The sequence below is a fragment of the Triturus cristatus genome, chromosome 3_1 (genome assembly GCF_964204655.1).
Source record: "Triturus cristatus chromosome 3_1, aTriCri1.1, whole genome shotgun sequence".
Lineage (NCBI taxonomy): Eukaryota > Metazoa > Chordata > Amphibia > Caudata > Salamandridae > Triturus > Triturus cristatus.
In genome coordinates, this window is record NC_140583.1 from 994,798,862 (window position 1) to 994,870,950 (window position 72,089).

The 72,089-nt window shown below is 44.0% G+C and overlaps 1 protein-coding gene across 2 annotated transcripts; it reads right to left on the reverse strand.

The window, feature by feature from the left end:
* Positions 1-2,395: 2,395 nt before the first annotated feature.
* On the reverse strand, positions 2,396-58,769 carry LOC146861374 (troponin I, slow skeletal muscle). 2 transcript variants are annotated; one of them, XM_085645677.1, is made up of 8 exons: positions 58,571-58,769; positions 26,027-26,069; positions 16,864-16,905; positions 11,369-11,500; positions 7,786-7,875; positions 6,510-6,686; positions 5,362-5,473; positions 2,396-3,475 (listed from the first exon to the last, which is right to left on the reverse strand). In XM_085645677.1, the coding sequence occupies exons 6-7, from the start codon at positions 6,669-6,671 to the stop codon at positions 5,366-5,368; spliced, it is 270 nt and encodes an 89-aa protein (XP_085501803.1). In that variant the 5' UTR covers positions 6,672-6,686; positions 7,786-7,875; positions 11,369-11,500; positions 16,864-16,905; positions 26,027-26,069; positions 58,571-58,769; the 3' UTR covers positions 2,396-3,475; positions 5,362-5,365. The 2 variants fall into 2 exon arrangements, with proteins under 2 accessions (XP_085501803.1, XP_085501804.1); XM_085645678.1 differs by having other exon boundaries at positions 26,031-26,069; positions 58,571-58,692.
* Between the last annotated feature and the right edge of the window lie 13,320 nt (positions 58,770-72,089).

Here is a 72,089-nt window from a genome sequence, read left to right on the forward strand (position 1 = left end):
GCGAAAGTTTCAAAACTAATGGGGCGCTCCGCTCAGCTCCTACCCTGAAAGTCTCGGGGTGATTCGTCAAGCGGGGGCCGAGAAAAAAGGGGGGTCCCAAAACGCGTTTTCCCCATGCATTTTTCCGTAGGACCTTTAGTCGAAGGTACAGCCCGAACGGCTGAACAGAATTACTTGAAATTTGGCAGAGAGTTAGTCCTCAGGTCAGGGAAGTGCCTTTTGCATATATGGAGTCAATCTGTTCAGTATTTCCTGAGAAAATTGCATTTAAAAGCACATACATATCTATAGCCGCGCACCGTGCGCGCACCCTTACGTGCGCGAGCGTAATTCTGATTGGTTGTTACATGTCAGTCAACGTTTGAATCGGTCGAAATCAGGAAGTGTCGGCCGCCATTTTGTTTGTTTTCAGTGCGAGAGTGGAAGGAAGGTGGCGAAGGTGAAAAGGGGGCACGGTAGAGAGTTCCTGACCCCCTAGCCTTGGTCAGGGTGTCCCTGAAGGACCCCGAAGGCAGAAAACAACATTAACAAATTTTTTTTTTTTAATCCCATGGGTGCGCGCACCGCGCGCACATGGTGAAAAAACATTAAAAAAAAAATGTAATACGTAGTTTATTGAAAAAAAATATATAAAAAAAATAATAAGACATATATAACTTAGCATTTAAAAAACCATACAAATTCACTGAAAAAACCTTTAGGTTTCACACACGTTATAGTTAGGAATTAGCATTTAAAAAACCTTGCAAATTCACTTAAAAAACCATAGGTTTTACACATGTTATAGTTAGGTGAATATTTCACTCGTAAAAAAACAATGAAATTCCCCCGTTATAGTTAGTTGAGATAACTATAACTCGCGCGACCGCCACTCTATCACAAGGATGATGTCATCAGTGATGTCATGAGTGATGCCACTGACCATGTCATGAGTGATGTAATATGTGACGTTATGAGCAGAGGATTGCGGGCGCGCGAGTTATAGTTATCTCAACTGTCTCAGGACACCTAACGGTAACAGTGCGCTTTACAAATCCCATTAACATTAACATAACTATAACAGGGGAATTTCATTGGTTTTTTACGAGTGAAATATCCACCTATGGTTTTTTAAGTGAATTTGCAAGGTTTTTTAAATGCTAATTCCTAACTAGAACGTGTGTGAAACCTATGGTTTTTTCAGTAAATATATATATATATATATATATATATATATATATATATATATATATATATACACACACACACATACACACACACATATGTGTTGGGCTGCAATAACTTGAATACACAGTCAGTACCGCAGCAACACGATAGGCAGACGAGTGCTCTAAAGTACACAGTTAAAGAAGCTGCGAAATAAGTCACCTCACCTTCACACTGCTCTCCTTATTGGGCTTCCACTTGATGACCCAGAGAGCAGTTTGGTGACAACCAAGCACACAGAGATAATATCCCTTTAAAAGCACCGCCTGATTGCTAGAAAAATTGTTCTCTTGAACCCAAGGTGGATTCTTGGCAAACACTAATTAAACATTACACACAGCACCCCCTGCAGAGACTCCTGGGATGGCTGTGGTATGTGGGATGCTTGTTGTTCTAGGGAGAGCTATTTAAGCAGACATAAGGCCTGCCAAGGAAGGGACAGAGACCTCTGCTGGACTGGTGTCTGCTCACACCCACGCACTGTGCGCCTCTTTTTAGTAGGTGTTTGCTGCGTGTATGCATTGCTGTCAAGCAGCTGCATGCTCTGGGTGAGACACTTAGTTAGTCCTGGATGAACAGGCCACAGCATTTTTAATTCTACGACTTGTCGTTTTCAGTTTCTCATTATAACCAGGGTGATCCAAGTGCCTTGACTTGAAGCATGTGGCAAAGGAAAAGAAGCTCCAGTCCTGATCCCAGTGTGAAGGGTCATGCAGCGGACAGAGCTGCGAGGCTGTACTTATGGCTGAAAGATCCACTCAGGATTATATTTAAATGCTTATGTCTAATCCACCAACGTGCTGGATGGCAAGTTATTTGTGGATCAATGAATAATTGGAAGCAGGTGGAGGTGAAAGTCTTTATATTTCCATGGCATGCGGCAGATCATAAATGAGGTGTATTGGTGCAGCTGTATGTGGGTGATGTTGCATGCGAGCCATAAAGTGCATTTCTGCAGCAGTCCCCTCATTCAATCAATATGGAAACTTATAACATATGTTCTTTGATTGTTTTTCTCTTGAATATTTTATTAACACGGTGTGACATACACAGTTTCTCATGCCTCATGCAGATTGTCCAGAATAGTCAAATCAACTGGGTGTCAAGAATAGAAAAGGGTGACTGCTGCGCGTGACTCTGACCCCGGTGGATGCCCCCCAGGAGAAATAAATCCAGTCCACCAAACGAATGTTTCATAGTCATGTATTTGTGACATTCTGTCACTTTGCATCATGTGACATTGATTCCCGATTTCCTGTAGAAAAGAAATATTACAAATCCAAGTTCAATTAAAATGGGTTACAGAAAATTAAGCCTGGTTTAGTGAGTTGTGCCAATCCAAGGAGAGAGAGGGTATACTCTTTCACAGAGTCTTCCATGTTGACAGACGGGTGGCTCCTCTTTCGTAACCTGTAAAACTATACTCCAGCATCAGTGTCCTTCTGTTACAATCCACTCTGTTGACGAGTGGAGTCAGAGAGAGGGAGAGGGACAGCTGGCCAAGTTAGAGGTGACATATATCAAACATGAAGAAGTCCTGGGACATCTGACTGAAGCTCAGGAGAAGCCAGAGATAGCTCAAACTTTGAGGGATATATGTCAGTTCTAGAGTGATTAATCTCAAGTCTAGCAAGAACAGCTCCAGTCTAATCAGAAAGGACCTCAGGCCACCCTGATGTTCTCAGACAGAGGAAAATGGGGGTCACTCCCATCAAGGAGAGGCACTGACCCAATGGCGACATTCAGTCATAGTGGGGGAAGACTGAAGCCTACGCCGATGTTGGTCTTTGCTAGAGTAGAGTGAACCCTGGAATTGATAGTAGAAGTAACTCAAGACAAGAGGATGATAGTGCAACCCTGGGAGAAATGTCAGGCAAAGAAAGGTGCAACCTATGTCAAAAACGTGATGAAGGGAGTGGAAAGGTGCAGTGGGCTATCATGGGCAAAGTGTATAGCCCTGTTACACCTTACAGCTTACATGGGCGCCAAGAGTTTTGGGCCGGGAGCTTAAGGCAGGTGAGAGCAACTAGCTCATGCTCTTTGCCACAACAGTCATAAATGAGTTGAACAATTGAAAGCTACATGGCAGTGGAATTTCTCACACTACTTGTGGGGTGTTCCCTAGAATATAAACAACCATTGGCAGCCTAGACTCAAAAACAGTCTTTAAGGGGTCAGTAGGGGCAGAGTCAGAAAAGAGTTGTGAAAATGGCGATTATTGGGTATTGATTGATGAAGTAGTTACGTTGTCAACTCAGGCCACTTCCTCCTGAAATAAAATAAAAAGAGAAATCAAACTTCAGAACATAGAACACGTTCATACTATTAATTTTGTGATGTCACCAAAACCACTTGGGATTTACCTCCCATGGGCAACACTACTTGGTTCAAGTTTTATGAGCCTCAACCAACCATGCCTTTTGTGTACATCGGACTTCCACTGCAGAACTCTAGTCTGCTAATCTTTATTAAAAAATCTAGTTTGTCTATCTTTATTAAGTGCATTAAAACCTTGCCCAGGACCTCCTCTAACAGCCTCAACTATGTGTCTAGGACATCCATGTTCTATTTGTATTACGTCCGTAGAACCCTCATTTCCATTACCTTATTTAGCTGTGCACTAGACTTCCTCTTCCATTAAGCAGCACAGGTAGAAGTTTCAAAACACTATTTGGGTGATTCCTGCACATAAACAATCTTCCCCTCAAGGCAGACACCCTCGCACTATGGTGCAAGGGTGCCAGCGTTGGTGCTAGGCTCCTAAATTTAGCACCAGCGCACAGGGAAACACAGGGCTGCATCATATTGTTGTAAATATGGTGCAGCCCTGCATTTCAGAAGTGGCAGAGCATAGTGTTAAGCCAAGGAGGCTAATGCCATGCCACGCTCTGCCACTTCTCTAGTACATATGCCCCTGACAGTGCACCAACTACATCCTATAATTGAACAAAATACCAAAGTAAAAAGAATAAATATATCGGAACAAAGAAGACATACGTTTCAAAATTCTGATATGTATTTAATCTAAACTAATTATGTGAGGAATGAGAATTCATCTTTTTGCCATTAAATAACCTCAAAGACTTTTCCAACGATCTGCTTTAAGCTAGCCATAGGAAACTCATTGGGTTTGTTTGCTGGCAGAAATTTGTCTAGCAAAGAGTTGAGGTGTCTCTCTTTAGACAGCATGTTAAAAAATGTGAAAAGAATAGAGCAACACTGAGAAGCAAATTGCAGGTTCTTGGTGAAGGGCAATGATTGGATATGACAGAAATTAAACAAGGCTCTTAGCGCCCTAAATGCCTTCTTTTCTGGTTCTGGCCTTCGTGACTTCTGGCACTGGGTAGAAAGGGCTGTACCACAGCTCCACAGGGCACGCACATGGCAGCAGCTCTGACTATGCCTGACTGAAGGCCATGAGACCTGGGAGAGAGGTCAGGCATGAATATAAGCAGAATTTAATTTTAATGTACTTGTAAAGCGCAACAATCATCCCAAGAGATATCATGGCACTAATGAGATAAGAATTATCTCCCAGACAGTAGAATTAAGTTGCTGTGGGGAGCAGCAATAGTGGTAAGTTACACAATGGCTCAAAGAACCACGAAAACAGGACCCAATCTACCACGCCATGTTTTATCCCCTTCTCCGCTGACTGATCCTAACTCCAAGATATTTGGGTTGACCTTCAGACCACAGAGATGTCTCTGGATGCTCAACTCTGATATTATGTTTCGAGTGATGAGCATATTAACTTGACTGACTCAGTTTGTTAAAGGAGGTACACCATTATTTGGAAGAGACAATTGCCAAGAATTTTCTGTTAGTTCAGATATCATGTATCTTTCAGACAGATCAGTAGTTAGAACAGAGAACACATGGCTAAATCTCTGGGACTCTTTGGACTGATCAGATCTGCAGGCTGCTGCAGTCATTGATTCCACCAGTTCGTCTGGGTAGATCGGTTCTCCCCCCACGCTCTCCTGAGTGTTACTGACAGTTACTTACCCATTTCAACATGCCGGGATCAATGCACAGGAGTAAATGGAATGTTCTGCCTATTAGAAGGGACTGGGATTATTGTTAAATGTGCTGTCTTCAGACCAGCATCAACACTGGTCCTGAACATCTCCTTAGTGGTTGACTCATAGTTACCATTTTACTGTCCGGCTGGGACCTTGGCAGCATCGAACATCTTTTTTCTTCCTTCCATGCCTGACATGGCTTCCACATTCTTACGCCAATCGCTCACCTCGACAGGTCTTTCCTGTGTGCAGAACAGAGTGCAGGAAAAGTATAGTATGATTAAATGGTAGTTAAAACATATCGAAGAGCCTCACTTGAAAAAGGAGTGACTTTATGAAATCAAGTTTTTTAGGAGTTTGTGTTTTGGTATAGACTTTCCAGTTTCCACTACTGTTCTCAGTGATCTTCTCCGAAGGCACCAGCCAGCTGCGCCCTGGTCACAGGTCAGTTAACACAACCCTGATCTCCAGGGTCTGTCCAGCCACATATTCCATCCCACCACTTTTCCTCACACTACTTTCCAAGGACCGCCCGAGCCCTCCAACGTCCTCCCACATCGAAGACAATGTATTTGCTAAAGTTCCTGAACCACAGTCTTAAACCCCTTCTCTCCCTCTTTCCAGTTTAGTTGAATAAGCGCCTCTTAGCCTTAATAAGGCGTCTTGCTGTCCATTAGGCTTTGTCAATGTTTTTTTCACTTCGTTAGTTTCCCTATAGCCAGAGTGCACTGTGCATTCATTCCAGCGTTTACCCTTCCATCATGCTAACCTTTCCGCCTCAGTGACCACAAACTATATATTGCTGTCTCATAACTTCATACAATATTTCTGGGTGAAAAAAATCTCACTTTCCGCGCACAGAAGTCACAAACTATCAAAATCCAAAATGTAGAAATTCAATCGCCTCCACTTATTAGGGGATCTTCCTTTCTTACATTCCTCATTTCCGAACCTCCCTTGGCCCCTACCTCTCTGCTTGTATGCTCTCCGTTAAATCTAGACGCTTCTGCACATTTTCCTTTCTCTTTTTTCCTGACCACTTTCCCCGTAGTAAAGTTCCGCTTTAAAATATTATTTTTGCGTTTAAAAAACATGAAATATCGAAAATACTGCTCGCGGTTTTATTTGTGTTGATTTTTCTTCTATACGACTGTAGACTGACAGGGATTCCACACTGATTGTTACAGATGCAATGTTCTGCTTGATTCTTTAATGGACCAGTTATCACACCTGGAAAGATGCAAAGATTCCTATATGTGTTGCATTGTACTCACTCACCTTCTCCGTGTCTTCCTTCTTCACCGATTTCAGGTTGGCTCTCAAGTCCATGGACACCTTGTGTTTGGAGCCCAGCAGAGCTCTCAGCATGGCGTCGGCTGAGACCCGCACCCGGCGCAGAGGGGGACGCTTGAACTTCCCTCTCAGGTCTAGAACTTTCATCTTCAGGGTCTGGATCTAGAGAATGTAAAGGAATTAAGAACCAGGGGTGTGTGATGGCAGAGCTGCCTGCGGCGGACGGAGCAATGGAGGTGAGCAGATCACTCTTGTCCGAGACTCTTGCAATGAATCTCTGCGCCTACTGGTCCATTATGGAGGGGATTCTGTAGAACCCTGACCCTTTTTACATAACAACATATTTTGCGTATGAAATGATTACCAATATACAGCCTCATGCATCAACCCAAAATCCAGTCGGTAAAATACCGATTCGCTAATAGCTCCCGGTATTAAGTTAAAAATACCCAATCCCAATGCATCAACCCAAAAGCAAAAATCGCTATTTAAGGAATCCTTAAATAGCGATTCTTTAAATAGGGATTCCTTAAATACCGATTCCTTAAATAGCGATTGCATTTAAGGAATCCCAAAGTGAGATTCCTTAAATGCAATGCATCAAAGTTAAAAAAATAGCGATTTCGCTAATAGGGGGAGCAAATTACCATGAAGATGAACTGCATGGTAATTTGCAAAAACTTTGAAAAATGCACTTTTGTGCATTTTTCAAAGTTTCATGTTGCGCACACACATGCCCTTAGAGCATGTGTGTGCAACATATGTGCACATATCATTTTCAGGGGTGCTATAGGGTGTCATTTTGACACCCTTGCACCCTTGAAATTGCATGAGCAATTTGCGAGAACCTACTGGTACTCGCTATTTGCTCATGCAATCTCCGATTCATTCCTATGGGCCTGGAGGCCCATAGGAATGATTGGGACGGCATTACTTAATTGCTACTCGCTATTTGCTAGTAGCAATTAAGGAAAGTTAAGGAATCGCTATTTGAATAGCGATTCCTACATGCATAGCCTTTTGCTATTCCTTATTAGCGAATCCTTATTTTTCGCTAATAAGGAATCGCAAATGCTAATGTTGATGCATATGCCCCATAATCTATTTGCTGTCTTGTACAGGGATCACCGGGCTAAGCTTACAAAAACAGTATTGCCCTCTAGGCATTCATCCTTCCACCTACTAAAATACTATCTATACGTACATGGTCAAGGGGATTCTTTTTTCCTGAACATGCTCTTCCCTCACGAGGAACCCTCACCTCTCTCCTGTTGTGCAGAACCTTTGCCTCGCAGTCATATCGCTCCTCGTCCACAATTGCTCCTTTGGCGTGGAGCTCAGTGCACAGCTCCTGACAGAGGGATAGAAAGTGGATATGCAGCAGTCAATAAGGCGAATTACTACAATAGTTTACTTCAACATCTTCCTCTCTTGCCTTGTTTGGCACCCGGCCTAAGACACCTCCTCAACCTATCTCTCGCACACAAACCTCACCCCTCAAAAAAGAAACACTGATGTGTGGTGCCAGGATCTTACTATTGGTGTCATTACTGGTGGGTCAAACGAGTTTACAGCACCATCAATTCTTGTCACAGTATAGAGTGTATCTACTCTTGTCCTTCTAGATACAGCTTTATCACAGTAGTAAGCATTACCTGGCCTCTTGTATCCCATGATATCTACTGCCAATAAGTGTCTGATGTGCACTGTTGGTTTTACTATCGTGTATGATAGACAAGAAATCCTAAAACTCTAAACCTTAACATCTAAAACCTTTATAAAAAATGTCTAAAAAATAAAAGTATTTCAGGGACATATGCCTAGTGGAACAAGTACGAAAGAGGAAAGGAACAGGGAATCTCTAGGTACATTATTTTATTTGCTGTTAAGATAAACCACTGACACTATCGTAGGCACCTTTAAAGCAATCTTTGTGGGTGCTATCAAAGATCTGGGTTGGGAGACAGCATTTCCTAGTTGAAGATTGCTCCTTCAGTAGACATCCAGCTTTGTCAGAAAAGATATTTTTTTAGCGGTGTAGTAAATCTAAAAAAATCCTTTTTCGAGGTGAAGGATTGAGGAAGTAAGCTCAAGAACTATGATAATTTCACACACATCAAACTGCCTCCAATAAATTTCTGTCTCTGATTCTGATTCTCTTTTGGGTTGTTGGTAAGGTGTGAATACGTATTAAAAGAAGCAGGGCAACTTGGAGTACTTTAGGTAAGGTGCATCATTTTCTGAATGTAACCCATTATTGGGAGTCCGTAGAGTGACACCAGTGGTGGTGAGAAATAGTCTGTGTAGAATGCCAGGATCATCAGTGATGCTGTTTGTTTATTCACAATGGCTAGTGTGTGCTCAGAGTTTCCAACGTGAACTTCAAAATGATCCTGGCATTCTGCACAGATGAGGGATTTCAAGCCAACAGATGGTGAGATACTGTTGAAAGTTCGGATTTTCACCAGTATTTCAACATCCTGCCTATTACTGATATAAATTTGGCTAGATGTGTAGGATTAATCAGGAAGAAATTCAATACACACGATTTGCATCTGAAGGGCATTCTGTAATAATTCCCCTTCAAATATGAATCTCAAAAGCACGTAGATGTATCAGAACAAATAATGTACCCCATGAAGCTTGAAGCCTTCAAATTGATTTTATAGTTGGATATATGTGTTAGTCCTGAGGAAGGTGGCTGAATAATTGGTGGTGTGTTTCACCGAAACGTGATTAACATGTTTTTTAGTACTCATTGGCTATGACTACCATCACTTTATAGCTGTGCAATACTAGAGGTGATGCATTTAAATAATTTTAAGCCAATGGTGTTTTTTAGCTTATGGATGAATGGGTGTGTTTGGTTTATGAGAGGGGATGTGGTTTCTAGGGGGGCAGGAGGGTTGCGAAGGTTGTACAATGTAATGTCGTTTCGATATGATGGATTATAATTAGATTTCAAAGTATAAAGGGAAATCAAATCTAATGAACTGTAAAATTGTTTGGTACTATTTAAAACTAAAATATTTTGTACAAAGCATATTGTGCCACCATGTACAAATAAACCTGGCAAATAATTGTTACAGGTTAGTGGTCTTTCAGTTTAATGTAATTTAGTTAATCCCCTGTCCCCGCCCGTTTAATGTATTTTGGGTAGCTTCTTGTATTGTCATTTCCTTCAACACTGCCCAGCTTTCTGGTTTAGCTTGTCAGTGGTCTACCCAGAACAGTGGTCAAAGTACGACCATTGCTCCCAATCACTGACACAGATTACACAGTGGAAGAGTCATTGTAGAAGGGGAGATAAAAGGATGTGGACTAACCACTACCTCTTTCCTGCAATTGAGCACATTCTTGAATTCACATGAAAAGTCCAAATGTTGCATCATTAGCGGGTCTTAAAAATAGAATCCCGGGTTGCCCTTTGGTTAAACACCATCATTTGGGTTATTTTTGTGGTCCACAGTGACTTGCTTGATTAAACAGATCTCAATAAGCTAAACTTCCTTTCACTGAAAGACAGGCTGGTGGAAAGTATAGCCTATTTGAAATTGGCTCCTCTTCTGGTTGTATTTCAGGTTTGTCTATGCAATGCTGACATCCTAAATTATCCTAGTTACTGCATCCATTTAAAAATAATAAAACGCATTGAAGTGTCCATCTCTGGCTGGTTCGTTCTACTGCTATTCACCTTTCTCTGTGGGTTTGATCATTTTAGTAAAGGTGCGGCAAAACACTGCACCCCAGACATGCTGCATTATTTAATCACTTTCACCATAGTGTGGCAAAGAAAACACTAATGTTGACATTTACATAAGGCTGTGGCATTTACATAAGGCAGAGGTACCGGGTGAACTGTACCTCTAAATGTGAACTCTCATGTTTCCCAATTCCATGAGTGAGTAACTCATCCAGTCCTGTTTTTACTTTGTGTTTTATATATTCCATTGGAATTCCAGGGTTATATATACCAGAAAACAAAGTAAAACCATGGAATACAAAACTTGAAAGAAGATATCCATATAGCGTGGACATAACTGAGGAGCATTCTGCAATGCTTTCATTGGAATGAATGCAGGAGAAACAATAGAAATTTATAGTACACAATGGTCCTTAATATTTAAATAATGGATGTGATACAATGACAGAAATTCCAGATTCAATGGTCTAGAGCAAAGAGAAAGCGCATACATATTTCACTTTATTTATATAGAGGCAGATGATAATGATGGCAGATAATAAAGTGAAGTTCTATATTCCTGTCACAACATTACCAGTGCTTGTGCAACCTGTTTAAGATCTTCTTTGGGATGAGTCGCTTAGTTGCTTTATGAGTTTTAGCTGGCACTGATCACCTACTACCAATGATTTTATATGGGTGTCTTGGTTTAGTTTTGTATCTAATGTGCAGCATAGTGATTTGTGAATCTATATCATCTCTGTGTAAAGACCTGTGTGAATCATCTTTGTACACTTGCTGGTTTCAGGGTTTGGGTCTACTATCAGATATTTAGATTGATTTGTTTTGGTTTAGTTTATGTCCGGTCATCCGGCTTTGTGTGTTGGAAAGGCATTCCTTTCAGTGGCTGATGCAGCTTTTGTAGTTGATTCTAACATAAATCTGCATGTGGTCCTCATATTGGTGATATGAAAGCCTGGTGGCATCTAAGAACTGTCTAAGAGGCTCAAGATACACATGAAATAAGTGGGAGGCCAGTGGACAATTCTTGGCTTCGCCCTCTTAATCAAACAGGAATAGCGCAGCTCTTGACATTGTATTCCCAGTAAGCAGCCTAGGAGACACCTTTATTGAGGAAGATTTAAGCACTCGCTTCACTGACCTGAAGTTGACTCAGTGACAAGCCGCTGGTGTTGAGCCTGGGGATTCTCTCCGACAGAAACCTATTCTTTTCTTCCTCCCTGTCCACTTGTTCTTGCTCCCATGCATCCTTCGCTCTGGCGAGCAGTAAACTCTACAGGAGAAATAAGTCACCAAAACATCAGTGATAATGAAGATTAGTTACAGATGGATTTAATCGCTACAATCATGTTGGGTTCAGATTCTTGCATTAGTTCACCACTTTGCTCTATCGCAGGCATCAATTCTCCACACCAAAGTGATTATCTGTGACAAGGTTTCACCGTACACCACAGAGGGAAAGAGCAGAGCCATGCTTTTGATTTTGTCATGACAGATTTATATAGATAAAAAATTCATTTACATAATCAACAGGTATGCTGAAAATCTAGCATTTTAATCACACCCCTTTTAACTCCGGAAATTCTGTCAGGGCTGATGTCATGCATTCAGGCTGATACATTTCAACTGTTTCCCATATGTCCTTCTCACCTCATATGATCATCTGAATGTAGGTTCCACCAGGAACCAGCAAAGTCAAATTCTTCCAAACTCTCTCTTGATGGCCTTATAACTCGCCTGTTCCTTTAGCACCAGTCCTTATGTTATGATGTTTTCATGCTGTGCCGCTAGACGCTAAACATGCCTTCCATTTTGTGTGCTTCCTGTTCCGTCCCATCTCTGGAGGTCCTGTTAGGATCAATGTTAGTGATGGCCCTGGGGCTGGAGTTCAGAGGTGCAGGACCACAGGCCGCCCTCAGTCACGATGCACTGAAGATCCCATCAACGACCATTCTATGGGTGCTTCAAGACTGCAGAGCGCAAGGTGGCCTAGACATGGCAGGAAGGGTTGTGTGGAGTGTGCTGCTAGGGAGAAACAGTGTTCTTCTAGGCCGTTGCAGAAGGGAGAATGCATGCCAGAAACTAGAGTAGCGCAAGATGCTCTGGTAAGGTGCAGTCTCTGTCGCATTCATGCTCTTCTTAAGACAAAAGTTTTTATAAGAAAATTCATTTAGGGGAGGGGAGAAATAGTGATCCTTCACCTTAATAAACATCATCAGGGACAGAGCTGCTTACCATGATTATAAGAACAAGGGATTCTGGTTTTGCTGCTGATCACAAAGGGAAGTATGTCAGATATTGTCAGCTCCCACAAGTCCAGTCTTCTATTAAGAAGGAGACTATCAACAAAGACACTTATGTCTTGCAAGAGAATGCTAAGGAGATACTGGCATGTGTGTGTAAGAACCTGGGATTACCCATGGTACAAGACTGGGCAGTGGCAGTAGGGGATCACTACAGGTTCTATGATCAGCTCTTGTCTTTCCAAATAGTAGTTCATCCTTTTATGTAAACAATGGTTGCGAGAGAACGGTTAGATCCCTAATACAGCATTCTTCCAAATGAATGTCAAAAAAGATAGTCAGTGTGGAACAAAATCATGTCTGTTTGAGGTGATGCAAGTAGACGTCATATTTCCAATCTTGGCTAACCACGGTTATGCCCCAAGGACCCACATGATAAAAAGATGGAAACAGCATTACAAAAGGCCCATGCAGCCTTTAAGCTATCTAACAGGTCCCGGAAGGACTTTATGCATATCTACACAAAATAAGCTCCCCGAGAATTTTGCAATTTATAGAGATATGTGATGTATCCCTCTCAACGCTACTCAGTACAAGTGTTAGGCATACAAAAAAACTTAACAGATTGTCCTCACACACCACCAGGTGTCATGCTTCATCCTAGGACAATCCTCGCTCTCCAAAACCTCCGTTTGATGGAGAGCGGGCCTACACCTGGCATCAGGGAGTCACTTCTAATTAAGAATGGATCTGTGATGTAAGTGTTTTAAAAACCAATGTGGCATCCTAAAACAGTTTATTCGCAAGACATGACACTTGTTGAATAAAATCAATTGTGGAGATAAGGGGAATTAGTACCCCATCACCACTGTTACCGTCAACGTATTTCGGCCTTGTGGCTCAATTTAGTCCATGGCTTTCATCAGGACGGGCATATGGAATCCTAATGAGGCAATGTGGTTTGCCTCCAAACCAGAGTGACCTGTGTCTACCTCTTAACTGATCTCGCTTTCCAATACCTGTGGATAGGCAAGAATATCCTTATCATTCCATATTCTATATGTAGGGAAGGCATCACAATGCTTGAATATTTGAAAGCATGCAAAACTTGCATGCTTTGTGGTTTTGTGGTACTTCACACGTGAGGTAAAATCATGTCATTATTACAGTTGTGAGACTAGCTCACGATTTTACCCCAATGATGGGTTTTCTACGCCCCCATGTAAAAAGGGCACAAGGACCCCTGTAGTCACACTCTAAAGTATACTGAAAAGGAGGGGTAAAGCTTTTAGTGTGCAGCATACATGTTCATTCACCTTCATACATATACAGGGATATTGTGTCCTTCTGATCTATCAATCTCTTACTTTATCAAGGTGTGTCCCTTCCGGCAAGCCTAGATGCGTCTGCTCCTTCCTCCCGATGTGTGTGGAGTGGAGCGGAGAGAGGTTTTTATGCTGGGTATCAAATCATTGTATCATCCTGGCATCCAGGTGCTCTGGGAGTGCCTTTAGTGGATATGTGTACTGAAGTCCTCGGTTGGTTTCTCTTTGGACCTTTATAGATCACCGTGAGGTGCAGGCTGTGGTCTCTGGTAACGAGGAACAGGGGCTTAGTTTTTGCAATCGTCTTCTTTGTAAAATTCCATCAGGCTATGCAATAAAGTCCTAGGTATTCTTTTGACCCGCCTTCTCTTTCTCACAGCCTAAGAGATAAAACTTGAGAAGAAACAAGAAGGTCTCTGGGTGCACATGTATGGGGGTCAGGTGCAGAAATGTACCAGAAATGAGAGCAAACAGAAGTAGGGCTCAGGATCTGTTTGCAGTTCAGGAAGTCCTTGCAAATGAAGGATGTTTTTACACAGAGGCGAGAACTTGGTGTGAAGAAAATTACCAAGAGTAATCACGGCCTTTGAAGCGGCCTAAAACCAAGCATGTTTTCAATTACAAATCCTAGGCAAACAATTGCCTGTATGCACGGAGTTCTCCCTCAACCCACTCAAGTCCAACAACCATTAAAACTCCACTATTTCTACAAAGAGCATCTTAGGATATATGGTCAAGTGAACAAAACTTCTCCAGTAGCATACATGAGCTCTTAAGTTCTTCCGTACTTCTTTAATGATCTTATTGTTCATTCAAATTCTTGCAACCCTTAGATAAACTTAATCCTGACAATCCACAATGCTCTAGAACTTTCCTTGATTCGCTGAAGACCTACAACCTCATTTCTCGAATGACCCAACCCCTCAAATGCTGCATCCACCTGAACTCCTGATGTCTCCCATGAACTACTCAAGCCGAGTGACTGTCTGAAGTTTGATTGGGCCAAGACTTAATTAGAACAATTTACCACTAAAAACGTGCCATATCCATCTTAGTGTCTATGTTAATTTCCTGCAATTTTTCAGTGACCCACCCAACTCTTCTGGATGCTAGCAATATCTATTAAACCACCCAACCCCTCTGAATTGCAGCAATCTGTCCTGACATACAAAACGCATCTCAAGGCCCGCAAATTCCAGCGACCCATTCAGCTCATGTAAATGCTACCAATTCTGCAGTGATTCCCCCAACCCATCTTGGGCCGTATTACAGATTGGCATTGTTTGCGCCGGGCCAATGCACCGCATTATGGTGAATGCGCCTCCACCAGGGCAGCCGCGAATTCGCGCTGCCCCCAGGGCAGCGCATTTATGTGAAAGACACGGAGAAGCCGCTCCATGTTTTCACACTGCAGGCGGCACCCGCCGGCACTTTCAAAGGGGTTTAGAGATCCCCTTGCAGGTGGGTGCAGTCAGTGACTGCACCCGCCTGCAAGGGGATGTCTGAGAGGTCCATAGGACCCCTTTTGCCTCCTGCAGAGGACTGCTGTCAGGGGGCGCACTGACAGTGCGCCGCCTTTTAAATGGCGCACTGTCAGTGCCTCCTGAGGGCTTCTTTGACTCTGCGCCCGCGTTTGTAATATGGCGGGGCACAGAGTCAAAGGAATTCCCTCATTTGCATATGGTACACCCCTATGCAAATGAGGGAACACCCTCTGAAGGTAGCGCTGGCGCATTAAGTGCGCCAGCGCTATCGGTTTATAGAAGGGGACGCACAAGCGACTGCGCTCCCTTCAATAGTAACAAAGTACACAGGGGCGCATAAAGGGGGCAAAACGCCTGTTGCACCTTACATAATACGGCCCCTGAACTCTAGTAACTCTTCAGTATCTCACCCAATATGTTTGAAATGCAAAAAATTCCTGTGTGACCCACACCAACCCATCGGAACTCTTCCATTTCTCCATCGACCACCCCACCCAACATAAACTCAATCAATTTCCATGTGAGCAACCAGTGGCGTAACAAAGGCCCCTGCAGTGCGGGCGGTCACCGAGCTCCAGGGGGCCACCCCAAGTCAGTACCATGACCTGAGAGCTCCTGAGTAAGTCCAGAAGGAGGCTCCTCCATGCGCTCTGCAGGGGGGCCCCTTCAAGTTTCATTACGCCACCGTGACCAACCCAACTCCTTTCAACTCAATTCATTTCTATTGATTCTTCATAGACATTCCCACCTCCAAATTAACTGAACTATAGCAGTTCTCCAGTGCCCACTCAATCCCCATGACCTCGATGTATTCACCAGTGAGCCACCATACCCTTTAGAATTCCAGCGACGTGACTAATTAAAATAGCGAACTAAATTCAAGTAATTCTCCTGTGACCCACCCAATCCACCAGATTCCTGACCACCCAATCCATCTGTCCACTTAAACATCCAGTCCTTTACACCATATTAACCTAATGGATTCTCTTTCTATCTGCCAATGCACCTGGCAAGTATTTCTACCGCCACCCCACCCACTTGGACATTTAAACTCAACCAATTCTTCAGTGATCCGAGGAAACCATCTGAGCCCCTGGCAGTAGTTCTCCCGTGACCAACCAGACCATCGGGCCTTCTTTTCTGTAAGTATGGAGGACGTATGCCTGCTGTGAGCCCTTACATGGCCTATGCAGAAACGTGCCGGATATTTGCTAACCTCTTATTCCCTACTCCTCCCTTCTTACTCCGTACCGTGAACCTCCCAGATTCTGCTCTCAAAAATGAATTCACCTCTTTCCCCTTGAGAAGGACATAACCCCTATTATGATGTATGGAACAGAAGGCAGGGTATCAACATTCTCATTGGGAAGCATGCATGTTAACTATATGTAGAGTTGCAATAACACAATATGAGCCCTGGGAAAGAGGTTTTGCGCCATATTTAACAGCGACACAGTAGACAATTCAATTGTAGGAAGCGGTCAGGGGTTTTGGACCTTTCTGATCTACCGTGATGTTGCAGGAGTGAGGAAGCTGATCACTTAGCAGAAAGACGGGCTCTAAAGATAGCGAGGCTGCACTTACCTTCAGCAAGAGTTTGCGAGAAGCTGTGATCTTGGATTTTCTCTAAAGACAGATAAAACGCTTAATTAAAAAATAAGCAAGCACACGTTCCTTATTTAGTTATTTCTTTATAACATGCAAGAACACAGGCCTTGTGGACAGTAAATAGGAATCGCTTAGCATAGTATGGAGTGGCTAATATTTCCCAGAATGTAATGATACGTCACATACACACTCCTATGTTTACTCAGATCACATGCTAAAAAGGTTATTTTTTGCTAGATGTTTCAGAACAGGTCCTCATACAGGGGTGGGTTGGGCTAAAGGGAATGTTAACGATAGTGCTGTGCCTCTGGAAGACATGGAGACTGACTCCATCTCAGCTCGATCGGCCTCGCAGCGACCACAACCTTTTGACTGTCCTTCCCTTTGTTTGTGGAAAGGCGCGTGCTCCCTTTCAGTAAAGACAATGACCCCCATTGTGTCTTCCTAAAGCATACGTTTTGGAAGGTTCTTAATGGTTGAATATGATGTAAGAAGTGGGGGGCGGGGCGTTAAACTTAAGGCAAGAAAGGACGAAGAGAATAGCAGAATAGGTAATAGAAAAGAGGATAACATGGTAAAAGCAACAGACGAAGTTACTAGGAACAGACACAACTAGAGAACGAGATTCAAATTATAACTCACCTCTCTTCATGGTTCATCCGCAGGGGGCAAGCAAAAGGAAGGGAAAGAAAGTTTTAAAAAAACGCTTAGTTTCAGAATGCTAAACCGAAAGTTATAAATGCACAACTTCTCAAGCAAACACACTTGTCATTATTATCATTTTCATGAAAACATGCCAGCCTCCTGTGAGACAGCAACAGCCTCAAAATGAACAAGTATATTTTACTTAATCTGTATGTGAGTGCCCATGGCCTTGGTACAACTGGTACCCCAAGGATGCGCTTTTCAATTCCAGCAAAATATCTAGCACTCTGCATTCACAAACTCCTAACTTTACGACTTTTGGTATTCACAAAGGGCATTTACAAGTAGTAAAGTTAGGATTTTGTCTCAGTTAAACTTAAGTTTCGCTCTTAAGTCAAACTTAAGAACAAAACTTAACTTTAACTGAGACAAAATCCTAGCTTTACGCCTTTTGGTATTCACAAAGGGCATTTAGGAGTAGTAAAGTTAGGATTTGTTCTTAGTTAAACATACCTTTCACTTAAGACCAAAAGTTGAGTTTAACTGAGACAAAATCCTAACTTTACTACTCCTAAATGCCCTTTGTGAATACCGAAAGTCGTAAAGTTAGGATTTTGTCTTAGATGTCTTATGTGAATCGGGCCCCTGGCCTTTATTTTGATGCTGCTGTTACACTAACCTAGAGTGTGCACAGAGGCCTAGGCCTGGCACTGACAATGTGAGGTCCAGGACCTGTCCTATGACCAGCAAGGGGGCACCAAGTGTGCCCTCAAAGTGGATGGAGGTTTAATATCTCTGGCCTGAATGTATCACATAAACTTGTTTTTGTGATATATTGCCTTTTTATTTGTGTCAAGGAGCATGTGGCCTACTCAGCCCTCTAGTGTAAAGTTCCACTATTATTATTATTGTTATGATTATTATTATTATTATTATTATTATTAATAACAATATAATATTCTGATTATATTATGTATAATATACATCATATTATAGATATAATTATTTTTCTTCTTCTCATTCTTCTTCTTCATCTTAATAATAATAATAATAATAAGAAAAAATAATAACAGGCATTGAGCTTCTAGCCGCAGCAAATATATTTGGCAAAAAATCAGTTTCTCATGGTAGCAAGATAAACATTAACAATTTCAAACAATACAAGTATCTTTGTAGCGATCAGTTCAAAGGAGGGGAGAGTAACAATGGAGAGGAGGCAAACAGGTTGTAGATGGAGAATGAGAGGGGCGTTAGAGCATACTAACGGAAGGGAAAGCTAATTGCAATATATTGATCAGTAGATCAACGTTATTCTGTATATAGAAAGTTGAAGGAACAGTGGGGTCATGTTGTGGTGATCTTATGGGCATGAGAGCCTATGACAAGATACTGGAGTATTAGCTAGAGTTACTTAGTTTTCTGAGGTAGACTTAATCAATAAGTATTGTCTTTAGAGTGGCAGTTGTTTTAGGGAGTTTTTGAATGATTTGTAGTGGTTCAATGACCTGATTTTGTGGGAAGATTGTTCCAGAGATTTCCTCCAGCCACTTTCCGGATTTTTCCTCAAAATCTTGTAATTCTCCATTTTGGGATGATCATTTGTGCACCAAGGCAAGCAATAGAACCATTGATGTTTGATGTAACTTGTAGAGATATGTTAGGCATTTCAGAGTTTTTGTGTGGATGGCTTTCCACTTAAGATGAAAAATCCTTTGTTGTACTTGGTGATCAATTGTTAACAAAAATAGCTTTGCTATGAAGGAGGGAATGTGGTGTTTTTTTCAATCTGAAAAGGATGCTTATGGCGCTATTTTTTATATGTTGAAGTTTTGCAAAGTCTTTGTTCTGGAGTTATCACATGTGTATGTAGTGTACGAGTCTGTCTAGTGGGTCTGTGGCCCATGCCTGGTGGTACAAGTGTGCGTTTGCGTGCACATGTGTGTTTGCGTGTGTGTGTGTGTGTGAGTAATAAAGCCAGTGGGAACCTTTTTGGATTCCCCCTGGTTTAGGAGGATGGTGAATGAGGACAGCTTCTCCAGACAATGGAAGTGTAGTGCCTGTATTCCTGTGGCTAGAGGGTGGCAATCCAGACATCGAAGTGATGAGGATGGAGACAATGCTACCTTTAGAAATTCCGCTAATATTTTGTTAGCAAAGGGCAGTTCATTGTTTGTTACTGAGCACTGGGATTTGGTGGATTGCAGAGGTAAAGGGAGGCACTACAGTTTATGATGTTGAAGGTGAGGAAGTTCCTAGGCTAGACCTGCCTTTTTGTTTGTCCCTGATTACCTCCGCAGAAAGGCTGATGAGAACCATGTGCAGAACGGCCACATTTTATTGTACCCATACTGTGGTTATTTCTGCTTGGAGATAGCCCCAGTACTACAGGCTGTGAGAAGCATCATTTTTCACAAAGACTGTGTCTGAAGAGGCGCCTGAGAAGGCCCCTTTAAAGAGAACCACCCTTAAATTGGTTCTAAAGTTAGAGACAAAGAAGCCTCACCCATTTTCTAAAACATGTGCTTAAAAGTAGGATCTAAATTACTCCACTTTGTTTGAAACCCAACTTCTTCTTGACTATTGGAGGGAGTGCTCTACAGAGTACTAGAAGAGATGCTGTACAATCAGGGCTGGTGTATGACTGACAGCCAATCTCCCAGACATAAGGGGACATCACCTGAAATCGACATGTTTTGCTGGAGCACTTGATGGTTTGCCTAGTGCTTAGAAGCACCCCGGCCTACGGAAAGAGGGAAGGAGTGGCCTGCCCCTGAAGGAGGACACCCTGTACAGCAGAAGAAACCAAGGGGGGTTCCGGTGTGAGGAACCGTCAGAGAAAGTGCAATGTATTGGAGAACAAAGCCAGGAGCAATCCATACCTTTTGGGTTTATAGATCGCTCTGCAAGGTCCTGGCTAAGAACTGATTTATAAAAAAAATAATTTTTATTGTTTTTCCAAACAAGCAAGAAAAGGGGCTTCGGTTACATGCCCCTGACATGTAGCAAAATCACAGTGCATATCAGGATATCCATGGCATCTCTGAATATCGTAGGATATATAGGTCAACTAGTAAGGCACTTCATGCTGTTGCCACGTTAGTTAGTTAGTTACAACCAGTAACAGTTCCCAACTCTAACTAACCCCCCACCCGTCCCTCTCTTCCCACTCCCCCCAGGTGTGTCATTTAATTGCAGGGTGCAAAAAGCCATGGTATCTGGGGTCTGCGTGGTGCGAGTAAATTGTGTGAGGGGCTACTGTCACCAGGTGGCTCCTAGCATGCTAGATGTGTTTCCCTGTTAAGAGCGAGGTCTCAGACCAACGGGATCTTAGCGCTGGTTACATGTTAGAGCACAGCTGCCCCAGGGTCCTCTGCAAGTGTGTCACCCCCTTCTTCATCCGGAGTGTTAAGCACGACTACGAGCGCTTCCCATGCTCTCGCCCGGTCCAGTGCCTTGTCACTCTCAGTTCTCCTCGCTATTTGTAACTGAACCACTCCCTCACAGTCCGCCCATTTTAGGAATTCTGCCTTCCACTTTGCTACACTAGGACCCTGCCTTGCCTTCCAATGAGTGGTGATGTTTCGTTTCGCCAGGAGCAGACCCAGATCAATAAATTTACTAGTAATTTTGGTTTTGGACGTATGGGGAAACCAGTGCAAGATACAATTAGCCATGGTTGGGTCGAGGTCCTTATCCATGAGCTTTGCTAGTACTGTCGTTGTCTCCTCCCAGTAGCTGTCTAAGGACGGGCAATCCCACATCATATGCTTAAAATACACGCTGTCTGCGCTACATCTCAGGCAGGCCGGCGAGTGGTCCGGGAAGTACGCATGTAATTTGGCTGGGGTAAGGTATGCTCTATGTAGGATATGGAAATGTACCAGCTGAAACCTCGCGTTTCTCGTGCTCTTCTACTATTGCCTCCCATGCCTTGTCTGGGCTGTCCTTCCCGATATCCATCTCCCATTTGTGTTTCAGGACAGTTAGGGGGAGTAAGGATTCCAGCGTCATGCGCCGATAGAGACATGTCACTGCTTTAAAAGCGTCTGCCGCGAGCACTACGTATTGGCAGCCCATGGAAGTTGGAGGTTCTGAAAGTCCCTTACCCCAGTGCTTCCTGATAGCCGCAGTGAGGGCCGTGTACTACAGGAAATCACACCCAGGTAGATCAAAGCGAGTTTGCAGGTCATTAAACGGGACCATGGCCCCCTCCTCAAATAGGTCTCCTATGGCTCCTCCCAGGCTCCCAAACTCTGCCAAGTCCCACCATGGGGAAGTGCGCGACACATTATCAACGGTATTTCCGGTGAATAAGGGTGTGTAATGGAAGCTCTACGTAAATATCTGTGCCAGCATTTTCGCGCCATGGCAAGCTCCAGGGTGAGGGCCGCAGTGTTAACTGGGAGCCTCAGTATAATGCAGGAGAGCTGCATCAGGTCTCCAAAATCCCCTCCACGTCCATCGTTGCCCCTGGTCCCTTTCGCTACCCACTGTCTAAGCAATTGGAATTGCGCTGCCAAATAATAGGTTGCGTAGTCCGGGAACGCTAATACACCCTCTGCCCTTGGCCGCATGAGTGTGCTAAGCTCCACCCTACGTCTGCCCTTGCTCCGGATGAAGGCCGGGATCATGGAACGAAGCTGCTTGAAGTACGCCGCCGGGATCCAGACCGGCAGGGTCCCAAAGTAATACAAGAGCTGAGGGAGGGTTATCATTTTAAGAAGGGCCACTCGGCCAGCTACTGATAACGGCAGAGAACCCCAAAATTCGAAGTTGGCTTTTGCCCCTCTGATGGCCTTCCCGATATTGCCCTCAAAGATATCCTCCTGTTCGTGGTAGATATGATGCCCAGGTAGGGGAGACATTTGTCTTTCCAGAAAACTCCTGCCGTGTGCTGTGGGCGCACCCTATCACCGCGCGCCAGGAACAGGCAGGACTTTGACCAGTTCACCTTCAGTCCTGCCACTCTGCTAAGAGCTTGGAGTAAGCTCTTTGCCCCCAGGAGTTCTGCCCCCAAGTCTGCTAGGAACAGTAAAAGGTCATCAGCATATAATTCAATATGATGAACCTGGCCATTTATATCAAGCCCCCGGTATGCCCGCCCTGTTCTGGCATGAGCTGCTAAGGGTTCCATTGCCAATACAAACAGTAATGGGGAGAAGGGACAACCCTGGCGCGTGCCCCGTTCAAACCTTGCATGCATCAGACCAGCCCTCCAGTCCAAATTCGGGCGGAGGAGTCAGCATAGAGGAGAGCTGTCCAGCCCACAAAACCCGCCCCCAGTCCCATTTTCCAAATCACATGAAAGAGTAAAGCCCATTCAAGACTGGCAAACTCTTTTTCTATGTCCACTGAAAATATTGTGGCAGTATCCGCACAGTAAGTGTCCGCATCCAGTATATGTATGAGCCTTCGAAAATTAACCGCTGTGTTTCTAGTGGGGATGAACCCGGATTGGTCTACATGTATGAGGGTAGTCATGTAAGGGAGCAGACAGGAGGCCAGGATTTTACTTAGAATTTAATAATCGAGATTGAGCATGGACAAGGGGAGGTACGGAGTTTTGTCCAACGCCGGCTTACCCGGCTTTAGTAGGGGGATGATGATCGCTTCTCTAGTGGAGGCCAGGAGTTTGCCTAGCCTCTTGGCATCATTATACAATTGCACAAGTTTGGGAGCTAAGAGGTCAATGTATGCAAGGTAAAATTCTATTGGTAGGCAATCGGTACCCGGCGTTTTATTACGGGGCATGCTCTTGATGGCTCCCCGCACTTCTCTTACTTCGACCTCGCGACCTAACAGGGTTGCTGTGTCCTCGTCTATTTTGGGTAGCTCAATCTCGTGCGTGAACCTCTGCAACTCCTCCTCTGTTGGAGACAGTTGAACCCAATAGAGCTCGGTATAGTAGTCTAAGAATATGTCATTGATCCCCTGCTGGTCGTACCGGGCCACCCCATTTTGGTCTCTGAGCTCCAATATGACTGATCCCTGTCGAGCCCGGTTGGCCAACCAGGCCAGAAGGGCCCCCGATTTATCTCTCTCCGAGTGTGCTTGAGTCGTGTATTGTTTGTAATGAAAGCAGCGTAGCCGTTCTACCTGCGTGGCAACTGCCTCCCTAGCCTCTAGCAGTTCCTGTTGCTTAGCTGGGTTTTCGGGTCTGTGTTTTTCCAATGCGCGCAAGCGCTCATCATCCCTTTTAATATCTTGGAGGAGAACTTTCCTTACCCCAACCACCTCAGAGATACACCTTCCCCTAAGGACCGTTTTCAAGGCGTCCCATTCCACAAGGGAGGATGTGGCTGTACCGTCATTATCCTGGAAATAGTTAGTGATAGCTGTGCCGATTGTGGAACCAAAAGCCTGCTCATCCAGGGTCTCTGGGCGCAGGCGCCAGGTGGGAATTTTAGGTTGCGCACGTGACCATTGTAAGTGTATCAGGACAGGGTTGTGGTCTGACAATGTCCTGGTAAGGTATTCGTTGCAACTAACCCCCTCATGGACATCAGGTGAACACAGAATAGTGTCTAGCCTGACATGCAGTTTGTGGAGGGCTGAGAAGAAGGAGTAATCACGGGTCATAGGATGTTGCGCCCTCCATTTGTCAATTAAGCCCCATTTTTGTTGCCATTGACGCCGTGAGTCAGCCAATTTAGTGCGGATACCATTTTATTATATTTTTATTTATCGATCCAAGATTGTTAACATCACTTGGAGCAGAGAAGACACAAATTCTGAGTGCGCTAAAGTGCATTTCTTCAAGCAGTGTAGCCTGGCTGCAAAAAGGCGTGCTGTGTCCTCAAAAACTTAAAAAAAGAAATATTTAATTGGCTGTGAGAAGTGGGCAAGCAATGGAGGAGAATGAGAGGGGGGCAACAGCGAGTGGGAGAAGAGATCAAATAAAAATAAAGTAAAGCTGCATAGTTAGAGAAAGTAGAAAAAAGAAGCATGTGTTATTGACTGGAACACAGCACATGTAGAGAAGAGAGAGCAACGTGTATCGGGTATTTGGGGGAAGACAAGCACACAAGGGAAAGAGCTGAAGAACACATTCACTCTCATGGACTGGTTGATGTAAACAATAACATGAATTCTCTAAATGTGAACAGTGGAAAGACACAAGTCAGCCAAACAAAAGGACGGTGGAGAGCCTATTCTCCTGGGGAGGGACAAACACAAGAAGAGAAAGGCAAGCCTTTGAATAAGAAGCAATTAAATGAGAAGACAGTAAACACAACCAATGGTATGCATTGGGCAGGTTCTAAGCTCACTTTAAGTTTTTGGCGTGGTCCAAAATAGGCTTTCCCATACAGACAGCTTAACAATGTCTGGTAGAGGAGACCTAAAAATGACGTTCTTGGCATCTCAATGAGCTTGTGGTAGTAGCCAACTCCTATGGCTGTAGAGAGAACCGAAAGTGCTTGCCACATCGATTTCCCATTACATCTGAATCCTGCAGGTTTAGTAGAACTATCCTGACAATATAACCACTGGAAACACTGGGCCAGAAGAGAACAAAACATTTGCCTGAAGAGTAATCTCTCAAAATTGGGTGTTCGTAACTGAGCTGTGCCAGGAACAGAAAGAGAAGAACTTTAGGACATGCAGTTAAGAAATGGAGATAAGCTGGGACTCTGCTAGAAGCACTGAAAAAATCAAATGCAGAGACATGCCCAGCTGTCTCTCATCCTTATCAAACAAACACTGGCAAAACCAATTGATCCAGACTTTCAAAGTTGTTTTAAAAAACAATATTTTATTGTAAGCATATGCCACAAAAATGAAATTTGAAAACATGCACATACTTAAATGTGGTGGTCACATGCTTGCAAAAATAGTTTTAAAATAAAAAAAGTTAATAATTGCATATAATTTTAATATAACAGTAGAGGAGCGTCCAAGTATACTCAGAACAGGTATAGATATCATTTTTTGTTATGTTGCACATGATTTGAAAATATAATTCTTACTGGTGAAGTGAAATTGTACTATTAGCTTTGAAGTACTATTACCTGAAGACATAGTTTAAACACATATGGGTGACTGAAAAAGGATAAAGAATAAAAATAAATTGTTATTGAGCTAGGCACTGAAGTGCACTTCTTTTCAGGTAGATGTGCACATTTGATCAGAAAAAATGTTGTCACTCACAGTGCAGCAGGGTGAGCGGCTCAGAAAGCGGACCTATTGACCCATGATGGATGTTGTGGTGGGCAGAAGCTAAATGTTAAGCGTTGATTCATTACACAATGGTGGGGAAACATTAACACTGTCCTTACGTTAGACATTAACCCCTTCAGTGCCCATGACGAGCTGGACTCGTCATGGGCCGCGGTGGCGCTGTGCCCTTGACGAGTCCAGCTCGTCATAGACCCCGCCCGCTAATGCAACGGCCGGCACTGGGCGGGGAAAGGGGCGGGCACTGAAGGGGTTAAAACAGTTCTTATACAATCTGCAGAACACATATACCACATGTACACGAGAAAAATCACAACACTCACAGCTCAGGCATGGTCGTCGAATCGCAGGGTCTCTTTCACCTGGAGAAAGAAGAGAACACATTGAGTCCAGGTTATGCTGTCAAATTACCTTGTCCAAAAACATACAGATCATCATTCAGTAGGAGAGGCTACTTGTTTCATTTGGCAGAAGCAGGGCCGAGGAGAGCTGGCTCTATTTGGGAACATTTCGATGATGCAAACAGAATAGAGCATGGAGATAATTCTGCTTTGGCACATTTAGAGAAACCAGATTTACAGCTAAGCTGGAATCATATAGGTTCTTCACATGCTACAATGAATCTGTACACTCCTATGTCTAACTTCGTCACCGTCTCCCAGAAAAGGACCAAGAGCCATTTGCACTATTTGACTGTTCGCCAAATCTTGGTTGCAATTTGCAACCAGTATTTTTGTGACCAGTAAATAATTTTCTGAACTGCCCTATACACAAATAAATTGGCTTGGAAAATTCAGATTCAGAGTGGGGCGTTAATCTCATTACTGCTAATGAAGTAGGGCTCAAACTGCGACTGACACTGATTGGAGGCCATCACAGGCATGGTCGCCTGATCGGGTCAGCAGGCAACTTTGTCTGTGATTGCCTTTCAATACAGTTAACTGTTATCATGCAGACCATTTTCCTTAAAGGAAGCAGGACTTCATTGTAAATGAGTTTACTTCTTTTTGTTTAAAAAAAAAAAAAAAGCTTGTTTAAGAGTTGTCAGTGGTCCCGTGGACCACTACCTACTCCCGAACCAGGAGCTGCCCATGCAGGTAGGAGCGGTGGGGCTGGGTGGAGGAGGACTGAACAAACGCAGGCGAGGAAACATTAATTATTATTTAATTGGCCCGAACAAACTTATTTAACATTGATAAAGAAGAAGGTGTTGCTGAGGGAACCCCTTCCGGTTTCCGAATGGGTTACCACCCCAACTAGAGGGTCTGTATTTTTTCAATGTTTTACAACAGCTATTTCAGTTCTATGTCATTGATACATATGGATAACAGTCGCTATATAGAAAGGACACCGACAACACGTCCCTTCCAAATTACAATTCATTATCCATTTCTAAGTATATTTTGGGAGCATAGAAAAAACTTAATGGCTCCTAAAATGGGTTTAGTATATTGCAAAAAGCATTTTTATGGTCGCAAGCTCCAAAACCAAGCATTTGCGACCACAAAATTGCTTTGTACATTCGGTCACAAGTCTCTACTTTTCTCTAATGCTTTCACAGATCATCCTTCCTACAGCAGGCCTTAGCTCCCGCTGACTGTTGAGAGGTAGCCTTGACTTGTGTTTTACCCTTGTATGTAGTGAGGGAACACCACTAATTACAGTAAGCTGTTGACACGGAATTGGCTGCCACCATCTCTGGTATTATAAATGACCGTTGCTAGTGTTACCCAACTTAGGGCTACTCGTGCTAGTATACCAATGAAGGAAGTCTTGCAAGACCGGTTGTGGAGGGTTCGAACCTGTAATATGGTAATTGCATCAGTGTTTATGCAATCGGTGCATTAACCTACTAAGCTTCTGAAGCGGTTTCGTTGGTAAGACCACTGCATACAAATAATTAAATATATGATTGTCTCCCTCTGTTCTACATGCTGCTGGATGGGACTTCTAACAGTACTCCAGTAACCTTTCTGGCATCCTTCTAGGGAAGGGGATGGCTCAGTGGTAAAGGTACAGAACAGTGATCCGAGTGAACCTTCCAGTTACCTTAGGAAATGTGTTCTATGGGTACCTGGGTCTTATGTAAGAGACTCAGGTAGATAGAAAATTGTTATTAGTCATTTTTAAAGTAACAGCGCTTAAATGTTTGATTGATTCTAGGGCAAGGAACCACTGGCACGTCACCACGAGGCACGAGTGAGATTACTTATACTGGCAATAACGCAGTGGTGGCTGCTCCAATTTTGGGGTGGTGAGGCAACGCGGGGGGGGCGGGAGATGGGGTGGGGGAAAAGAATGAAAAGAAATAACTTATCTGCTCCTGCAGCCGCTGCCTCAGTGCTCCTCTTCCGGTGCTGGTCATGATGCACAGGCTCCCAAACGGCAATCATGGCGCTTCTCTTATGTTGGTAATACCAGCATGAGAGCAGTGCTGTGATTGGCCTGAGCGGGCTGACTTGATGCTCACTCAGGCCCAGGCAGCCTGGGGCTTTTCTACAACCCGGCTGTACAGCACAGCTATGTTGCACAAACATGAGTGCGCATGTCTGTTTGGCCAGCCTGAGACGGATAATAATTACAGAAATGTTGGATACCGTCTTTGGTCCTACGCTTAAAGGTGACAGTTCCCATTATAAGTTATAGGAAATAGCAAATATTTGGCTAAACATGACGTACAAATTCTGCGAAGATGTATGCAAGGACAATTATTAAAGTGTTTCGTTTTGATGGTCGCCTAGGGGCATGGCTTCATTATCCAGGGTTCTAAGCTATCTCAGGTCGTGACATACACTTTCACCAGATGCAAATTTTCACAGTCGTGGCTATAGCCAAACCTACAAAGCACACCAGAATATCATCACATTATGTTACACAGAATCTGTAAGTTGTCAATTTCTATTCTTGCTATGATGAGAAATCTGTTTGAGATTTAATGCCAGTTGAAATCTTAGTAGAATTATTTTGGCAATTGCTTATTGTGTACTTATTAAAGAAGAATGGAATGATCAGCTGTTTGGACCAGTGAACCGCAAATTTCACAACGTTTCAGGGGCGTGACACAATTCTGTTTTAAAAACCATGCTCATAGTACAATAGGAAAAAAAAAACATGTAATTGTGATTTTGTGAGAACTGTCACTGTGCAGATGTTTACCTAGCTTTTGGGGTGGGGTGTTCTGATTTAGTTCTCTCAAATAACTTTCATTGGCTCTGTTTTCTTTAAATTATTTACTTTTTCTTTTTAATAATAATTTTTGTCGAAGGTAAGACTCGAATCTGGCTGTAGCACCACATCCTCTCCCTTCTAAGGGGAGAGAAGTGATGGCACAGAGTGGTGGGGGTGGGTGTCAAGGCCGAGTTTCATTTTCTCTTTTTCGACATTTAGGACACGGAGGAGTGGCCACGTTATGTATAGCACATACAAAGCACTACACGAGTTAGGTTCCACCTACCTCAACAACTGTATCAGATTTTCACATTCCCACCAGATTCCTTGAGTCAGCAAACCTCCTGCTCACCACTGTCCCCTGCATCCGAAGAGCCAGATCCAGTGGCTGTGCCTTCGAGTACCTGGCTCTTGAAGTTGGAAAAGTACTATCCTTTCACATAGGGGCTGCCAGCTCAGTCTCAGATTCCTTGAGTCAGCAAACCTCCTGCTCACCACTGTCCCCTGCATCCGAAGAGCCAGATCCAGCGGCTGTGCCTTCGAGTACCTGGCTCTTAAAGTTGGAAAAGTACTATCCTTTCACATAGGGGCTGCCAGCTCAGTCTAAGAATTGTGGCAAAAACATTTAAAGTACAGCATCCCTGTTTTGATTAAGAATGAGTGTGAATCAGAATACGAATATAGAATCAAATGGGCTAGCTCGCTTTGCTTGCTGGCATTCAGTCTATGATTCCGCCTCACCAATTTCAAAGATCACAATTTCAAAGATCACCAGCCACCACTGCCTGCCTGTCCATATTTCTGCCTCGAAATACACTCTACGCCTGAAATTTAACCCCCAAAGAACAAAGATGGTCATTATTTAAACGTTATTTCAAATTTCTCAATTCACATACCTTTCTGGAGATCTGCATCTCAACACAAGATATGACACCTGCTGTCAGGAAACTTTGTAAGACTGACTGCACGAAGCAAGGATTGAGACATCCAACAAATGGGAGCCTCGTGAAAGCCAGCATGGTGGGGGCATGAAGTATAAGGATGCATTACTGCTAATTTTTGTAATACTGCCATTAGTGCTTTAAATGGAAAAAAATAGGTGCAGGTACTCACCAAATTGAGATGTGGACTAGGGGGTGGGGCTTGGGGTGGCTCTAGGGGGCGGAGCTATGGGCAGCACAAAGGGATCCGGCCAAGGGCACCATTTAAGCATTCATGCACGCAGACAGGGCATTCAGTACATGTATTTTAGAAATGCTTACATTCGTTTCTGCCCTCATTACTAAACCTTGATCCCACGTGCTGTGCTACAGCATCACTATCGCCACCTTCCTCCTCAATCTGGTTGCAAACAAGTGCTGCTGTAGTCTGCTATGCCAGCAGGAAGCTGCCTCTTTGATTTCCCGAGAGTCATGAGATATGCCTGTTAGCAGGCCCTGCTCTCACACCTACAGTGCTATGGACTACAAAGAGCCTGAGTGGACACTGCATCAGGTATCACAGTGTGAGTCTGGCCCCTCCCAAGCTTCCTGCCAACTCTGAATGAATGCCTAAGGGCCGCGGCTCAATTCACACATTAAAGGGGGAGATTAGCACTCGATCAGGAAAACGGACCCACTCGTTGTCAGCTGTGTTGCGCTTTTTTGTAAATGGCAATTTCACTGAGCTTGGCTTACATCCCCATGAGTACCAGTACTCTCTTTGGACAAAGAGAAGTTCAGGTACTCAAGCGCCGAAAATTTAGAAGTGCCGGTACTGAATACCAGTGAATACCGGCCCATTTAAAGCACTGGCTGCCATATATCACACATAGAGTTAAACCCCCAATACACTTATATTCATGTATTATTTCCACTAGGAACCACTCCAAAGAACACCATAAAATAGATTCCAATTAGTATTTGATATTAATAATATGTCTTTTTTTAAAAATCTTTATTATTGTTTGTGCCAGTAATGCCATCAATGACTATCAAACAAACACATAATATATGGGATAAAGTACTCCTGCCTTATGGTGTAAGGGTATTCCAAGTCACTAAGGAGTTTGATGACCAAATTAAGGAATGAGATTAAAGACCGAGTTCTTTTATAAGTTCACAGAACTCTGAGATAAATTGCAATATCCTTATCATGTACGTCAGGGGGTACTTTATTTCTAATACATGGCCACACCATCACCTTTCCTGCAAACCACTTAAATCCTTGGGGCCTCATCTACAAGAAAATGATGCAGCACTGCGCCGCAAGCCATTTAGCTGCGCCATGCTGCGTCATTTTCAAACCACAGGGATGTGTCGTATTAGCAACAATGCAACATAACCTGTGCTTGCCCCTGCACTGGCGCACAATTGGCTGCCATGTGCCAGTGCAGGCACCCTTGTGTCATTAATGGCATTTTCTTCTTTCTATGCGTGCTGCTTTCTGCAGCACGCATAGAAAGAGGAACAAACAGGGAGAAATAAAGTATTTCTCCTTGTGCCATTCCTATGCCTCCCCTGGGGAAGCATAGGATTTTGACGAATTCCCAGTTTTACAAAATGTTGTGTAAATCTGGAAATGCGTCTAGTTCCATGGATGTTGCGTGGGATCACCCACAGCAACACCCATGAACGCCCCTTTCAAGCAGAGTAATGTGTGAAAGGGGCCCATATTTACAAGACCATGAAAATTCACGCAGGGTGACTTTACGTGGCCTTGTAAATATGGGCAAGCCCATTGAGCTGCTTGTGTGTCAAGAAAAGTGATGCACCGGCGGCCCAATGGGCTTATAAATAAAAACCTTTGTGCTTGGCTCTTTCATATAAAAAAGTAAGCATGTTTGAAATCATGAAAAATAAAAATAGAATCTTTAGTGAAAAATTAAACATGTCAAAAAAGCTATTCGATATTTGTTGCAAAACAGATATTAAAATCAGTTTAATATAGCTTGGAATGTTTAGAAACACACAGAAAGATTCTAACTGTTCTATGATTACCTAAGGAGTGCAAAAAATAAATCTATTGCTATAAATATCTCCTGTTTGCTTCCCACTATACAGCTAGAAAAAGAGAGCAGAAGAAAGACAAGCCATGTTTCCTTTTCATTATTTAAACAGTTACTTTAATTAAGCACATGACCTGGTCTGCTTTTTCCCTCAACTGCTGGGTCCTGCAGCAGGCATTTGGACATCAGACTCAACAGCAATAGGTTATTGCATTTATTACGGTTGAGTGTATTATACAGAGATCATGCAGACAACTGGGCAAATATTCAAAGATGGTTCTGCTACACTTATGTGCAGTCAATTAACTTAAGCTTTAGCTGATCTGTACCTTCAAATCACAGACAGCGATCTGCAACCGGTACATTTAGTATCGCAATTCTTCTTGTAGATACTGTCATTGTGAGGAAAAATGTCAGAAATAATGCTTATGTGCTACTGCTAATGACCTCACGTGTCAGGACTGCTCATCCTGAGTCCAAACCCTATTTGCCACATCACCTTCTTGAATACACGCTCTCTTTGCTGTATCATTCCAAAGTCTCATTTGAGAGCTCTTTCCATTTCCAGAATTCCAGGTGGGCATGCAGTGCTTCTGAATTACCCAACCCCGATGTACAATTATTTAACTCCTCATCATGGTTCCTTAGCTGCCTCTGAATGGACAGACCTCATAATAAGAAAATATGCCATCAATGCTATGCCCAGCCTTCATGCCCCGTCCAGTGCACTGAGAGTTTCTGCAGTCTCTGCCTCTGGCTGTTTTTCCAATCTTATCACTGTGACATTTAGTTGTATATACATGCCAGACTGCCCCAACACACTCTTCTAACACTGCATGTGAGGCATCATCTGGAGGATGACAAGCACAACATTTTATGGAAGCACAGTCCCACAGCACTCCAGCACATGTCCTCTAGGCACACCTGTCAGCCTTCCAAGGCATTCTGGTCTCTGTAGTCTTCTTATCAATATTCCACAACTCACTAGTGTTGAATGGGAAGGGCTGGGGAGGCTCAACAGGGACTAGAATGCCTAGGGAGGCTCACTGGTGTGCCTAATAAAGTATAAGTGCTGGAGATCTGAGGGACCGTGATGCATAAAATGTTGTGTTTAAAATAGGGAGTTTTTTGAGCTCATGGTCAGCATCCCACTTCCTCCCTCGTATGTACACCAAAATTGACTTTAGGAGCAGCATGGCCCGCAACCTAAAACTTTAAAAGGTATGGACTATAGTTTTCCTGAAGATTTCCTAGGACAATGAAGTGCAGATACAGAGGCAGTCCAGAAATTTCTGAGCAATGTTTAGGCTGCAAGAATAGATTTTTTAAAAATATTTCTAATAAAATTAAAGTAAAAAGTAACAAACATATATATAACCAACACACATGTAATCTGATTAATTGAATTTACTATTCCCTCTTCAATCTATGAAACAGTCAGAAACGTGCAGGACGTTGGAGGGGTTAGATTTACTATTCAGGGAAATTGATGGACTCGAGAGGTGGTTTCCCATTCTAATGTAAGCAGAAACATTAAACCTTTTAACAAAATATTTAAATAACTAAAAATAAAATGATTAAAATATATAAATGAATAAACATAATGTATTTTGTATATGATAATAACATGTAATTTAACATTCAAAAAATGGCATTCAAAATAAATAGCAAAACACACAAGATGATGGACGGAATGTTGCACATTGGCAAAACATTCACCCCCAGTCACAGATCTGGGTTTAATCCATCGCTATTTTGCTCACCACGCCACCCCAGTTCAGACATGGCCATATGCAAACCAATCTTGACCCTGTGCCTCATGGGAACAGTCCAGCCCGAACTGCCAAGCCATGTCTTCCCTGGACCGGAATCAAGCATCCTAGGACCCAGGACCGGCTTTAGGGCGGTGCGACCGGTGCCACCGCACCAGGTGCTGGCTTCCTGGGGGCGCCGTGTTTGCAAGTTTATTATGTTTTTGAAGCACCTTCTGCAGCGTTCCTTTCCTCTGGCAATTACCAGGCCTCACAAAAATGTCATGATAACTCCTGTGATTAATTATCTTCCTGGAGAGAGATCAGTGTTTTGTATAGTTGAGGTTTTGACCTCTGTGAAGTTAGTGCAGAGGGTTAATATGCCTGCTGCAAAGAATGTGCACCAAGTTGATTACAGAGTGCATAGAATGTGAACAGATCAGCAGGTTACTGCTTTTAAAAGAGACATCCTTTTGTTACTTGAAATTTATAACTTAAAGTCCTAATATTCAACAGTGAGCTATTAACTTTCATCATAGAGCTGCATACACACTGCAAAGCATACATTAGAAAATTGATTAATGTTGCATAAAGGGTTAATTTTACTAGAAATTGATTCTTATTATTAAAGAAAACTCCCAACTATGCGGTTTCTTTTTCGAGTGTGTGCGTCTCCACACCAAGCACTCTTAAACTATACTGCCTACCAGTATGGATGACATGTGACTCCTACACTTTTAGTCCTTTGGCTTATGTAAACATTTCCTATACTCTGATTTAAAACACATATGATTGATTGTCTCTGTGTAATGTGTGCGTGATGCAAAGTGCTCTGACACCCTACACTGGTATGAGTGGTGCTATATAGCTAATTCAATGTATCTGAGAGTGTGTGGTTATGGAGACTGTTAAAGGGTGCTAGTGAGAGAATCCGTGGTGGAGGTGGACATTTGGGGGCGCCAACAAACATTGTCGCACAGGGCTCCACTAGCGCTAAAGCCGGCCCTGCTAGGACCGGTTTTGGGGTTTCACCCCTCTTCAAGCCAGGATAGCTTGACTCCAGTGGCGTAGTGAGCACGGGACCCACGTCTGGGCATACCCTTCCCACATAGGGCGAACCGCAAAACACACAAGATGATGGACAGAATATTGCACATTGGCAAAACATTCACCCCCAGTCACAGATCTGGGTTTAAACCATCGTTATTTTGCTCACCACGCCACCCCAGTTCAGACATGGCCATATGCAAATCAGTCTTGACCCTGTGCCTCATGTGAACAGTCCAGCCCGAACTGCCAAGCCATGTCTTCCCTGGACCGGAATCAAGCATCCTAGGACCGGTTTTGGGGTTTCTCCCCTCTTCAGCCAGGATAGCTTGACTCCAGTGGCTTAGTGAGCACGGGACCCACGTCTGGGCATACCCATCCCACATAGGGCGAACAGCAAAACACACAAGATGATGGACGGAATGTTGCACATTGGCAAAACATTCACCCCCAGTCACAGATCTGGGTTTAATCCATCGTTATTTTGCTCACCACCCCACCCCAGTTCAGACATGGCCATATGCAAATCAGTCTTGACCCTGTGCCTCATGGTCAGAGTCCAGCCCGAACCGCCAAGCCATGTCTTCCCTGGACCGGAATCAAGCATCCTAGGGCCGGTTTCGGGATTTCACCCCTCTTCAGCCAGGATAGGTTGACTCCAGTGGCGTAGTGAGCACAGGGGGGGGGGGCACAGGGTCAAGATTGATTTGCATATGGCCATGTCTGAACTGGGGTGGCGTGGTGAGCAAAATAGCGATGGATTAAACCCAGATCTGTGACTGGGGGTGAATGTTTTGCTAATGTGCAACATTCCGTCCATCATCTTGTGTGTTTTGCTGTTCGCCCTATGTGGGAAGGGTGTGCCCAGACGTGTGTCCCGTGCTCACTACGCCACTGGAGTCAAGCTATCCTGGCTGAAGAGGGGTGAAACCCCGAAACCGGTCCTAGGATGCTTGATTCCGGTCCAGGGAAGACATGGCTTGGCAGTTCGGGCTGGACTGTTCCCATGAGGCACAGGGTCGAGACTGATTTGCATATGGCCATGTCTGAACTAGGGTGGCGTGGTGAGCAAAATAACGATGGATTAAACCCATATCTGTGATTGGGGGTAAATGTTTTGCCAATGTGCAACTTTCCGTCCATCATCTTGTTTGTTTTGCTGTTCGCCCTATGTGGGAAGGGTATGCCCAGACGTGGGTCCCGTGCTCACTACGCCACTGGAGTCAAGCTATCCTGGCTGAAGAGGGGTGAAACACCGAAACCGGTCCTAGGATGCTTGATTCCGGTCCAGGGAAGACATGGCTTGGCAGTTCGGGCTGGACTGTTCCCATGAGGCACAGGGTCAAGACTGATTTGCATATGGCCATGTCTAAACTGGGGTGGTGTAGTAAGCAAAAGAACGATGGATTTAACCCAGATCTCTTGACTGGGGGAGAATGTATGCATTGTCAGCATTCCGTCCATCATTTGTTTGTTGTAACGCTTTTCGCCCTAAGTGGGATGGGTTTTCCCAGACGTGGGACCCGTGCTCACTACGCCACTGGAGTCAAGCTATCCTGGCTGATGACGGCTGATAGCCAGAAACCGGTCCTAGGATGCTTGATTCCGGTCCAGGGAAGACATGGCTTGGCAGTTCGGGCTGGACTGTTCCCATGAGGCACAGGGTCAAGACTGATTTGCATATGGCCATGTCTGAACTGGGGTGGTGTGGTGAGCAAAATAACGATGGATTAAACCCAGATCTGTGACTGGTGGTGAATGTTTTGCCAATGTGCAACATTCCGTTCATGATCTTGTGTGTTTTGCTGTTCGCCTTATGTGGGAAGGGTATGCCCAGACGTGGGCCCCGTGCTCACTACGCTACTGGAGTCAAGCTATCCTGGCTGAAGAGGGGTGAAACCCCGAAACCGGTCCTAGGATGCTTGATTCCGGTCCAGGGAAGACATGGCTTGGCGGTTCGGGCTGGACTGTTCCCATGAGGCACAGGGTCAAGACTGATTTGCATATGGCCATGTCTGAACTGGGGTGGCGTGGTGAGCAAAATAACAACGGATTAAACCCAGATCTGTGACTGGGGTGAATGTTTTGCCAATGTGCAACATTCCCTCCATCATCTTGTGTGTTTTGCTATTCAAAATAAACTCACATCGCTCCTTACTATCCAAAAAAAACACAAGCACCCCCAAAAACAAAAAAGTATTACTGACACAATAATAGTATTTATCACACTAAAGAAGGGGAGAGGGGTTCACAACTCTACTCCAACCCTAATAAATGCAAGATTGTACACACCCAAGAGGAGTAGAAATAGTAAAAAGGAAATGGTCTCAGTGGTGGCACGTGCACAGTGTAAAAATACTGCCCTCATTTGAAGCCATATCATAATGGGATCACCGAAAGAAAAGTGCGGTGAAGGTTAAAACTAACTCGGAGGTATCCCTATTCAAAATGTATTCCTTGACCCTCCGGCCAGGGTTAAAAACGTGAAGGATGGTGGTGACAGGAAAGAGTAAGGAAATCCTGCACCCCTCCTTACTGCCAGTATGTCAACATGTTTCTGCCGTATAGTGCCCACAGTTATAGGTCACACCGACTTTCATCAGGACCTTTCTTGATCCCACTGGTGTAATGAGGCACTCGATACCAAGATATGGTATTCCTCAGAACCAGTTGTTCCCAACAAAGAGGTCACCCCTATGTAACTTGCTCTCGTTTTACGAGTTTCACAAATAATAGAGCCAAAAATTTCAAGAACGAGGGAGAGCCCGCCTGTAGTCACACATTCGTCAAGGTAGGTGCTCTGCTCCAACTTTCCTCGATTCTTTTGGTGATCCCATTATGATTTGGCTTTAAATGTTTGTATAGTTTACATGTTTGTATTGTTTTCCCCTCCCTTTTTCTCCACCGCAGGCGTTGGTCTGCGCGGGGTTGTACTGCAGCAAAGCCCGATAATGAAGCATGTCACAACTTTGTGAGTGAGGGCAGTATTTTCACACTGTGCACGTGCCTCCACTGAGACCATTTTCTTTTTACTGTCTCTACTCCTCTTGGGTGTGTAAAAATAATAGCATTAGCATTAAAATTGTAACCAAATAAAAAGAATACAACTTAGAACCAATAATAAACATAAAATACATGTACAATTGACGTAATGAAATACACTTATTAACGGATTATCAATTATTTCAAATACTTCAAATAAATCACATAACAAGTAATCAATTCAACAATTTACATAATTAATTACCAAATAAAATATTGGTTTAAAAATTGCAAAAAAATATTTTTAAATTAAAATAACTTTTAATCCTATTCCCCTATTAACCCAGCAGCCCACGGGAGAACATGCATGGTGGCCGGCTAGAAGTCGTTGCGGAGGCTCCCAGAGTCACAAGTTTTTTTGTTTTGCTGGTTTTTCAGGGAAACTCACCGTCTGCTTGAGTCGATGATTCGTTTTTCTTTCTGCTTCCTCCTCTTGCCCCGTGTTGGTGGGCTGTGTGTGCGCTAGTGGTGTTAGCGGGATCACCCGGCCGGGACTCCTGCTGGGCTCGAGCAGCTTGTGAGCTCAGCAGAGGGTGGAGGGCGGTTGCCCATCGCTCCACCCAGGGGAGTTCTGGTAGAGGTAGCACAAGAGCAGGAGGCTCCTCGACTAAACTGGAATGCTGTGAAGCCATTGAGACCTCGGAGAGCGCAGGTCAGGCCCCAGCAAAGGAGGAGGCATTGTATGGGGATTGGAAGCTTGGAGAAAAGACAAAAGAGATAATACTTTTTCTAAAAATCAGGCATTTTCAGCTAATAAGCAAAAGGTGGATAGCCTGGTGATAAAAAGGAGGTCAGCCCAACGGTACACAGTGGCCACCCAGGCATTAGATAATGGGGTGGAGGCACTGAAAGGTAACACACCTCAGAGCAGATATCATCTTAGAAGCCTAGCGGCAAGAGATTCTATTCTGGCTCAAAGTAATACGCAGTTTAAGTTGGCGAAGCGTAATATAGCAGGGATTGATCCAGATAAAAAGCCCACAGTATCAAAGCTAGAGCACGTAAGTGCCGAAGACTGGCTTAGCCCTAGGAGGAGAAGACACAGGAGAATAAAAGCAGATATCCAAACACAGTTTTTAAAAATTAAGCCTTCACTACGAACTTTCTTTAAAGTGGTGCCAAAAACCATAATATTAAAAAAGCCGATCGTAGCCCCTCTAAGGAATGGTTCACATTCTCCACAAGAAGAGGCTGTCATACGTCCGAATAGGATTCAGGCGTTGGCAAGTGTTCCACAGTTACCAGAAGTAGTCACCTCTAGCATTCTGAGGTTGGAGGAAGAGAATCTAATGTTTACTAAAGGCATGGATCCCCCGTCCCGTCGGGCAGGAAGCCCTCAGATGGGACCAATACCATACGGTGACTCAGTTCAACAGTCTGACCAGGCGGTGGAAACCAATTTAGTAGTTGTCTCCCAAACTCTATCACAGTCCCAATCAGTCTCAGACTTAATCCAGCTAGAAACATCCGAAGTCATGAGTAGATTTGAAACCTCCGAGATGGAGATCAGGCCAGCTTGTTATAAGCTGGAAAGGAAGTTAGAGGATCTCGCAGCTAGGACTTCACTGCTGGAAACCTCAGTCAGAGATTTGACTCTTCAATCGGAGGCTAATAAGAAAGAGATTTTGCTTTTAAGAGGCAACTAAGTGATTAATAAAGAAAAACTGGAGTCTTTGGAGAACAACCAAAGAAGAAACAACCTCCGTTTGATAAGAGTTCCTGAGAGGGCAGAAGGGGATGATGTGAAATAGTTTGTGGAAAGACTGATTAAAAAAGGAACCAATACCGACTGTACAGAACAAGATTTCATAAATGACATGCAGAGGGCCCACAAAGACCCATTCAGGTTAGCTCCAAATAAAACAAAGCCCAGGAAGATTTTGGTCTATTTCCATACTTATAAAATCAAGTAAGAAATTCTTACAAAAGCCCTAAAAATGTAGAGACTAACAGTTGATGGCATCAGCTTTGAGATAAGGCCTGACAAATCCCGGATCACGGCTAAAAAACAATGGGAGTTTGGTAAACTGATCAACTCTTTAAATTTGGGTGCCACAGCACAGCTGAGATTTCCTGCCAGCTTGCACGTAATGTATAATAATAAGATGCAGAATTTCCGACGAGTAGAGGAAGCAGAGGAATTTATTAAATTCATCTCTGAAGCAGGGATAAGTTAGTGAGGACCTTGGGTGAAGGTATCCACTAATCTCCCCCCCTCATTCTTTTTTCCTTTCTTGTGCTGTTTGTTTTGTCTGTTTTATCTCTCTTTTGTTTTTGAGCAGACATAGTGAAGTGGATAGCTTTAGTGATACAAAATTTAGTAAGATGTTATGCTTCTTGTGACTCTGGGGGGGGGGGCCTCTAAGGCTTAAGCCAAGATGGAGGTAGAAGGAGGATTCTCCAGGGTGGGGGGGGTTTGTTCACGGGTAGGGTTGGATTCACTGGGTGGGCAGCAGTGGGGGGAAAAAAATATGTCCTCTTCGACCAAATTGAAGCTTCAGTTTCCTCGTGGTACTCAGTGTATGGAGTAAGAGATGAGTGCAAGCCAGAATGTGGACAAAGAGATTTTATCTTGGAATGTGAACAGGCTTATAGTTAAGCATAGGAGAGAAAATATCTTGCAATATTTGAGAGATGCCCCTGACAATATTATAATTCTCCAAGAAACCCATTTGACTTGAGTGGAAATGAGAGATTTTTAAATCTAGAAAGTGGGTGCAAAAAGTCATCTTTTCTGATCAACAATTAACTATAAAAGGGGTGGCAATTTTGGTAAAAAAATAACCCCTATTTTACAATAGAGGACAGCAGAGTGGACAAGGCTGGCAGATGGGTTATTGTTAAATTAAGGTGTTACCATCAGGTATACTCTATAGCCGAATACTATGGTCCTAACTTAGACGATCATGCCTCGTTCAGTAATCTGTTGACAGAGCTCCTAAATGTTACCGATCAAATCCTCCTAGCTGGGGATTTCAATGTAGTGCTTGATGGGAACTTAGACCGCTCTTCTATAAGTAGAGCTGTAACAAATAATAGGATGCGGTCCTTGATAAAAAACTTCTATCAAACAGCTAGGATGGTTTGATATATGGAGAGAGAAAAAGGGCGTCTTGAAGAGCTTTACATTTAACAATAAAAAATATGGTCACCAGTCAAGAAGTGATTTCTTTCTGATTAACCAAGACTTAAAGGATCAGGTTCAAGAAGTCAGCCATGTAGGATCGCACTTGTCAGACCACTCTGCTGTAACTCTAGTGTTAACTCTCTCAAAGATTACAGTGCAGAGGAGATAGACAATGGATCGCACTATATCATTGGATGAAGCTGTAGTTGAGAATCTTGGTCTAGAGTCCCAGGAGTTTTTCGTGGCCAACATAGATAGCACACCATTAGGGGTCATCTGGGATGCATACAAGGCTTTTCTGAGGAGGAAAATAACCTCTATCCAATTCTATGAAAGCAAAAAATATAGAGCTGAGGTTGTGGAAATTGAGAGTAAAATACAGTGGCTGGAACAGCAGTTATTAGCGAGTGGGGCAGAGCAGGGGCAGGGGCCGTTACAAACCTCTCTTCAAGTCCTCAAGATGGATCTCATAGGGGTAGTCGAAGACAGACTACAGAAAAGATGGCAAGCAAGTAAACTTGCCCTTTTTGAATATGGAGAAGAGTACGGCAAGTTACTAGCTTGGAAAGTGAAGAATGATCAGGCAAGATGCTTCATAAACTCTCTTCTAACAAGGGAGGGTATGGAAGAGGCTTTTCTAAACCATTTTGAGGAGGTATATCTGGAGGAATTAATAACAACGGAGGAAGAGGTGGAGGGCTGGTTAGATCAGGATGCTCCCCGCTTAGTCAGCGAAGTTAATGGAGATGTAATAAATAGTACTATCTCAGAAGGCAAGATCAGGAACTCAATTATGGCAGGGAAATCAGGGAAAGCAGCAGGTCTGGATGACCTTCCCTCCGAGATTTATAAAAAACTGGGGGAATTTATTATACCAGTAATGGCAAGCCTGTTCTCAGCTATATTTGAGAATGGAAGGGAGATCCCTACTTCCTGGAACAAGGCCATAGTGACCTTGATTCTAAAATCAGACAAACCACCCAAAGTTTGTGACTCCTACAGGCCCATTTCACTACTGAATTGCGATTATAAAATCTTAGCAAAAATACTTGCAGAAAGGTTGAATGGGTTTTGTGAGGGGAAGGGGGATTAAAAATCTTACATTTAACTTAATCGGAGTAAAAGACATAGCATCTGTCTATAAAGTTCCCCTAGCAGTTATTACCTTGGATGCGACTAAGGCCTTCAATAGGGTGAATCGGCCCTATCTCCAGAAAATTTTAAGGTTAACTAATTTGGGTAAAAACCTCTGCAGGTCTATAGAACTGATATATAAAAACCCAACAGCCAGGGTTTTGGTAAATGGAATTCTTTCAAGGCCACTATCCCCCCTTGTATTTAACCTATATATCGAACCCTGAGCAGTGAAAATCCGAAATCATGAAGGAATACTTCCTTTCAGGTTTAGGGGATGGGAGAGAAAGGTGGGACCATATGCGGACGATTTAATGATCTAAACTTTCGACGTATGTACTTCTTTGCCCCTTGTATGTGAGCTGTCATCAGAATTTGGGCATATTTCAGGCTTTGAAGTGAATGAGAACAAAACGGTGATAATGGGCTGGAACACCAATCTACAGCAGGCATGCATTAAAAGGGAAATGAGATACTTAGGTATTTTAATTCACACAAAACATAGAGACAATTCCGGAAGTTAATTTCCAAAAAGATAGTGAGGAAGTGGGGAAGCTACTACTAAATTGGTCTCATCTCCCTTTAACAATCTATGGTAGAGTAAACTTTGTGAAGATGACGATTCTCCCTAAGCTTACTTTCCTATTTCAGAACATCCCAATGGTTTTTAAGGAAGATTGGCTTAGAAAAGTATAGTTCAAGATTAGCAGCTTTAATTGGGCCTCGAAGGGGGTTCGAATTGCATGGAAAAAGCTTAGACGGAAGTACAATAAGGGGGGTTTGAGGTTGCCTGATTTATCCTATTATGCCTGGATCCTTCTGTAAAAGGAGGGAAGATGCTCTTTAATGAACCGGATGAATCCGATATTGTGAAAATGTTTAGGGCAATGTTATCCAATATGAAATGGGGTGAGCAAGGTTTCATACACAAATTTGGAGACCCCAGATTTTTCAAAGAAGTGCATCTCAAGACTCTACAGTGTTTTGCAGTTACATGGCATAAAATTAGAAAAGAGGTCAAACTCAGTTACTACAGTGGATTGACACCAATTTGGTACTCCCCGGGTTCTCCAGAATGGTCTAAAGGAAGTCTGCACGTTGCATTAAGGGAAACAGGGAGAATGACCTGGGGCCAACTGGTCGATAACAGAAGTCTGATTCCTTGGCATATGGGGCAGGAGATTACAAGCAACAGGCTATCAAGATTCAAGCATCTTCAAATAAAAAGTTGGAGTCTTTCTGTTGGGGCGAACATTGGTTCTTCAAATGATCTGGAGTCCTTGATGGCCGGTAATGTCACAAGAAAAAAGGAGGTGGACAATTGCTACTGGCTTCTGGTGGACCTATCAGATGGCGACTTAAGATTACCAACAGACCTGTGGGGAAAGAGCTTGCCGGGGATGCAGCTAGAAGACCTATACCAAAAACAACGTCTCAACCAGTAATCATTTAAGAAAGACTGTTACATAAAGTGCATGAATCACTAGGGGAGGAAAAAGGAAATAGGGAGACCATGGGTTTGAGGATAAGGTTTGTTATTTGCAGGTAGTTATAACAGCACTACATTACAATTAGATTGAGGTAACCATACAACCAAATGTGCACTGAACGTGCTTGCGTAAGTGACAAGTGCAGTGACACAAGTGATGAAGGCAGCGTGATACGGTGAAAAACAGTAAAAACAAACAATCATCTGGGAATCAAAATTATAACTTAGGTAAATACAGCAAAAATTCCTTTAAGTTAATTTGAATTGATCCCATGGAGGCCGTGGATGATGATGCAAAGTCGACGGTGTTTCGACCTATTCAAATTAAGGTCATCATCAGGACGATGGTTAAAAATTCATTGTTAGTGCTGTGTGAGAAAGAGTGGAAAAGGAAATGAGGTAAGAATAAGAGGACTCCTAAGATGGGTGTACGGGAGAAGGAATGGCAACAGGTAAGTAATTATCACCTAATAGCACAAGGAGTATCAATCAAAAAAGGAATCCAGCAGAGAGAATCAATCAAGGCAGGAAGAGGCAGCGAAGGGCAGTTAAATTGCTGGGGATGGAAGAGAATGCCAAGTTAATAACCATTGGAGAGCCACACTAATTGGGAGATTTGAAGAGGGATCCAAAAGATACCTCAGTATGCAGTACGTCAATTCTGCGATGGAATGGTGTAGGATTAGGAATCTAGAATGAAAAGAGGGGGTGGCGGGGGGTATTGGGGACAAAAGAAAAAGGCAGGGGATGAAAACGGGCATAAGGCTGGTTAGTCTGAGAAACTAAATAAGGGGCTTGCGTTAGTTAATTAAGATCAAAGCGTGCTGAGCCTTACCTCGGCGTGCGGAGAATACTTCCAGGAATGGAAAAGATCCGATTAGGTAGGACAGGCGCCCAAAAGTGGCGTACGGGTGTCAAAGGAATCAATCAGGCTTGTGAGGGGGAGCTCCCGCGTCCACGTATACTTTGAGGCAGCGTGGGTATTGGAGTGAATCGGGCTCTTCAGGGGAATAAATCCATGGGGACGAGTTAAGTGTCCACGCTTACTGAGAGGCGGCAAGGGTATTAGTGCCGGAACTAGGGACTTCCGGGTCACGTGGTACAGAAGACCCTAGCGTGAGTCTGATCACAGGAGCCAGTGCCCCGGGGGACTGAAGAGGGAAGCATGCCTCAAGAAAGATGGCAAAAATAAGGAGCAGCGGTCTGAAGGAGAACATTAAAAAGAGGTCAATGCAGACCGTGTATGGTGCTGGAAATAATTTCAATTAAATTATAAATTCAAAGATAAATGTTTGTTTAAGGACCCAATAAGAAAATAGTGAAATTGCAGGTAATGTGATATCTTCAAAGAGCTTCAGGGAACTGAGTACGTTTTGGAATTTGAAAGGTACATCATCAATCAAAACGGAACAAAGCATGTAGAACGTTTTGTACAGAAAGGATTAACAGCACATGAAGGCATAAGTTGTGTTGTACATGCACAGTTGTGACACGGTGGTATGAGTGATGTGAACATGTCAACAAGAATGATCGATATATTGATTAAAGGACACATTGATTGAAAGGAAACAAATTCAGTACAGGAAGAAGCCGTTTGAAGCATGTATGCATCTATGTACATGGTGAGCTAGTGAGGAAGGGTATGGTTTGGGTTAAAAGGAAACATATTCAGTACATGAAGAGACCGTTCGATGCATGTATACATCTAAGCACATGGAGAGCTAGTGAGGAAGGGTGTAGTTTTAGGATGTTGTGATAACTGTATTCCATTCATCAAGGGAATTTAACCTGTGGGTCACAGAGTTGCAGCGTTCGATCCACCTGCATTCGCATTTATTCAGTAGGAGTTGTAGGTTACCGCCCTGAATGGGTAATTGAGGGCGGTCATTGACTTGCCATGTCAGAGTGGTTGTGTTCTTTGAAATGTGACACTAAAGGTGCAGTTTCAACGTTGCATCTAATACGGCTTTTGTGTTGGGTTATACGCTGTTTTACCGTTTGGGTTGTCTGACCAATATACAATAAATCGCAATGGTAGCGTATTGCATAAATGACATTGGTGGTCCAACAATAGGAGAAATATTTCAATTGGTAAGTACGATCAGTGGTCACAAAAACTTTAGTGTTACTAGTCAGATCACAAACACTGCATGTTTGACATTTGAAGTGGCCTATGATGGTGGGGAGCCCCCACATGGAGGTCACAGATGGCGGTACCCTTATCTTTCTGGGGCCATGTGATGGCATGTACCAGCTTATCCGAGAGGTTGTTTCCTCTTTTGTAAGAGAACAAAGGGGGTTCTCTGAAAGGTCCAAAGGTACGAAGTAAGGCACAGTTTTTTTTTAATTATGTTACTAATCTTGTTACTGGAGGGGCAATAGGTGGATACAAACGCGATTTGTGGATTAGTACGTTTGGTGGATGGTGTCAAGAGTGTCTCCCTATGGCTGTACCATGCTCGCTTAGAGGCTCTTTTAACTGGGTGTTTTGGGTAGCCTCTACTGGTCGATTTTTCAGAAAAGATGGCCGCTTCTCAGAAGTAATCTTTATGCCATTTGCAGTTCCTCCTGATACGGAGGAACTGTCCGTAGGGTAGGCCATCTCGCAGGCCTCGGGGGTGGTAGGTAGTGTACAATAACAAGGTATTGCACTCTGTAGGTTTTCGGTAGAGTGTAGTACTGATCAAACTATCCTCTTGGTGGAGCGTGAGATCCAAGAATGGTAGGTCATTTTTTCTTATGTCAGATGTAAAGGTGAGATTCCATTGGCAGATGTTAAGCCAAGCGATAAACAGGGTTAACTCATCTTGTTGGCCGTGCCAGAGGAGAAGAACATCATCAATATAACAGCGTCATAGTGCGATGATACTCAAGAAAGGGCTCTGGATGGATAAGACTTGGGTGGTCTCAATATGGTGGACATACAGGACAGCAAAGTTTGGGGCAAAACAGGCGCCCATTGAGACTCCTTTCAGTTGGAGATAAAAGGTGTTGTTATAAAGAAAGTAGTTGTTGGTAAGGGCAATGTGAAGCAGGTCAATGATAAATTCAGTGGGGATGCGAATGGGTCTGGGTTTCGTGTCCAACAATTCTATGTCAAGTCCAGCCGTAAGGTCTGTCTCAGCAGTGAACGGGAAGTCCTCAATGATATTAATCAAATGGGTACTGTCACGGGCAAAAGTGTTGGTAAGAGGGACAAACTCTTTCAGAATCAAGTCAATGTACTTGCCAGTGGATTCCAGGATGGAACCGCAACCAGACACAATCGGGCGGCCTAGTGGTTCAGAGGGATTCTTATGAGATATTGGCAGTACATAGATTACTGGTGTTCTGGGGTGAGGATTATTAAGGAACGCATGTTCCTTTTTGGAAAGAATGGCTGAAGGAAGTGCCTGATCAGTAGCCGTCAATATTTTGCGTCGAATGTTTGTGAGTGGGTCCGAGGGCAAAGTCTGATAGTGTGCAGGGTTGTTCAATTGCCGTCTTATTTCAGCACCGTATTTGTCGAGATCCATGACCACTATGCCACCGCCTTTGTCTGGGGATTTTATAACCTATGGCAAGTATCCTGTAACATTCTTTACTCCACGGTGCGTGCTGCAAATTTAAGGAGGAGCCACCTTTTCTGTCTTCACAGGGTTTTTTGGACTCCGCTTAGTCTTTCCAAACTGGGTAAAGGCCACACGCCAAGATGTCATAAATGTGGCCAGGAAAAGGGGGATGATGTGCACATGTTTCTGGAGTGTCCCAAGATCCAAGGTTTTCGGTTAGACTCGAGTAATTGTATGTCTGTGATACTCAGTGAGACACTTCAGGTGAGCAAACCTCTTGTTTTTTTTGGGTTCCCGGAATTTTACAAATTTCTTTCAGCTAACACAAGAAAGTTTTTTTTTATTTGATGTTGCTTGCTCGTCGAGAAATATGTAAGAACTGCATCAAATCCACCCCCAACCAAGGTGGATTGGATGATTTCTGTAAAATATATAATCCAGTTAGATAGGGCATTAGAAAGTAAGAGGGATGAGTTTTGGGTTCCATATGAAAACTAGGTAAAATCCTCTGTTCGAACATAGTCCTATGATTTGGCCTTTAGACTTTATTGCTTCATCACTCCAGAGTTGGCTCCACAGATGACTGTGTTAGACTGAGCGAATCACGGTTGGAGAAGTTAAGTGTAAAGTGATCCATCCTTGGCTTAAAACAAAGATCTCTGGCTGCTGCTTTGTCAAGGGGAAAAACCGGAAGACGTCTGATATCTTTTGTTTTTCTATACAAGGTGAATGAGGACTTACTTTTTTTTAATAAAAAAAAACAGCAGCAAACAAATTAAATATAAGAAAGTAATTAAACTATACAGGAATAAAATATACATAACAAATCACAAAATACACTAATTAAAATATCTATGAATCATTTAAATAATTTACTTAATTAATTACCAAATTAATATTTAATTTACATAAAACTTAATGTTATGCCCACTTCGTGGTGCAAGTGCGATGCAAGTACATGATAAATATGGCCCTAAATCTTTTTGTTCTGCTTTGGCTGGCAGCAGTGATTTAAGGTCAAACAAAGGAAAGCTGGCTTCTCATACATTTCTGCAATTGAATTGAAGGGCAAACAAAGCTACACTTAGAGTGGAAAATGCTAAGAGGTAAACTGCAATTTGAAAGTTTTTTTAATGTCCTCATTGAGTTTACCTATATAAGATGTATGCTTCAATGTATGCTCTGTGGGAATGTTGGGGGAAATGTGGAATTACATTAATCATATTTACTTATATAGCACACAATCTGAATTGAGTTGGAGATTCCATCTTATGTTGTAGAGGATACATACACCTCATGCCCAACACAGTAAAATGTTTTACGAAAATTTTACTTTTAGCCTGCTGTTATCAAAGGGATATTTTAGTGAGTCACCCAGCCACTACATTGTTGCACACTGGCATCCTGAGGGCTGGGCGTGCCCCGAGGGTTTAAATAAAGGGAGCGTGGACAGTTTGTGGTAAGAACCCATAACTAATGATGAGCGTGTGGCATGCATTCCTGTGCCGTATCTTAGAGGCCTGACAGAGGCCTTGGCGTTCAGCTGTTTGTGGTCACCAACGTGTTTGGTGGCTGCCGGTGCCTGCCCATCAATTGGAGGGCAGCTACACGGAGGGCAGCTACACGGAGGGCAGCTACACGGAGACAGCGACCTCCAAGGCCGGAGTTAGTAGTTGCCTGGTGCATACATCCCGTGAGGCATGTGGCAGCAGGGCAGGCCCCGTTTGTTGATGGCTCCAGATGACGTGGAGCTGAGGGTGCTGCTGTGTGCCCCCTGCGTGGTGAGCCGATCGGCGTGCTGTGCCGGCTCGATCCCAAGTGCCTGCCTCCAAGTGACTTTCTGCGAGTCATCTGTGTGGGTGCAGGGCTGGTGGTCCCTCCCTCCCTCACCGGCAAGGAGCAGCAGTAGGCCTACACTCGACAGGGAGGCCTTAACACGTGCCTGCCCACAGGAGGCGCTTCGGAGCGGGCCATCGGCTGGGCGACCTGCAAAGATTCCCCAACCCCAGATGAGAGACTTATATGGGAGGAGGAGGGGCGAAGAGCCCTGGAAGGTAACAGGCATTAAAAAACAAGCATTTACAATGCAATGGTCTCGGCAATATTATAGGTAGAGCTATTGGTATTGCTCATTATTTTTTTTAATCATTTTTATTCCCCTAAATAAATGGCATTGGCATTTCTATTGGCATTAGCTTTTTTTGCATATGTGATACCTATTGCATTAGCAGAGAGAGAGTGAGGTAGTGAGATAGAGAGAGTGAGGAATTGAAATAGAGAGTGAGGTAGTGATAGAGAGTGAGGTAGTGAGATAGAGAGAGTGAGGTAGTGAGATAGAGAGAGTGAGGTAGTGAAAGAGTGAGGTAGTGAGGGAGAGGGATGTTTTGAGGTAGTGATATATAAGCATAGAGTGAGGTTGTGATGTAGTGAGATAGAGAGGTAGTGAAAGTGAGTTAGTGAGATAGAAAGAGTGAGGTAGTGAGATAGAGAGTGATTGAGGTAGTGAGTGAGAGAGAGTGAAGTTGTGAGGTTGTGAGCTAGAGAGTGAGGTAGTGCAACCAAAACTGGAATCATGCCTACTTGACAGGCAAAATACACAGGAGGGAAGGGCAATGTCAAGCACAGTGCAAGGTTGTGCACGTCTTAAAGGGATCATGCACGTCTTCGAGGGATTGGTTATTAAGGGGGAAAAGGGACGCCGCGGATGAGGTCCCTGTACATTCAAGAAGTACTGCAACCATGTTTGGGGTTCAGTGCACGCACTACTGTATGGGTGAGGCAATACTGCAGATTTGTGAGAAGGGACGGTGCATATTAATGGGGCTGTACATGTGAAGGGGGCGAAGTGGATTGCTGTAACGGGGGTGATAAATATTTGAGGCAATGGGGAATCCATACTGAAAACGACATGCCAAATAGAAGTAGCATAACGCAGAGACCTGCGCCTCCGCGGCGCAAACACTGAACTGGGCAGCCTGTCGCACACCCGAACCTCGTCCTGCAACATTGAGCCCGACATGGTATCCCTGTCCTTGCTCTCAGCCCTCTCTACAACGTAAATTGTTCCCCGGCCGTGCAGCCTACCTGCCCTCCAACCGCCCAGTCTTGGGGTCTAGGCTGTGCATCCCCTCTCTGCAAATCCACCGCCTGTGCACCCTCCCTCACCTCATTAATGTAAGGCGCCGAGCGGCGGCGCTGCATGGGCGGCTCCTCTGGGCCTGGCTGCGGCTCCTTCACTCCGCAGCGCCGCGGACATAGAGGCGCTCTGCGGGGCCGCCATTTTCTCCCTACTCAAGCCGTCCAGGAAGAGGATGCCGCGCGCCGCTACCAACTTCCGGTCAGCAGAAACCGTGCACGCGCATGAGACACCCTGTAGCGTGACTGTAGGGGATTCTGGACGCCAAGTTTACAAATGTAATCTGCCAAGAGACAACTGGGTTATTCTTATGGTATTACTTTTAACCTACATTATTGTTCAAAATATACATAAGGCACGTTATTCCACACTAGTTTCGTATTTCTTCCCAGCCATAGACGATGTAATTTTTTTACCCAGAAGACATAGTACACTGACATTTCTGTTGTTGATAAGCAATATCGATATTGATTATCAGGTAAGACTGATGTTGCGTGCAGCAGAAAAGGATCTGTTTTGAATAACGACTCGCGTTGTCTTAAACTTTGTCGGTACATATGAACCACGGGCGTTAGTAAAATTACAATAAAATGCTGTGCTCGTGTAGAGTCAACACAGTTTTGACCAGCTCTCGCGGGTTGCTATATTGTGTAGTAAATGGGCTCTACATTTTGCATCCAGTTCGCTCCGCGAGCGACCACACACAGCTTCAGTAGATCCGCCCCCTTCAGCGCGCTATACCTCGCATTTGTAAACGAGAAGTCAATCCTGTATTGACAACAGAAGCATTCGATCACATTTACCATTATTACAAAGGTAATAATCGAGGTGTTCTTGCTTTCCACCCCTCTTGGATCTAGCCGATTCGCATTCAGTACTTTGTCAAAGTATTTGAAGGTCAAGACATACAAACACGAGAGGGATTTGCAATCAAACTTTTTGTTTTTGTTTTTAATTCCACGCTCCGTATATGAATTTCCCCATCTAAGCGCTGTAACTGACAAATGTTAACCAATATAATAAAAACCCATTTGAGGCTGTTTTGTTGTGATTGTAACTTGTGTCCCTTAGAAACGCTGCACACCTATTGCTCAGCTGTGTTACCGCACGAGCCCGGAGGCTATCTGCACGTGGGCGCCTCTCACCACGAGCCGCACTCCGGGAGTGGGGAGGGCCCCCAGCCCCCTTTATGTGAGAACCACGCCCGCCGGAACTGCAATTATGGAGCTCCCTTAACAGAATTACGACGTGAAGAAATGAATTGGAGAGCTGTGGTCAAATTTCTCTAAGCCTTGACATTTTTATCTTTTATGCTACCGTCTGCTTACCGACTCACTTACTTTCTTAATGCGCTCTAGCCGCAGCTGCATCACGAATCTCCACTGGGCCCCATTGAAACCCGGCCTGCTCCTTTCAGCCATATGAAACTGTAGCGGAAACCCATTCTCTGCGCTGAAAGTGTATCCTTTTGCCGTTGATGTAGCGCATATTTCACCTGACAATATTGCAGTACTTGGGCGCGGGGTCGGTTATGTTTGCCGGCCCTCGAGGGCTGCTCTGCCTTTCACTTTCTTCGCTTTACTTTTCCCGGTCCAATAAGTGGAACCGTGAGACTCCGTGCAAACACTGCCTGACACAGGGGCGAGTTTCGCGGGTAGTAGGCACAACTGAGGCAAAGAAAAACCATATAGAATCATAGGCTCAGTTTACAACGCCAATATATTTCTGTAACATTAAATACACTTTAACAAAACTACGATACTCGAGAGGGATGGAAATACAGGCAGACAGGGGTAACGGAAGGAGAGGCAAGGCAGGGGGCAGAGAAAGAGCAACGGGGAGTGAAAACAGAACAATACCGGCGCCGCTGGCCAATAACGTCATCTCACTGAAGGCAGTCCTAAAAAAATGGCGGATGAAAGCTTCGAAACTTTTTCGGATTCGGCGTGTTCCTGCTGTTCGAGAAAGGGCGTGGTTAAAAAGTGGAAAGAACAGCAAGGAACACGCCCCCGAATCTGAAAAAGACGGAGCCTATTTGGAGGGACGGCTCTCTCCTCCAATGGCTGGCCTCCGTTTAGGAAGCCAGCCAATGGAGGAGAAGCAAAAAGAGAGGCGGGCTAAACATTAAATCTCCGACTTCCGGTTCTGCCTTCGGCAGACCGGTAGTCCTCGACCTAAAAAGATAAATCTAACTGCCTGACTGCAACAAACAAAGGCCTTAACATTAGTGGAATACATGATAAATAAGTGCAAGGCAAAGTGGAAGGCTGTATGAAAGGAGAAAACAGATAGAAGGTGAAGGGCCCAGGCAGAAAGATCCAGTGCTTCAAAGACCAACAGCGTCAGGCCATCAGGAACATGTTGCAACAGGCACCAGCAGCAGCCCTGGTGACACCACAGCAGCGCTCCCCCCGACAACACCTTGCCTCCTTCCAGCCAGCCGGCAGTCCCAGCTACATCTATGCCAAGATGGCACCAATGGATATGGCACCTGCATCATTACTTTCGCACCATGAGGGAGACGGAAGGCACAGTAAAGAGTTCAATAATGCAACATATGAGAAGTGACGAACTGTTGACATATTCGAGAATTTGCCTTATACGGGGGTGGACCACAATTTTTTACGCAGCCGTAAAAGCACTCAATAGACATTTTGACCCCTTAATTTAATACCAATTACTAAAGATTTAAGCTCCGGTAGGCACGACAGGAAGAAGGGGAGTCGGTGGATGCATTCTTTGTCCAACTACATAAACTGACCTGTACATGCATGGACATTGGCAAACTGGACTAAATCAGGGCCCAATTAATTCAGGGTTGCAAATCATCGCAAACTCATTCTGCGGCAGTCCGGGATTTCACTCTATGTCATCCTTATCCTGGCCCTCTCCCACGAGCTGGCAGACAGCCAAGCTGGCGATATGGAATCTGCTTTGTACCGTCAGTCTTTGTGTCCTGAAGAACCGGGGTTTAACCCAGCGGCGTCAGGGGCACGCCTAAGATCTTTGAGTTCACCTGTCTTGGTATACAGAGACACGGAATACTTCTGGATGGCATCAGAGACCAAGTTTATTAGCTGCAGCTAGTAACAGTGATCCTAGAAATACATCACGGTGTAAATTCTCAGGAGACTGCTCATTTTACTAAGGCGAGACGTCTCCTTTTATACCCAATGTTCACATTATAAATGTACACCCACTGCACAAAATTCTAGCCAATAAAGTACATTTTCAAACAAAGTGTCACATAACAAAAACTCAATTTACAGTATCCCAACCCAAAAGTTAATTATTAGGAATGTCCCAAATTCAATTTCCACAAGCTGGACAAACCTATAATTGAAAGCATAACCCATGTAATGAAGAAACATAAAAAAAGAAACAGTAACAGATGCTGAACAAGATAAGGCATGTGCAAGGAAACTAAAAGTTAACGATGTCCTGAACATTGATTGGCAATCTCAGACAAAGATCGATCAGGGAAATTGGCTTTGCGGGGTCAGTTTCAGGTGCAGAAGTCAGTTTCTTACAGTTCATTTCAGAGTCAAAAAGAAACCTAGTTAATGTATACATGAACTAAGAAGGCCAGGCCACTTTATTCGCCAGGCTACCTTCACAGGCCTACGTGAGGGCAACACAAAATGGTGGCACAGAACAAAATAGAGTCAGACTCGAGAATTACAGAACCTCAGTCCTCTGTCGACACCAGCAGTGAGAGTAAAGGAGGAACAGGTGGAAGCAATTCAGAGGCATCCGACAAGATAAAGAGATGCATTCACATCAAGACTGTGTGACAGGGCCTGTGGAAACTGTGAGTCCACCCACTATCCTCACAGAAGGTGCCCAACACAGGGCAAGAAGTGCCTGAAATGTGGCCACCGCAATCAATTTTTACAAAGTGTGCTTTAGCACAGGAGACCCGGCCGGGGTGACGGCAAGAGGCAGAAGAGGTGCCACAGTTCAGTAGTTGGCGATGGGGGAAGAGCCTCTGCCAATGTGGAAAGACAGTGCTGACATCAATCCAACGGAGAACGAGGAAGAGAAGGATGTGTTCACTATCTCCTTCATGGGGAGGAACAACCAGAGAAGGAGACCCCCACCCATGTCCCATGTGGAAATCAATAGTGCCCAGGTAACAGTTCCCAATACGAAGGCATCAGTAAACACCATAGATGTGGAGTGACTAAAGAAAACCACACCTAATGCCCACAAAAGCCAAAATATACACTTATGGGGGCACTGAACCAATTCAACTGCAGGGAATCGTTGAGGTGGAAGTTGCCTATGGGGCAACAAGATGTGTCCCAAATTCCATGCGACTGCTAGTGACACTGGAACATTATTAGGATGTCATATGACAGAGGGCTTAGGCCTCGTATTCTTTGTCAAACAAATTCAACAGTCACATGCAGACAACATACTAGCTGAATTTTCAGAACTATTACAAGGTCTGAGGCACCTCAAAGGAGTGCAGGTCAAACGCCATATAGATTAGGACGTTTGCCTCATGACACTGAGGCACCGTAGGGTAACATTTCAACTCAGGCCTCTGGTCAAAAAGGAGTTGGAAACCCTGGAACAAAATGCTGTGATTGAGAAAGTGACCAGTCACACTCCATGGGTGTCAACACTGTTTATTGCCTCTAAACCCTAACAGCTGGGGGCAATAAAGTTATGCATGGACATGGGGCTCCCTTACCAAGCAATTAGAGGGGAGAGATACATAACCCCCAAGCTCAAAGAAATAGTTGTGGACTTCAACGGATCTAGGTTGTTCTCCAAAATTCACTTAAATTCAGGGTACCATCAGCTGGTGCTGGAGGAGGCATCCCATTACATTACGACTTTTTCAACTCACGTCGGTCTTCGTCGTTTTACAAGACTGTTTTGGGGTGTCTTCGACACCTGAAGTATTTCAGGAGGTGATTCAAGAAGCCCTATGAGGCCTGAAAGGTGTCATCAATGTGAGCGATGATATCCTCGTATTCTTAACCACGCTAGAGGAAAATCAGGCTCAACTGAGAGCCGCCCTGAGCAAGATTGTGGGGAGAGGATAGACATTGTATCGGAAGAAATGTGAGTTCTACACCAATGAGGTGGAATTCTTTGGTTACCAATTCTCTCCAGATGGCATACAAGTGGACCTGCAAAAGACAGAGGTGACCAGGTCTGGGGCAGTACCCAAAAACCAAAAAACCAATCGGAGGTGTGCAGTTTCTTGGGAATGGTGAATTATTGTGGGAGGTTTATCCCCAACCTGGCCACATTGTCTGACCTTCTTCGAGCACTGACCCAGAAAGACTCTCAGTGGAGTGGGACTGTAAAGCAGTGCAGGCATTCCAAGTAATCAAGGAGGCTCTCCTCCATGACGCCACCATGGCATATTTCAGTCCTACCCGACCAACTGAACTGATAGTAGATGCTAGTCTGGTTGTGCTGAAAGCGGTACTCCTACAGAAGAATGTGAGTGGAAAACCACTGGTTCCACCTGTTATTACTGAGCCTCCAAGTACCACGTCATGGGCCAACATCAACATCGACTTTGGGAGTTTCCCAGACCACCGGCTCACACTGGTGCTGATGGACAGCCACTTGAAATGTCCAGTAGTGGAAATAGTCAGGTCCACTTCGTTTGAATGTGGCAAGCCAGTGTTGGACCATGTATTTGCTCTTCTAGGAATTCCCGACGAAATAGATCTCCTTTTCAGGGGCAGGAACTTAAGGACTACCTCCACAGTCTTAACATATGACACAAACAGATTACTCCCCAGTGACTGCAGACCAATAGCAAAGTGGAGAGATTCACAAAAGCAATGAATAAAGCTCTCCAAATTAGAGTGGAAAAGGAAGAAGACTTGGAGTCATGTCTGCAACAGTTCCTAAGAGTGTATTGCCAAATCCCACACTTCACCACTGGATGTGCACCCAGTGATCTCCTCATGAAGCGGTCTGGCAGAGACCTAGTCCCAGCCAGGCAATCGTTGAAATCAGAGAATGAAGGCTGCCCAAGCGATGAGACAGAGAAACAATGACTGAGCAGCCTCAAGAGGAGGGCACATGAATCAAGAATCAGCGTAGGCAACAAGGTGGTCATCAAGGATAGGCACTCTGGTTGGAAGTATTGCACCCCTTTTGAAGGTGGAAACATGGCGAGTAGTTAGAGTAAGAGGAACTATGATAACTGCAGTAAGAGGAAAAACATGGAAGTATTGAGGACTATCTCCTGGTTTAAGAGTAGGAAGGAGTCGGGGAGGCGGGTTTGGAGAACATCCCAACGGACACTCCCGAAGGTGCTGTTGGAGGTCAGGAATCGAGGTAGTTGGAGGCAGAACCCTGGGAGGACAGCAATAGGAAAGTGCAGCCTCAGGGAGACAAATATGTTACGTTGGATTGCCCTAACATTGGGAGCCAGAGAGGCGGGCCATACCGGCTGAGTGCCACTCCTCAACCAAGCCAGAAGCTGAGAGACTTTGTATGCTAAACTCCCCCCAGGCAAATTTATAATTTTGGTTCTGCTTGATCCAGTTGTGTCTCTTTGACTTTGTGTTATTCTTTCTTTCTGTTTCTTTCATTTTATTAAATGTTAGGAGGCATGCAGTAAGCCACCCGGCCCCACACTACATTGTTGCACACTGGCATCCTGAGGGCCGAGCTCGGCCCGAGGGTTTAAATAACTAGAGCGCGTACCACTGGTGGTCAGAACCCATAACTAATGATTAGTGTGTGGTGTGCATTCCTGTGGCAGACCTGACCATAAGAGCATCTTATCCAATGAACCGAAGAGAACAGCTCTTGACATTTATGGTCTTGCTTGAGAAAATAGCATATCTATGTATACATTATTTTCAATTTGCTATTAAAAAAACCCTTCTATGCTTCCCATCACTTCTCCCTCCGCCTCATCCCAAACCATTCTCAATACTACGAACTCTCAAATATCTTTCTCAAACCTCCCCCCCCACCTCCTTTAACCATCCCACTTAAATAACAAGCACACAAGACCACTTCTTAGAAAAAAAACGTATTACTTCCACTTTTCAAATCCATTCCTATCATTCTATCCCTACTCGAAACTCTGTTAAACACATGAAATCAAGAGCACAAACCTGACGCAACTAGTGCACAAGAAAAGAAAAATAAATTGTACTAACCTATTAATTAATTACTAATCTTGGGTTCCAGAGAAGCGTGGTACTCTGCAAAAAGCGCCTCAATGCCTCGTCAAGGGGCGTAAGCACTGTATAGATACACTTACAGTTACAGTGTCAGATCAGACCTAAGAAACTTGGCACATTTAAACTGGTAACTCGGCTTATCAGCCACATTTGAAGTCAAAGAGCAACTAATCAGCTCCGGCAAACTTTCATCACGATGGCACCAGGTCAAAGAAATCGACCCAAGCTGGTTTCCAGGTAATGGGGCATTTGCCGCACCCATATGATAGCGCATGATAGCGCTGATTCTGCGCGGTCATTCTCCGACTGATTCATTGAAATCGAACTGAATGACACCAATGAGAATCACTGTGATTAAGGCAGGCACCGGGTGGTAGAGTGGGGTGGAGAGTAAAAAACAACAATAGTTAGGGAGAGAGGAAAGTTGAGAGGGTGGGTACATGGTGTAGGGGAGGAAGGGAGGGCTACAATGTTTAAACGAAAGGGTGTCGGAAAGGCTAGGTACGAAATAGGGGGGCTGGAAGAAATGGGCTTTGTGAATGAGAGGGGATGCAGAAGAGAACGCAGAGACCTCTCGTGATTGAAAAGGAAAGAGGGCAGCGGCTTCTGATAGGTGTGAAGAGGGAACCGCGGAAGAGAGCAGTCTATACTGAGAGGCGCGAGGGGAAGCGATCGGGGATTGCTAGGGAGGGTCTAGGTGACAGCAGCCAGAGCAGGAACTGGTGAGGAGCAAGAGGGGAACGAAGCAGGGGCTGCTGGAAGCCGTGTGGGCAGGCACAGTTTGAGAGACAGGGCCGAAGAGCAGGGCCCTCTCACGAGAAAGAGACAGGAAGTTGTTGTCCAGGAGCACGTGGCAGAAACGCTCGAGGAGTCGGGCTCTCAAGGGCTCCAGTCCCTACTTGGCTGCAATAGCCTTTCCTTAGCATTCTAAGGCTTGCCAGACAGCCTTTTTTGTCTGAATAAGTAAAACTACACTCGTCCGAATGCATAGTGGTGAACATTGTGCTGCCAGGTAGACCTTAACTACATGTATTTTGAAAAGTAGAACCTGGTTTTCTTAAGACTGAAGAGGCCCCCGTGTGACAATCGGATGGGATTATTGGTAGCAAACAAGGCGCTGTTTCCTTTCCCTTTTCATGTCTCTACTTAGCGCAAAATTGATCCTCAGAGTGCTGGAGCGAGGTGGGCTGCCCCGCCTTACCACTAGCTCTGATCCCAGAGACGACTGCGAGGTCTCCGAGGCCACGAGGCTCTTACCTAGTTCAGTCCAGGTGGGCGCGCGACGGCTCCTCTGTGGCGCGAGGGCAGCAGACTGAGAGGAGAACACAAAGAGAAGAGGGTTTTAACAGGCGCCTAGCCGCAGCTGGTTATTATTAAAAATAGCATTGACGGGACCGGCCCTTAAACACGCATTAAAGTATGCAGAGATTTACCCGTGCTCAAGCCCTGTTGGTAGACTTGAACTACGGGGGTGTGCACATTTATTGAGGTAGTTTGTAGTTATAAATTATGAACAACAATGCGTATGCTGACAAACCTAAACAAAACTCAAAAGTTGAGATGACAATAATCAAAGACAAAGAATAGAGGGTCATCTTTTTAAATCTATTTTCAACCAGTACTCAGAAGATCAAGATGTACAAATGAAACACTGGGATTAAGTAGACTATGAAAAAGCAGTACAAAAATGATTACCTACGCAACCGTTATTTCTTTATGAAAGGAGGAAAGCCTTCATCGACATGTTAATTCCAGCAGAATAAGATCAAAGACAGAGGTACAAAACTTAATTGAAAAAAAAAAAGAAACTTTTTTCTGTTTTTGTCACACATCTGTACACCAGAAAAATTTCAAACATCAATGGCTATTTTGCCTGTAAACAGGTATTCGTTATCTATTAAATTAAATGCCCTTGTGACCTACTGTAAATTGGAAAAACTACAAGAAAAGTGTAGTAAGAGCCCAAATCAAACATCTATAAAAAGAATGTGACATCTCTAATAGCAAGACTTTAGGCTCAATGTGAAGCATATGATAGCTCAAATACGATTCCAAATAATTTATGCGATGATGCCAACATGAAATGTGTTGGGTTAATGAATCAAATACTTTAACTACAAACAGAATAACTGGATCTGATCAGTCTTTTTCCTATAAAAGTACGGTAAAAAAGGATTATTCAAATGACAAGGACTGGCTCTGAAACATTATGAATGATGTACAAAAAGGTTATCATTCAACAAGATATGGGGGTGGTTGGAAGGGCTGTGGGGGGAACATAAGCACACCAATGGCAGCATAACAGGCTACTCTTCTATTTTTCCCTCCTCACCCCCCCTCACCACACCCATGGGGGGTTGATACTTTCCCCACTGGAAAACACCAGAGGGGCTGTATACTGTATCATAGGCTATTTTACATGAACAAGGATTGGCAACTTGCTCATGCCTCATGGGATGTTTGGATGACCAAATGATGCTGGGGTTGTTGCCATGTCAAGACAAAAAACTCAATGAAATATATATATTTTTTAAAGATAGTTGACTGAGCATGATAACGAAATGCTCAAAATATTTATGTAGAGAAAAATATGATAAATGATTGACCAAGGAGCTTTCTTGAAATACTAATCTAACAAGGCTACCTTGGACTGGTAGAATGAAAAGACTGCATCAAGGTCTGTTGTAAGCTTGGGAATATCCAGCATGAAACTGGTCTTCTGGGTCCACTGAAACGGGTATTTGTAGGTTACCGCTGTGAGCACCTGATAATGATATCAGAGAACAAACTTTCATTGAACATGTTCGAGGTCCAGTGAAGATATATATGGGGAAAAAATTGGCAGAGGGAAGTTTGGATATATTAACAATGTGACTAAATGTAATCACTTTACTGTATAGGTGCAGAAACACCCATTTGAAGAGTATGCTCTTGCGATTAGGGACGTTTTGAGCTGTGTAGATACCAGTTATAAGAATGATAACATTTGAAAGAAGAGCAGTTCATAATTTAAAGTTACAAATAAAAGATTGATCCTTAAAGGGAGTTCTGCTTCATTCCTTAATGCATAATTGTCTTCAGCTCATCACTGACAGAGTAGGGCCACCCGTCTCTTCGAGGAACCCAGCCCCAATTACCACCAGCAACGGACTTAGGGCCTGATTATGAGCTTAGTGTTCCTGGAGCGGGCTGCCACACCAGCGCCATACTCCAGAACCATCAAACTCTTAGCCAGACTGCCCTCCAGATTAGGAGTTGTCACCTCATCTGGCAGGCAGTCCCGTGGCATTCTCACGGCGGTGCCTATTAAAAAGGCACTGCAATGGGAACACCAAAGCCCGTTCATGAGCAGGATGGGTTGTAAAGTCCATGTCTTTCAGGAAAGGGGGTGCATGCCAGGAGGCACACCATGTCCCCCCTGCATGCATCCTATAGCCCTGAGAAAACAGGGGGCCCTGTAGGGCCATTAAGTTTCCAGACTGCTGCACTTTTAGTAGCAGGCTCACTGCCATCGGAAGTGAGGCGGTAAGGAAACTAATATTATGCTTGGCGGTGCCACAGTGGCCCTGCCAAGCCTATTTTGGCCTCTGACTTCCTCGCAACCACCGTGGGATCCACGATCCCCTGCAGTTGCAGTGGTCCTGTGGCGGTCCCACCACTGTATTTGTAAAATTGTGGGCAGACCACCATTCTGGCGGTCAACAGGTTTGGCGGTCTGAAGAAACGCCAAACTCTAAATCCGGCCCTAAGACATGTCATGTCTGAGATTGCCCCCAGGAAGATCTATCAATTACCTGGAGGGAGACCTTAGATTAAACTTGTTCTAGGGCAAAAAATACCACAGAATGCTCGAAAGTAGCTACAAAGCAATCTATTAAGGTGCTTAAAGCCCTCATATAAATACATGTATACAAGAATAAATAAGTAAATACACTTTAGTTAATAATGTGGATCTTGATGAAGAAATGTTTTCTTTGAAATGCATTGAGCCGTAATAATATCAACATAGAGTGATTATTTACATAAATAGAATTTCCATGAGCAATGATGGAGAATATTAAAGAAATATATGATGTAACAGGTAATGATGATTTATAACTTATAACCTAAATCATTTTAGCTTTGCAATCAGGAGAGTTATTAATTCATTTGTTGAATTTTTTTTATTAATTTGAAATTAACTTTTGCCAGCCTCTTGAGACAAAGATGGTTGTCATATTTAAAATGATTCTGGATAACCCGAAGAGCATAGAACGTTGAGTGGAATATATGTTAGAAAAATCACAATAAAGTAAACTTGAAGAGTGCAGACATAAGGATAGTGATCTTTCAAGCTATTAACCTAAACCTCTTGTGTACAACTCAGCATTTACACTAAAATTCTTTATGGCCTTATTTGTGAAAACTGTTGCATCGCTGCATGAAAACAGCGATGTAACAGTTTTTACTGCGCCCTCCTTGCGACATGATTAATGAGTCATATTTACTGTATGACGCATCATGTCGTAAGGAATGGCAGATATGTCAGTATATCTGACATATCTGTCGGCCCACAACTGACGCATTGCCGGAGTTGTGTCAGAAGCGTGACTCAACTCCAGCAATGCAGGGGGGAGGGGTATGAATGTAGCACTGTGTCAGGCTTACTCCTGCTGTGAGGCAGGTGTAAGATATTGACGCAATGGCGCCCTAGAAGTGGCACACTGAAATCTCATAGATTTCAATGCGCCATTTGTACAAGGCTTTTTACGGGGTAATGCCCACCCTGCATACATTAAACCTGTCACAGGTATAATGTGGCACAGGGGTTTACAAAGTGACGCATCTCCCTAGATGCGTAACTTTGTAAATAGGGCGCAACATGGCGCATTTGTTACGCCACTGGTGCGTCACAAAATGTGATGCACCGGCAGCGCAAAAGTGTTGCAAGGCCTCATAAATAAGGCCCTTCATGTCTATGCCAGGAGCGGCCCATGCAGGTAAGAGTGATGAGGCTGGGATGGAGGGAGATTCGATAGATGGCCACAAGGGAAAATTAAATAAATAATTTATTTTCCCTTGTCATCGTCTGTTGAAATACCCCCGGCCTCACCGCTATTACCGGTGTTAGACCTGGCACCTTAGCGTGAGTCTCCATTCCACTTTTTGTCGCTGTGCCTCATGTGTTTTGCTGATGTTAGCTGCTCAGAGCACTGTGCCACTGCCAACCAGTGCCACAGTGCAAGTGCTCCCTATTTAAAATGTATATGTTGGTTGGATTCCATGATTGGCTTATTTGGTTTACTGTCAGAACCCAGTAAAGTGCACCAGGAGTGCCAGGGCTTGTAAATACAAATGCTGCTGGTGGGCTTGCAGCACTTGTTGTGCCACCCACAGAAGCAGCCTGGTAAGATGTATCTAAGGTCTGCCATTGCAGAACCTGCGTACACTGTGGTACTGTCATGCTGACTGGGCAAGTGCACACACTTGCCAGTCCCTAAACCTTCCCTTAACTTCATATTAGTCACCCCTATGGTAGGCCCAAGGGCAGGGTGCATTGTAAGCATAAGGTAGGACAAGCCCTGATGTGTGTGGCATGTCCTAATAGTGAATTACAGCCATTTTCGTTTTTCACTATTGTAAGGCTACCTGTTCTCCATAGGCCAGAATGGGCTGTTAGAATTGTTACATCCTATGATCCTAACAGACCCAGGGAACATTGTAGAAATTCGAGTTTAGTGTGCCTGAGCTCAGAATAATAAAATACATCTTTTAGTAAAGTTTATTTTAATATTCTGTGTTTGCAAATACCACTTTTAGAAAGTTGGTATTTGCTTGCCTGACCATTTCAGCCCGCCTCTGCTATGATGTGTATCTGCCTGTCTGGTTTGTGTGAGTGACAGGGCTGGGGAAACCCAGAGGGGCAGGGCTAGGTAGCCTGGTGGTGAATAGGAAGATTGGCAGCCAGATGGGTGGGAGGAGTGCACCTGGGCTCTGAATAGGGTTGTGCTCTGCTACCACAATGCTGGCTCCACCTCCTGCGGAGCGGCTGATGTCTCTGCCCTGCACCCTGAATAGAAAGGCAGAGTCATGTCAACAGAGTGCTCAAGAACTGGTTTGGACTGGGCAAAGGCCCCTCTACCCCAGAGGAACAAAGGAATTAGGGGTATAAGTATTGGGACCCTGCTCCCAAGAAATTAGATCCTGCTGAAACAAGAAGAACCTCTGCCAGAGGAGAAGGAACTGGGAAAGCTGTAGGAGGAGTACTGTCCCTGACCTGGGGGATTGGCCTGCAGTGGTTGCCTTGCTGCTGAAGGAGAGGAGAAAGACTACTAAAGACTTTGCTTCAACTTGTGCTTTGAAAAGATCTCCAAGGGCTTGAACTGAGCTTGCCCCCTGAACAAAGTCCCAGGACCAGTGGACTCCACCCCCAGCTCCCCAGAGTCTTTTTGGAAGTGCCTGCTGCTGATGTTGGGCCTTCTGAGGGACTGCGTGTCACAAGGAGCTGGAAGCGCGACGCAAGGAAGAGAAGCGTGCCGCCGTCGGAGCTGTTGCCGTCGCATCTCGCAGAGAGTGTCGCCGCTGCAGCATCGCATCGAGCGGAAGCGTCTCGCATCATTCCGGAAGTGTCTCGCAACGCCGAAGAAGCGTGTCGCCATCGCAGCCATCGTAGCTGTCGCATTGCACCACATCAAGAGAAGAATCTCACATCGAGGAGGAAGCGTGTCGCCATCGCAGCCATCGTAGTTGTCGCATTTCACCGCATCCAGAAAAGCGCCTCGCATCCACGGAGAAGCGTGCCGCCGTCGGAGCCGCTGTCGTCGCATCTCGCAGAAGGGGTGTCGCCGCTGCAGCATCGCATCGAGCGGAAGCGTCTTACAACGTCGGAGAAGAGTGCCGCCGCCAAGGCCGCTGTCGTCGCATCTCGCCAAAGGTGACGCCGCGGTAGCTGACGCATCGAGTCGAGCCTTCTCGCAACATCGGAGAAGCGTAACGCATCTGGAAGATCCCATCTTTATTTCTTTTGCACCAAGAACTTCAACGCATCTGCATCGCTGCAACACTTTTGTTGCCCTGCGTGTCACATCTAAGGTACATTGACTTAAAGTGTCGCATTTAAGAACTTAAGAGAAACTAAGAAATCTTCTACCAACTAAGCAACCGTATTGTGTATTTTTAATCATTTAATGGTCTTGTGATAATCCTATATAAAGAATCCTTATTTTTAATATAAATACCTGTGTGGTGTCCATTTGTAGTGTTGTCACTTGGTTACTGTATGTGTTCACAAATGCTTAACGTATAACGCTCTGAGATAAGCCTTGTCTGCTCGCGCCAACCTACCTAGAGGGTAAGCAGTGGTTGTTTTAGTAGTGTAACCCCTTACCCTGACTAGAGGAAAGGTTCCCTGCTTGTCACAAGTACCTACCTGTGCCAACCAGAGAACCCGAATTCTAACAACCAGCATGGGCCACTCCTGGTCTATGCTCCCTGTTGGACTTGGCCCTTTTTGGCTAAAGTCCCTCAACTTTTTGCTTGCCCCCTGGACCTTTTTTCTGACATGGTATTGCCAACTTAGATGCTTTGGACACTTTGCCACCGCTAAACAGTGTCAAGGTGTAAGTGTTCCCTATATAAAGTAATGTTAATTAATTGTCCATGATTGGTATGTTTGCCTTACTAGTAAAGTCCCTAGTACAGGGCACTATGTGTGCCAGGGCTGGTAATGCAAATGGTACTAGTGGGCCTGCTGCACTATTTGTGCCACCAACACAAGTAGCCTTAAAAAGGGAACTCAGGCCTGCCATTGCAGGGCCTGCGCACAGTTTGTTAAACTGCCATGTTGTTCTGTCAAGTGCACTCACTTGCCAGACCTTACCCTTTCCTTTCTATGCACATCAGACACCCCTATGGTAGGTCTAGGGTACCCCTTGGACAGGGTGTAGTGAATGTGAAAGGTAGGACATTTACTAAGGTGCGTGTCATGTCCTGACAGTGAAATAATCTCCATTTCGTTTTTCACTGTGAAAGGCCATCTTACCCATAGGACAGAATGGGAAAGCTGTGTAATATGTTTTCCAGCCTATCTCCCCAAAGGATTAAGATGGGAAGGTGACGTTTAGTATGCCTGAACTCACAATGTAATAACACATCTTTTTATGTAGGTGGTTTTTGCATTGTGTGTTCAGAAGCCACTCTTTTAGAAGTGGCTGCGTTTTTGTGCTCTGACATTTCTGTGTGTCTCTGCCTGGCTGTGGATTGACTGTCTGGATTTGAAAGCGATAGGATCTGGGGAATGTCTTGCCCCAGGGGAGGAGATGAGACAGCAACAGGCTGACCTGCATCTGGGGTGTAGGGGGAGGAGAAGCCCCTAGAGGTGAAGAGGCCTGGGTTGCTGCTATAAAACAATTGGCTCATCTACTGCTGAGTGATTGAGAATCCAGACCCCCACTAATCAAAGGAAAAAAGGTGTCACCGGCAGGGAGGCACCCAGAAATGGTTTGAACAGGGGTCAGTGCCCCCTGAAGCACAAAGACGTCAAAGCCATTGAGGGGTATAACTATGAGAGCTGAAGCCCCTGAACTTTGGAGAATTGCTTGATCATGTGTGAACAAGACTGGAGCTACTTCGTGGTCAAGAGGACCTTTGCCAAGGAAGAAACAACTGAAGAGACTGAAGGATAGGACTGACCCTTGCTGTGTGATCTAGGGCTGGCCTGCATTTTGCTGTTTCAACCAAGCAAAGGCAAAAAGGACTTTGCTGTGTGCTGTGCCCCCCTGCTTTAAGGACTTTGCTGTGTGCTGTGTCCTGAAGTAACTTATCCCCAAGGGCCTGAGGTGAGCTGGCTCTGTGTTCGGAAACACAGAAACACAAAAGTTTCCAGGAGAGTCTCAGCGGCGCTGTGTGAGCGTGCCTGTTGCAGTCTGAGACCCTCGTAAGAACTGTTCTGTGATCGTAGGCACCTGGAGTCCAAATGAGTCTCAGTGATGCTGTGTGCGTGTGCTTTGTGCAGCCTGAGACCTTCAGAAGGATCAGCCTGTGATCGTGGACACCTGGAGTCCAAGCAAGGATCAGCGACGGGGTGTGCGTGTGCTTTGTGCAGCCTGAACCCCTTTGGGAGGATTGTCCAGTGATCGTGTGCACTGGAATCCAAGTGAGTCTCATCGACGCTGTGTGCGTGTACGTTGTGCTCCGTGAGACCTTCGTGAGGATTTGCCTTGTTATTGTGTGCACCAGAATCCAAGTGAGTCTCATCGCCGCTGTGTGCGGGTGCTTTGTGCACCGGGAGACCTTCGTCAGGATTTGCCTTGTTATCGTGTGCACCGGAGTAAAGTGAGTCTCAGCGACGCTGTTCACATGACCTTCGTGCAGCCTGAGACCTGTATGTGGAGTGCCCAGTGATCATGCACCCGGAGTGACGGAAGACTCTGTCGCTGTGTGCGCGTGCTGAGTGGCAGCCTGAGATCTTCGTAACTGAAGCGGATTGGACTGGCAGTCCCGGAGGAGCTGAGTTGCCGGCCCTAGCCGCCGTTGCCATTTCACAAAGTTGCATTGGAGGCCCAGACTCTGGACGAAGAGAGGAGAGTGAGTTTGCGCCCCCCAGGTAACGTGTGTCGACTCCTGGGGTGGGGCGCGGGCTCGGAAAGAGACGCTCTTGGCCTCTCTCACGTGTTGGCAGAGCGAGCCTCTGCTTTGGCTCGTATTGCGGGCCGCATTGCCAAGGGAGTGGCGGTACAGGGGGCCAGAGTGCGAAGCTGCACTTTGGAATTACATCGTACTGTGTTGGGGGAAACTGTGAGAGGCTGACTGCAGGTCAGAAGGAGAGGCGGAGAGACCGCATAAGGCCTGGTGATCGAGGCCTGAGTGTACTAAGAAGTATTCAATTTTTTCAGAACGGAGTACCTCACTGTCGTATTACACATTGCATCATTTCTGCATAACGGAGTACCTGCTTAGCGTATTGCGCATTGCATTATTCCTACATAACGAATTACCTGATTAGTGTATACACATTGCCTTATTTTCGCAGAACGATATGTCTGGTGGTTGTAATATGCATTGCATTATTTTACCTTGCAAAGTGCCTGATTGTTGCGTTACGCATTGCATTCTTTTCATTGCAGAGTATCTGATTGCTACGTTGTGCATTACAGTAATTTTACATTGCAAAAGTGCCTGATTCTAGCATTACGAACTGTATGACATAATATTAGGAGTACAGGAGAATGTTAAGAAGTGCTTATTGACATCGCTAGAACTTATAAGGGCTGGCTGGCCTAACAACTGGCCAGGAGAAATATTACACAACCTCATATGTTGGTTTTATACCGAGTAGTCTTATCGTATATCTTTTTACATAAAGTTTATACTCGTTTTATAAAACTCGTGTGGAGTCTATATGTGGTGTCATTATTGGATTATTGTGAGTGTGGTTGCGAATACTTTACACATTTGCCTTGAAGATAAGCCTGGCTGCTCGTGCCAAGCTACTGAAGGGATGAGCGGGGCTATCTAAGAAGGTGACCTTCCTTTCCTTGACGTTGGAACGCGGGTCCCTACTTGGCCTAAGGTACCTACCTCAGCCAACATGGGATCCCGGGTCTAACACTCCTATTTATGTTAAAGTGATGTAATTCCTTCCTTGGGAGCATTTATTGTGGTTGGAAAACTCCAAAAGACCTTTGTGGTACAGAAGTCTTGGATGTTGAGGCAGAGAGTCTCTGATCCTGCCAAGCCTCAAACACTCCATATGTTTGTATATTCGGCCACCTTATTTCCACGCATTGGTGTCAGCAACTCCAAGTCTCCATGTTGAGTAGAAAGAAACTGAGGGGGATATGTGCCAGAAAATGTCATAGTGAGGTGTCGCAGCGAATTAGGCAAAGCCACGCTCTGACATTTCCAAAATGCAGGGATGTGCCGTATTTACCCCTGTGTTTCCCCTAGCGCTGGCACTAAAAAAGCTGCTTAGCGCCAATGCAGGCACCCTTGCGCCATGTTGTAGTGGTGCCTGCGCTGCAGGGGTGATTGTTTGAGTGCAGTCAGGGACACCTGCCTGCACATAAACAATCTTTAAAGGCGATTTGCTGTTTCTATGTGTGCTGCATAATGCAGCACACATAGAAAGCACAAAATACAAGAAAAAATTATCGCCACCTGGCCTTAATTTTTGGGGCTGCCCCATCCTTGTAAATATGGGGCAGCATTAAAAAGCAATGGGTGTTCTGGTGGAACACCCACTGCAAAACCAATTGCCCGCTACTTTGCAGCAGCAGACTCCTGTGGAAAGGGGCATGTTTACAAGGTGGCGTTAAGCCACGTTAAGTAGCTTAACGCCACCTTGTAAATATGGGGTATGGAGCAATGCCACTGGAGCGTCGGAAAAAGTGACACTCCAGTGGTATATATGCCTCAGAGAGTTTATATGGACCCCAATATAAATAGAGCAGCACCGGAAAGCAAACCCTGTTATAGTTAGTTCAGCTAACTATAAATCGCGCCCCCGCAATGCACTGCTGATGACGTCACATATTACATCACTCATGACATGGTCAGTGACATCACTCATGACATCACTGATGACATCTCAAATGACATCACTGATGACATCACTGATGACATCATCCATTGAGTATGTGTTCCTGAACAGTTTTATTATGTTTAATATATATAGGGAAAGGCCTGTTGAAAAATAAGTGGGTGTACACGATGTCATCAGTGATGTCACTGATCATGTCATGAGTGATGTAATATGTGACGTCATCAGCAGTGCATTGCGGTGCGCGAGTTATAGTTAGCTGATCTAACTATAACAGGGGAATTTCTAGGGTTTTGTACGAGAGAAATGTGCAGCTAACTATAACGCCCCTGAAACCTATGGTTTTTTCAGTGAATTTCTAAGGTTTTTTAAATGCCAATTCCTAACTATAACGCCCCTGAAACCTATGGTTTTTTCAGTGAATTTCAAAGGTTTTTTAAATGCCAATTCCTAACTATAACATGCATGAAACCTATGGTTTTTCAGTGAATTTCAAAGGTTTTTTAAATGCTAATTCCTATCTATAACTTATCTCTAAAGATATCATGTTTAATGATTTTGATTGCATTTCTATATTTTTCAAATTCAGTGTGTCATTTTCTTTCTTTAAATACTTTTTTATCATCACTTTTTAAACATATTTCTTCAATTAATTCTTTTAAAAATTAAAAAATATTATTTGAACTTAATGTGTTTTTCAAACATATTTTTTATATTTTTCAAAATATTTTTTCAACTATAAGTGCAAAACTTTATTTTAGATATATTTTTTTTCAAATGTTTTTGGATCCGCGCACCCTATGCGCACCGTTCACGATCCGTACGTGATACCATCCGCGCATGGTATGCGTTGGGTACGTGTTTAGTGCGCGATCGCTATGCGACCGGTACGCGACTCCCAACCTATACGCGACACGTTCAATGTACGTAACGCGACGTTTACAAGCTTCCGCGATACGTCATATGCGTACGTGACGCTATGGGTGAGCGAATCCCGCAAAGTATTTAACATTTAAAAACACATATTTATGTATTGCATGTGAATATTAATTGAAGACAAACTCTAAACTAGTCTTAAAACTAATATATTTTGACATCTAATGCTATATTTGTTTTTCATTCAATTTCGCGGATGCGCGCTGGGTGCGTGTTGCGTAAGCGCACGGTGCGCGGATCCCATGTGACCTGCAAAAGAAAGAGATTTGATTGGTTCATTACACTTCCTGTTCTAACTACCGAAAGACCTCACCCATTTCAATCATTCTTTGAGCTTCTTTGGAGAACCATCTCTTTGGACAGAAGAAGATTTTTTTAGACTAAGTATACACTTAGTTATAACTTTTTGCAACCAAAAATGGCTTCAGGGCAGCAGGCATCACCTACATCACCTCAAACCTCTGAGGATGAATTTTTGCCGGAGGAACGACAGAAAAAACGTTTTGCTTCAGTGGTGTGGAAATTTTGTACATTTCCCGAAGGACAGAATTAGACCAATGCCACCTTGGTCACATGTAAGATTTGCAAAAGAGTCTTATCGAGAGGGGATCCCACCAAGAAATACTCTTGCAGCACGGCAAGTATGATGAAGCACATGAGGAGCCTTCATCCAAACAATCTTGCACGTGAAGAGTGCCGACACATGAGAGACACTCCTGCTCCTGCGCCATCCACCTCATCGCAGCCGAGCACGTCAAGAGTGCATCCCTCAGACTCAACCTTGGACATCCGTCCTCAATTTCAATTTTTAAAAGTGCTCTGCACTAAGTGCAATAAGACTGTGTGCTATGGCGAGCAGTCAATCGACCTCATCTGCCGCCGGCAGGAAAGTCATATTTGCTAGGTTTTTTTTTTTTACTGTTCCCTGAAGTTCATTGTTTGGTTTCTCCTGGTTTTAAAAGAAGAAAGAAGAAAAAAAAAGTTCTTTTAAGAACTAACTTTCCTGGTTTAAAAAAAGAGCTAAATTTCTTTGTTAGTGTGTGAAAGTTTAGATGAATGTATGTGTAGTACGTAATTGACTGAATGAATGCATTAGTAGCGTATGGTGAATATATAAGTGCAGAACTATAAGGAAGTGCTGCAGCATCACACAGTAACCTCTTTAACTGCTGTGTGCTGTAGTACTTCCGAAGCACGGGGATGCAACATATGTACATAAATATGTTGCAAATCTATGCTTCTCTCTGCACGGCTGCTTAAACTGCAGCCATGTGGTGACACAGGCACCCTTGCACAATAGTGCAAGGATATCTGTGTCATGTGCTGTTTGTTTTTCTACAGGAAGAAACACCTTCCTGTACAAAAATAATGAGAAAATGCATTTTTCTCCTTCAATGTATGCTGAACGTTTCAGCATGCATTGAAGAAATAAAAATGTGGAGAAATTAAAACAATTCTCTTTGTTGTGCTTTCCTACACCAATTGTAGAATGGTGCACCATTCACACACATATCGAGATTTACGATTTCTAATAAATCTAGACATCTGTCTTGTTCTATGAGTATTAAGTACAATCATGCACAACAACACTTATAGAATGATGAAGTTTTATTTTCATGGAGTATAAAAAGTGCACAGAGTGCCTTTTCCTCTCTTTGAAAATATGAAAGAATATCTTACACAATAACTATGTTACTAAAAGTGACATATTTCCGTTTTTAAATTTCCTTGCGAATGATAGAAGGTAAGCACAGAATTTTGACTGCAAAGATGTTCAAAGAAGAATGATTGAAATAATTGCGGTCCTTCAACAGCTAAAATGATGAAATATTATGAACCCCTCAAATCTCTTTTTTTGCAGGTGACTTGATATCTGATTATGGTCATATTTCAAAACTACATAAACAAAGTGTTTTAAGAAACGTGTTTCAACTTTGTAGATTCTTGCAGGCCTCTTCATTCTCCATATTGAGACTTAGTTAAACTTACCTTCACAGTAATAGGAATAAAAAATGTTATTCATTTTTGCCTATTTTTCTTTCAAATATAAATTCTTAAAAATTGCTCATTTTAAAATTTGGATCTGTGAAAGAAAATAAAATAAAAATTATAACATATAATAATACATTTTTTACAACACAACATAATTTCCACAAAGTAATTTGTTTGCCTTTTTTGCTGTTCTCAGAATATATAAAATTTCACTCGAAATAGTGATTTCAATGGTACTCATCACTTAACAGAGGGCAAAAAAAAAACAATCAGAAAGATTGTTAAAAAAAAACCAACATACTATTTTCAGTAAAATACCAGAAAATACAA

Excerpts from the sequence above, each read along its gene's own strand:
- LOC146861374 (XM_085645677.1), bottom strand. The coding sequence starts at position 6,671 with ATGAAAGTTCTAGACCTGAGAGGGAAGTTCAAGCGTCCCCCTCTGCGC. Across the intron at positions 5,474-6,509 it reads AGAAGGAAGACACGGAGAAG|GAAAGACCTGTCGAGGTGAG; the intron begins GTGAGTGAGTAC and ends TTCTGCACACAG.